A 68,726-nucleotide genomic window follows, 5' to 3' on the forward strand; every position below is an offset into this window, starting at 1 on the left:
ATAATCTACTTCTTAGATGAAATTTCTATAACCTTGGGGAGGGGCCTTGTGAATCCTCTCAGTTTTAGAAACTTCCTTTAAGCCTTGTAAGTTTCCTTTCCTTTCAGAGTTTCAAGAACTTTCCTCCTGCCTCTAGGAGGGCCATTTTCAAATGGGAATAAATAGCTACACAATAGTGTTCCTGTGGGCTTCTCCAGAATCCCCTGGCCTGTAGAAGACTAAAGTGACATCTTTTTTGTTATTTTTTGTTTGAGACAGGGTCTCTCTTTGTAGTCCTGACTGTCCTAGAACTCATTATGTAGACCAGGCTGTCCTTGAACTCACAGAGATCTGCCTGTATCTGCTTCCAGAGTGCTAGGATTAAAGGTGTGTGCCACTACTGGCTCTGAAGTGAGATCCTGTGTGTGTGTGGGTGAGGGGTGGGTGGGTTGTCATACCCTTACATTCAGCAGCTGCACAGTAGATTAGTGTTTGGAGCACAAAGGTCCTTGCACCCACAGATCACCAGAAAAACCAGGCATGCTAAGCACACAGGACTGTCTCTCAAATGAAAGATAAATATGTTACAGGATATTTAATCACACTGTGAAGATGTCTCTGTTTCACCTCACCCATCTAAAGTACCTTCTGACTGGTCTAATAAAGAGCTGAATGGCCAATAGCTAGGCGGGAGGGGAAAGGCAGGACTTCATGGAGAGAGAGGACCTTGGGGGAGAATCTGAGCGGTAGGAGATTCACCAGTGAGGTGTAGAGGAAGTTGGACTGTACTGAGGAGAGGTAACAAGACACGAGGCAGAACATAGATTACCGTAAATGGGTTGATTTAAATATTAAGAGCTAGTTGGGAATAAGCCTAAGCGAAGGCTAAGCTTTCATACTTAGTAAGAAGTCGCTGTGTCATTATTTGGGAGCTGACAGTCTAAAGAAAGTCCCATTATGCATAAAACCTGTTTTTCCATCAGAAGGCTGGGAATTGGAGGTGATTAACAGCCTGGTGATCTGTGTTATCTGTAGGACCAGGCCATTATCAAGCTCCCACAACCAGGACCAGAAGTGGCTAGTAGTCTATATGACCCTTGCATTATCTGTATAGCCAGGGGCTCCTTCAAGCTTCCACAACCAGTATTGGAGGTGGCTAATACCCCAAATGACCTCTGTGCTATCTGTATGACCAAGACCACACCAGATCTTTCCCTAGGCCCTGAAGTTAAAACAGGCAGCCTATCTCTAAAACCTATCATCTTGGAAGAAATGGCAAGGATTTTGAGTTGTGTTTCGATGTAATTATATCTTCGTGTGCCAGAGATTATATTATACTAGGAAATGTTTCCAAATTGCACTGTGTTTAAATACGCTGGCAATAAACTGTCTGGCATCAGACTCCAAAGTTTGATTCGGTCTAAGTCAGGATGAACTGAATTTCCATTCTCACCTCTTCATGGATCATTTTGCTGCCAACCATGGTGTCTACCGCCTCCGACTCCCCCAGATCAGCCACACTACCATGATTTGGTAAGATATGGCAGCCTGGAGCAGTGACCTGTGAGGGCTATTTGGCTTTTGACATCTCTAGAAGGAAGAGCCAGGCTCCTCTTGGCCTTTCCCTCTATATCTGCAATGTGAGTCAAGGATGATGTGGTTGGTTGAGTACGAATGGCCCCATAGGCTCAGATATTTGAATACTTAGTCACAAGTGAGTGACACTATTTGAAGAGATTAGAAGGACAGGTGTGGCCTTGTTGGAGGAAGTGTATTACTGAGGGTGGGCTTTGAGGTTTCAAAAGCCTATATCAGGCCCATGCTAGCATGCTCTCTCTCTCTCTCTCTCTCTCTCTCTCTCTCCCTCTCTCTCTCTCCTCTCTCTCTCTCTCTCTGTCTCTCTCTGTCTCTCTCTCTCTCTGTCTCTCTCTCTCTCTCTCTCATCCCTCACTCCTCTTCTCTCCCCCTGCTTATCAATCAGGATGTAGCTCTCAGGTACTACTCCAGTGCCTGCCTGCATTCTGCCATGCTCACTGCCATGATGAAAATGGACTAAACCTCTAAAAGTGGAAGCAAGTTCTCTACTAAATGCCTTCTTTTACAATAGCTGCCTTGGTCACGGTGTCTTCTCACAGCAACAGCACAATGACTAAGATAGATGGATTCCCCTTCTTCTATACAACCACTGTTCAGAGACTTTGTTCAAGGTTGTGCTTGCCCTGATAATTCTAGAGGGACCTCTACACCACCCCGTTTGTGGGTACATATACCCAGACCCCTGCAGGATGCTATGCCAACAAGTAACCATACCCCATCCCTTCCATTTATGCTTCGAGTCTCATATTTTCTGATAACAGTGATGGGTGATAGCTTGCTCATTTCCAGGCTAGGAAAGCTTTGTGGAAGACATATGCTTCTCCATCCCCAGCATCCACCTGGCCATTGCTGAACTCTGGCCAATAGTATGTGAGCATAGCAGTTGGTCACATAGCCAATAGTATGTGACCCAGTTCTGCTCTGACAGGAGAAAGGCATGTTCTGGGGTGCCATGGATCCCTTAGCCTGGATCTCAGAATGAAGCAAGCACCAGGAGCAGAGACCCACCCTTCTGACACACATGAGCAGGAGGTAAAACTTGGTTTCTGTGGTCTATAGGGACCAACCATGATAAACTCAATAGAGGCCTATGTTTCAGATTATTCTAAGGCAATACCTGGTTCCAGGAAAGACCACAAACAGAGACCAGCCAGGCACCACCCAGGGACAGACCATCCAAGGGATGGGTACCTAATGTTCCAAAGGAAATTCCTAATGCTCCAACCATTGTTCATAGGATCACCTGATGTCCCTTAGCCTAAGCACACACCCTTCCCCTTTTACCAAGACACCCCTGGACAAATATCAGCCAATCAGAGGGGCGCTGAACCTTAAAAAATCCCTCACCCCAACCTCTGCTATGATAAAAACCTCACCCCAGCTGAGCTCGAGGCTCTCTGAAGTGCCAATGCATTGGACACACAGGGAGTCTGAGTTCAAACTTGAATAAAGGCTCTTTGCTTTTAACATACGGGATTCGGTCTCCTTGTTGGTTTTGGGGATACTCTGTGATCTGGACATAACAGATCAACTGAGGTTTGAGGTTGTTACTGTAGTGTGACCAAGTGAAAGCTGACACAAGTTGATGGACTAAAGTTTACGGATGAATAGACCCAGGTGCCTTCTGAGGTTGGGACTTCTCACTTAAGCTTCTCACTTAAGCTGGCATGTTTGTCACTTGCCCACCATGGAATCCATCAAAATCCCCCACATGCTAAATTTATTCCTAACAATACCATGTCGACTTTGCTGGTTTGGCATAAGAACCAATAAAAGCAGAAGCTATGATGATTGTGCAAAATGACCCTCTTTACCCTGGAGGAAAACACAACAACCCTATCCCCAAGGGTAGGAAGTCAGCAGTCCTGATTGAATTCTGAAGATATCCTGTTCAAATAAGTCACAGGTTGGTCCCCACACATAATTTACACACTTCCTCCCAGCTTACTGTTATTCTTTGTCCTGTGTAGCACACAGGAATGGCCTTGTGTTTCCAGGGCTTCATATTCTTAGTTTAGGTGCCGCTGTCCTGTGATACTTGGAGTGAAGACTATATAGTGCTTTCCTCCTGTTCATCTGTGACACCTCATTTTAATTCCCAGGTCCATTTGGGACCCCATGAGGGTGGAGGTGGGGTTCTGCCACACTGTGTAGGTGTGTGTGAGCGAGCAGTCTAACAGACTAGGTTCTTCTCGCTCAGCAGGCAAACTTCCTGCAGACTTCTTCCCACCCTCTTGGGACCCTCTGCTCCTGTACCTCTCAACACTGAAGAACAGGTGGAGAAGCCCCACTGCTGGCTTATCTTCTGGTGGTGCCACTGGAACCAGTGGCCATTCTTTACAGACCAGCTCCTCCTCTGGGCTCTTTTAAAATTTTCTTTCCTTTTTATATGTATGTTTGTGTGCCCGTGTGTGCTGGTGGAGGCCAGTAGTTGATCTAAGTGTCTTCCACAGTCCTTCTCCATTGTATTTCTTGAGACAAGGTCTATTATTGAACGTGGAGCTCACTGATTCAGCTAGACTAGCTGGCCAGTGAGCCCTGAGGACACTCGTGTCTTTACTTGCCCAGAACTAGGACTACAGAGGCCTGCCACTTTGCTGAGTCATCTCCCCAGCCCTACTCTTGTGTCAGAGTGTTTTGCCTGCATATATGTTAGTGTGTTGTGCCCAGACTCTGAGGCCCCAAAACAACCAAGAGACCAGATCCGATGCAAAATCAAAGAGGTTTTGTTGTTGTTTTTTTAACTTACGAGTTAACTTGTTAGAGTAGGAGGGACCCTAAGCAGCAGTGGGGCAGGGTATATATTGGGGTAGAGTAAGGGGAGTATCTGGGGGGTCTGCTAGTTGCATAGCAACAGTCTCAGGGATTGGTGCACCTCCAGGCTGGGGGAACCTGTCCTCCTACTCTTGCTGGGTCTTTTCTGCAGCCTGTCATGACTGCCAAAGCAGGGGTCTAGGTGATGGTCTGGGTCCTTAAGGACACCACGTGCATGCCTGGTGCCTGAAGAGGCCATAAGAGGGTATCAAATGCCTAGAATTGGAGTTACAAAGGGTTGTGAGGTGCTGTGAAGATGCTGGGAACCAAACCCTGGGTCCTCTGGAAGAGTAGCTAGTGCTCTTAACCACAGAGCCTTCTCTCGGGCCCCTTACCTCTACTCCTTTTGACATAGTGACATGGTTCCTGACTTTCTGCCTGGACCTTCAGCCTCAGCCTCACCACTTTTGGGTATTGTGACTCTTTCCTAGATTCAGCAATTGTCTGTGGGCCTGGGGATGGGGCCAGTTCCAGGGGCAAAAGACCTACTGCAGCCTGCCCAAGTGTTACGAAACTCGTCAAGCGGTGTAAATGGAGTTCTTAATTGGTCTAGTTAATAAAAAGCCGGAGTATATCACCACAAAGCAGGGCCTGAACTTGAAAGCATCACAGGGCTTAGTGACAAGCGGATCCCTGAGCCCGCTGCTCTTCCAAGGGGCACATTGCTGTGAGCTTGCTTATCTCTTTCGGGTTGGTTTAAAAGCTGACACAAACACAGGAGGGGTGCAGGGGTCAGGGGTTGTTGCTTCGAATCTTGACTCCAATGCCACTGCCCTGCAGCACTTGGAGGAGTCACCTGACGCTGGCAGAAAACCACGCAAAAGCATCCTGCGCAGGCGCACCGCATGCAGAAGGCTGTAGAGATTGGCCTGCTACGCCATTGGACAACGGCTTATGCATAAGCAAATAAGGTAACCCAGCTCCTCCACTTGGGTGGATGGATCTTCGGAGGGGGCGGGAAGGTGGAGGGGAGTGTGCGTTAAGTGCTGGGATATCTGGGGCGGAGTCTGGGGCGGGACAAGGGCGTGGCCCAGCGGTCCCGACCACAGGAGACATTTCAGCTCTCTCCGACTGGGAGAAGAAACTGAGTGTCAGAAGGGAACCGAGGAAGCCATGAGTGCGGTGGACCTTAGTCGCGTGGGCGCGTGTGTCTTGAAGCATGCAGTGACCGGGGAGGTGAGGCACGGTGCCCTGCCAACTCACTTGGGCTAGAGTGGTTAGTGAGAGGTCCCCATGGGTTCGCATGCTGGGCGTGGGTACAGCTGGTGGCTCAGATAGCAGGACCACCGGTGGGGCTGCGAATCATGGAGCAGCACGCTGCGGGGCTGCAGGACCTAGGGAGATGATGAACCCACGCCCTCTGACAGCTCCGTTCTGCAGGCCGTGGAGCTGCGGAGCCTTTGGCAGGATAAAGCTTGTGTGGTGGCTGGTCTGCGACGCTTCGGCTGCCTGGTGTGCCGTTGGATCGCCCAGGATCTCAGCAACCTCCGGGGCGTCCTGGACCAACAAGATGTGCGCCTGGTGGGCGTGGGGCCAGAGGCCCTGGGCCTGCAGGAGTTCCTGGATGGTGGCTACTTCTCAGGAGGTGCGACTCTTCCTGGACTCCGAACCTTGGTTGGCCTCTCTGCCAAGCTCCGACCATCCCTTTCCAGGCCCAGCAGGAACACGTTCATGTGTCAGTCAGCACCTTCGGCCTTCCCCTGCCCTGTCTCCAGCCTGTTCACTGGCTGGCTGGCGCCTAGACCTGGTGGCAAAGTCCCAGTGACTTGCCCTGCCCATTTAAGCAGTGCTGACATTCAATCCCACTTTGCTCCTCTTGGCTTGGTTGGGTTGAGCTGGACACCATAAGTGAAGGGGACAGATGACAGAATGTAGGAGACCTGGGGCACATACCTGTGGCTTTCCTTTTTAGAACTCTATCTTGATGAGAGCAAGCAGTTCTATAAGGAGCTGGGCTTCAAGCGGTAAGTGTGAGTCTGTGGGAGCATGAGACTAGCCGGGGAAGGGAGGACAGAGTGGCCGCTGCTCTGTTGTTATGCATATTCTTGCTCCCACCCTCTCTGCCCTGCTGTTCAGTTTGTCCTATGGAAACGGGCTTTGGTGGCATGGGCAGTTTCAGCTAGCCCTTCTTTGGGGGGTCTTCTCATGGGTGTTGGTCCAAGCCAGGCCTACCCCTCAGCAGTCTGCAGTTTCATAAACAGGAGGGACCTGGGGGTCCATGACTTAATCATGGCCCATTTCAGTCCTCTGTTGTCACAGACTGACTGTCATGCTGGGCAGTGACAGCTGAGACAGATCCCTGGGCACACCCAGATTGGAGCTCAGTCCCCATGTTCCACCACTTCTCTGGGGCTTCAGGTTAGCTGTGCTCAGCCTGGGGCTCCCTATGCTTCTGCAGATGCTCCTGGTTAGGCTGGTTGCTGGTCTGGCTGAGCCCCTGGTAAGAGAAGTGGGTGGAGCAGGACACTGGGAGCAGGTGTGGGTACTTATACTCCTCCAGAATCTGGGCTAGGGACCCCTTGTCTTTGTAGGTACAACAGCTTAAGCATCCTACCAGCTGCCCTGGGAAAACCTGTACGTGACGTAGCCTCCAAGGTTTGTGATGGCTAAGATCATATAGGGCTAGAGCATGGTGGGATTCCCTGGGGACTTTCTGTAGGACTGACCTGGGTCCTGTTCCTGTCTTTCTAGGCTAAGGCTGTTGGTATCCAGGGGAACCTGTCTGGCGACCTACTGCAGAGTGGAGGACTTCTGGTGGTCAGCAAGGGTGGGTCAGGGCGGGGCATAGGGCTCCATCTTGTCCATCAGAGTGGCCAATGTCTTCATAGCCCCCTCCCCGTCTTGGGTACCTGGGTAGGGGGTTGGGCTGCTTGGCTAGTAGATTACCCTCTCTCTTCCTGGCATGTGGGTATAAGATACAAGCAACCTGACTGCTTGCTTGTGGCTACAGGTGGTGACAAAGTGCTTCTACACTTCATCCAGAAGTCCCCAGGTGACTATGTTCCTCAGGAGAACATCTTGCAGGCCTTGGGTATCTCTGCAGAGGTTTGTTCCAGCAAGCCACCGCAGGTGAGTAGAGGCCTTGTGGATGCTACTTGTTACTCAGCCCCAAATTCTTTATCTATCTGTATCCATCCATCCATCCATCCATCCATCCATCCATCCATCCACCAGTCAATTTATCTATCCCGTTGGGACAATGCTGCACCTGGCATTACTTACAGGGAAGTAAGCTACAGCCTCCTGGGACTTACATAATTTTCTTTGTGTTGGTAGCCTTGGGATGTAGATGTGTTTCTATAACTCTGCTTGTAAAGGGGACTAGGAAGAAAGGGGTGGAAGAGAAGTGAGAACAGTGGACAGGCAAAGCAGGGCACCACTGTGGGCAGGAGCTGCAGGACAGAAAAGGCTGTGGGTTGAGGAAGGCTGGGCTATGTCGTAGGCGTCTGTGTCAGGCCTCTGTGTGGTTCCACCTCCTGTGCTCCAGGTGGAAGGGAGCAATACATGGGTTAGGCTGCTTTCCGTATCCAAGATGCCTCCCTCTCTATTTGGGTGGTGGGCACTGCTCTTGGCCTCTGAAGAGTGTGACCAGACTGACAGAACCCATGTTGCTCCTACAGTGTGATGAAGAGGTGTGTGGGAGGTGATGCCTGGCCTATGAGGACTTGGAGGCGTCTGCAACCTTGAATGCATTTGGAGTGGAAAGAATCACTGTGGAGCCGCTGGGACAGGATACTGGACATTGTCTCATCCTTGAACAGCAATGAGCCATTAAAGTTCAGGTCCTGGGCAGTGAGCATCTTCATGGCTTCCACACTTTGCACCCTCTGCTCTGCAGTTCCTGCCATACTGCTGGTCCCTTCAGGCAGGAGGGATGCTAAAGTGTAATCTTCCTAGAGGACAGACTTTGGGCTTTGATTATGGGATCCTGGGGACAACAGTGTCATTTCCTTCCCACATTGCCTAACATAGTAGCTCACTTCGATGGAGGATGTGAACAGGAGAGTTGGTGGGACTCTGGTCCCAGCTCCCAAATGGAGCCCAGTTGTGGGGAATGGAGAGGCAGGTGTCTGCTTGTGTCTGTGGTGGAGGTGGGAGGATAAATGAGTTCAGGGAAGAGGTGACAGACGAAGACCATGGAACCCATTCTAGAGCCGGAAACCCTTTCCTGATCTGAGTGGCTGGTGCTGTCCTGGGCGAAGCCTGGGTCTGGCTGAGCATGTCTGTTTCCCCAAGGTCCTAGGATCTGAGTAGAACTCCAGACACTCCACCATTTCAGGCCTCCCCTTCTCAAGGGATTTTCCCTCTAGGTGGGCTCTGGTGACCAGCTTAGCATTTTTCAAGACCAAGCCAGGGTGACCACAGTGTCCACCTGCATGTCTTCCCTCTATGCAGGGACCATCTATAAACATCAGATAATGCCCTGTTTGCAATCTAGACCATCTCTGGCTTCCAGAGTCCACCTATTGCTCCCCATGTCTTGAGGTCCCTCTGCCAAGTGATGACGTGAGTCACCAGGATATAGGTCAGGTCCCGTCCTGGAAGCCCAGTCAACTGAACTGTACACCAAGAGGGTGGTCTCTAGAGGGGCACCTTGGTCTCTTCAGGGGTTCTTAGCACCAGGATTTTGGGAGGCTGGTGTTATTTCCCCCCTGGCCACAGCTTACCCAGTCACCACCCACCTGGCTCCTACATGAGCAATGCAAGGCCTTCTTTGAAGCGTTTACTTAGCTCAAGTCTGGAGCTCGAGGACATTTTAGCCACACACTATGGACGGGGTGGAAGACAGCTGACAGCTCCTACAGGGCTGCTGACCCTCACTGGCCTGAAGGGGCGCGGGATCAGGCCCCACTCATCCCAGGCTTGGGCGGGCGGGCGGCTGCACTCTAGGCCAGGTGCAGAAGGCTGACGGGTCGCTCCAGTGGCCTTCAGGCAAGGACTTGCACATCTCCGCCAGGTGGCACCTTTCACAAAGCCTCTGGGTGGCGGGTGGGCGTGGGCCGCAGCATAGAGCTCAGCCTTGGCTACCAGATGCGGCATCGCTTCTTGGGGTGCATGGGGCTGCCTCGCGGGCAGCGGAATGCCTCAGAGAAGGCGGCCAGGTTCTGTAGTGAGCCCAGGACCCTGTGGACCAGCAAGTCCAAGGTCTGAGATGTGGGGAGAGGACAGGGCAGGGGCGGGCATGCATGCTTGCTGGGGGACCGTACACTTGCCTGTACTTAAGAGGGCTGTGGACGTCAGTCTTGATGGACTGGATGGCAAACTCAGGTCTGTAGGAGCCACACCACACCTAGAGGTGCATGAGTGGCTTGGTTGCTGGCCTGAGGGCTGGAGCAACGCCCTCTACAGTAGAGGCCAACAGATCTTCCCACGTCTGCTGTCTCCTCCCCCAGCTGGCTCCCAATCACCAGCTTCAGTCTTTTTCTAGGAAGCTTGCCAGGCCCACTTGTTCTGGTTTGAGAGTGTGGCAAGCTCATAGTACTTTTGGATGTACCCTATCCTGGGGCCCTCCAAAGCTATGAGAGTGGGGACCAGGACTAGGGGTTACCTGGGCGTAGTTGATAAAGAAAAGCTGGGCATATGTCAGGTTCAATCCCGGCAGTTGCTGATCCTTGCCGCCTTCTGCCAGCCACTGTAGGTAAGCCTGCAAGCACCAAATTGGGGCTCGGTCAAGTCGGGCTTCCAGAGAGCCTCACGCAGAATGATCTGGTTCCAGGACTTTTCCTAGGTGGGTGCCCTACCTCCCCAGTTTAGGGCTGCTGTGTACAAGCCAGCTAATTCTTCTGCAGCCTTCTAATGGTCTATCCAACAGAGCTCTGTGGGACCCTTGGCCATATAGCTGCCACCTGAAGTCCACCCATACGGGCTTCCTGGTATTCGGTGCTCTAGTCCCAAGGCTGTAGCCATGAGTTGCTGAGGCCCATGGTCATGTTGTCTCTACCCTATATACTCATTAGGAGACAAAAATCCTCCCCACACTGGCTTATGTGAGAAATGGGTGAGATGCTAGGTGCACAACCATAGGATTTGGGTCTCTGCTTCCTCCCCATTCCAATGGAGGACTTTTTTTTTAGGACACAGCCCTAGTTTGGGCATTGCCCTGCCATGCTGAGACCACCCCACTTCCCTCTGAGGGCTCTGCTAGGGCCCACCTTATATGCCTGTCGCACACCACCGTTGTCAGCGATGTTCTCCCCTAGGGTGCTGAATCCGTTCACCTGCACAAAAGAGACAGGATGGGTCTGGGGCAGCCTGGCCTCAGCCCTCTCTTGTCCCATGGGGCTGGGTTAAAGGTGCAGGGCCACTGCAGTCCTGGTGACATGCTTACATTCTGGTCGTCGGCCAGGTCCCAAGAAAAGTTGCCGTACTGATAGATCATGCACTCTGACTCTTCTCGGAAGTGCTGGGCCGAGAAGTTACTCCACCAGTCTAGCATGTTGCCGTTCTTGTCAAAGTTCCGGCCTGGTGGCAGCAGAGCACATACACACTGTGGTCCCCCCGGCCCTGCTTTCACTGCCCTCCTGCACCCCTCTAGAAAGTCCAGTTCCATGCTGGGATGTTTAGGCGCTTCCTCCAGCAGCTACAACTCAGGGGTTCCGAGCACACAGCACTATGTTGAGGGTTGCTCAGGGAGCTCCCATGTCATCCCATCCCTACCCTTCAAGTTGGGGCTGGGACTCTCAAATTCAGCTGATTTAAACCCAGGTGAGGGGGGCATATGGCTACCCCTATATGGCCCCCCTGGCTGAGCCACATGGGAAAATCAGCCGAGACGTCATAGATGGTGTCAGGCCCTAAGAGTCAAACAGGGCAGCCCCTCCAGGGATGGAGACCAGTCAAGGCCCCTGTCCAACTAATCTATTGAGAGATTGAATGGATGTGTGTGTGTGTGTGTGTGTGTGTGTGTGTGTGTGTGTCTCACACAAGTGTATCTGTGGTTGGGGCACTCCCACATGCCACTTTACCATTGTCATCAAAGCCATGTGTGATCTCGTGCCCAATCACCATCCCGATGCCCCCAAAGTTCAGAGCCTGTGGTTGGTCCTTGCTGAAGAAGGGTGGCTGGAGAATACCGGCAGGAAACACTGTCCCCGAAAGGGTGACAAAGAGGAACTGTGAGTGGTTACTTCTGTGGGCCAGGCTCAGGCGGGGCACCTCTACTGGGCCTGTCACCTAATGCTGAGGCTTAGCAAGTGGAGGTTAGGACTCCCTACCCAATGTACAGACAAGGAAACGGAGCTCAGAGAGTAAAACAGGAGTGCTAGGTTGATGGCCCATGCCCAGTTTCTTCCCACCCACTGCTGCCTTCTCAAAAAACACCCTCTAATGGTTCCTCTGTGTCCCTTCCAACCTACGAGCCTTGAAGTGGGCCATGGGGCAACGTGAGAGAGACTGGAACCCACTATCCTTTTTGAGATGAGGCTGAGAAGGGTTTCCTGAGCAAAGGTGAGGGGCTGCTCTCTGGCCAGAGAGGCAAGGTGGGCTTACCAATCTGGTTTCTGTTTGGGGAGTAGAAGGCATTGACCACTGCAGCCCCGATGATCCAGCTGTGGCAAAGACTCTGGTCATTTGGAATCCACATCTGCCAGGACCCTCCCTGTGGTCACTCTGCCCTGGCTGACCAGATCCTGCCCTGAAGAGGCCCATGGCATAGTAACCAGCTAGGGTAGTGTCCTAAGCCAATACCAAGGTCTGGTTCCTCTCTGAGGCCCCCGAAGGAAAGGGTGCTAAGGCAGGGGCAGCTTAGGTCTAGTGTCCTCTTTAGCTGGCATCAGGCCAGACTTGAGTAGCCACCCTTAGCCAGTAGGCAAGCTCTGCCTGCCAGGCTAGCCTTGCAGCCACTCCACTCACAGGTTCTGGTCCACCTTTTCCCGAAGCTTCTTGAGGCTCCTCTGGGCGCTGGCCTTGAGGTTCTGGAGCCCATTCTCAAAATACAGATCCTCTGAGAATGACAACTATAAGAGAAAGCTCGTGAGATTGGCACTCTGGCCAAGTCCTCACGAGTGTTAGAGAGAGGGGCTGAGGGTAGGGGTCAGGTCTCAAGACCCACAGGTCAGCCGGCATGTGGCCCTCAGGCTCCTGGAGCAGGTAAGTGTGCTCTGAGCATTTATGTGATTTCCAGAGTTTAGTTTCTCTGGGCCTCCATTTCTCTGTTAGCAGAGTGAGATCAGAGCCACTCTAGGGTGTAGAAGTATGGCTGAGTGAACCACCAAGAGACCAGAAGGATGCTTGACACAGAAGGATGCTTGTCCCCCGGGGTGGTTCAGGGCAGGGGTGCCGGGGCAGGGGCCAAGCAGAGTGCTGAAGGGTACGCACACTGGAGTATTCCTCATCCAGGTGCCTATTTCGTTCTTCCAAGATGTAGTCAGGGTAGCCGATTTGTTCCCGGATGTTCATGGCCTGAGCAGAGGAGGGGCAGCTAGGGTCATCCACCGTGGGAGGTCCCTAGTCCTACATGTTAGCTCTGTGCACTGCTGCGTGGGTAAAGGGGTAACAGACATGTTCCCTCCATTAGCTTGCAGAACCAGACACAAAGGTGGGGGTCTGTATGGGTGCCTGTGGTTTGTCACTGGGCTTAGAAGAGCTTGAATAGGTCCTAGCCTCAGACCACGAAGCCCCCTTCTATTTCCTGGGGATTTCCCACGCATGACACCTGCTCCAGCTTCCCTCCCACTAGGACTGTCTCTCCAGCAGGGGGTCCTGACCACAGGAACTCCCCTTGGGTTTTTACACAGATTGGAGCTCACCCACCTTGTCCTGGGCCTTCTTCTTAGAGTCGTCATCCATCCAGTTCAGCTCATCCAGGGTATCCACAAACACGGATCTTACCTTGTCAATCAGCTCTCTGACCTGGGGGAATGCATATCCTCATGTCCTAGGCAGGCCTAGGGGTCATCATGGCACTCCAGTTTTGGTCTAGGACACCTTTAAGATGAGGTCAGTGTTGCCCTGCCCCTGACTTTCTGGGAGGGGTGTGGCATTGATATGGGGTGACTATTCTGGCTCAGAGTTGGAGCCTCACATGTGGGTTGGAGGCTGGCTTGCCCTGGGCTCAGAACTCATAATACAGTCTGTGCCTTTCCCGGGGGGTCTAACAGGGTCAGAAGCACCAGGGGGCAAGGCTTCTCTTGGTCTTCCTCTGTTCTTGTGGGCACTGGTATTAATGCACATCCCTCTAGGAGTCACTGAGTTGGGAAAGGGAAGAGGGGTTGACTGGCCACAAATGGGTGGGGTGGTGGTGAGGGAGCTGGTATCTATGCCAGGAGGCTGTCCCGGGTGAGCCTGAGAGCTGCCACGGACAGTGCCCACTTGAAGTTAGAGTTACACACCATGTTCTTGCTGTTCTTGGAGAAGGCTTGCTTAATGTAGAGGGAGCCCACGGCGCTCTCCATGTTACTGTTGACATAGCTGACACACTCCCGCCAGCGCACCTCCTCCACGGTTGTGCCGTACAGCGCCTGGTGTGTTTTTTTATTCATTCATTCACTCACTCACTCATTCTATCCCATGTACCAATGCTTAACTTTCCCAGGTCATGTATGGGGCCCTGAGCTTATGAGGCAGGCAGTTCCTCCCACCACTGGCTTCAGGATACCTGGCGGGGGACACAGGATGACTCAGACGGGATGCTGGCTGTGGACATGCGAAGACCACTGTGTTGTTTTGAGGTAACTTGTCTTTACTCTGGGAAAGCTAGGGTCCCACTCAGACCCTGTCCTTACCCTCTGGACCTGGTGGCCTGCCTGGACACTACCCAAAGATTATCCTAGTCTCTTTATGTCTTGAAAGCCAAAGTGACCTCTATTGAACAACTCCCTACCCTGCCTGGTCCCCTCCTCTGGTCATGCTTGGTTTTCCACAGCCCAGGCTTCTGCTTTGTTGGCTTCTGACTGTCGACTGTCTACCAGGCTCTTGTTGCAGACCCCAGTGACGACAATGCATGAAATGAATGACGAGGCACTCACCTTGCGATAGTTCACCCGTGCTTCTTTGAATCTCTGGCTCAGGCTGCTGATGCGATCTAGCACCAGGCGCCAGACCAGGTAGTTCTGCATGGTACTAGAGGAAGCAGAGGTGACATGGGACAAGTCAAGGGAGGAGACACAGGTTAGCCAGCAGGTTCTAGACCAAGCAGGGTTCTAGATTCTCTAAGAATTAGCTTGTTTATCCCTCATATCCTTAGGGTGAGGCACCATGGACACAAAAACTGAGCCTCTGTGTCCCTCACACCTGAGAAGTACTTGGTGGCATCCTCCCCTGAAAGCAGGAACTGTGTGGGGTGTGTGTATGGTGTTTGTGGGGGGGCAGCAGGGGCAGAGTTGCGGTGGGAACGTGCCCCAGTCTCACCGTGCTGAGAAAATGTCAATGATATCCTCCAGGTTCTCCAGGTAGGGGATGCCATAGACCACCACCTCCTCATCTGGTAACAGATCGATTTGGACAGAGGACAGCACACTTTGTATGAAGAGGGTCCAGTTAAACCCCTAGAGAGAGAGAGAGAGAGAGAGAGAGAGAGAGAAAGAAAGAGAGAGATAAGGAGAGAGAGAGAGGTGGGTAGTCCTTGTGCACCTAAGAAACTCAGCTCCCCACTGAAGAGCATTGGAGAAACAGGTGAGAAAGGACTGCTAATAAGAATCAGGACAAAGGGTGACAATTTCCTCAGAGCTTGTGGGCTGTGAAATTGCTAAGAGTCTATTGCAGAATATCTGAAAATTACATGTAGTTGGCGAAATTACTGGACAAACATGATTTATCAAAAATGACCAAAGTAGAAAATATGATAGCCTTACATGCTACATAAGTTGGGTAGTTGTTTAATTTAATTTTTTAAAATCACTTATGCTGAGAATTGAACATAAGCCTTGTGAGTGCAAAGGCAATGCTCTACCACTAAACTCTACTAGCCCCATAGTAATTTTTGTTCTCGGTAAATAGTCCACACTGCTGAGCTTAATGGTGTACTTTAATTACTTTGAAAAAAATGTTTTGAGACAGGGTCTCTAATCAGGCTGGCCTTGAACAAGTTATGCATCGAGAATGCTCTTGAACTCTGTGTGTGTGTGTGTGTGTGTGTGTGTGTGTGTGTGTGTGTGTGTGTGTGTGTGTGTTTTGATTTTGTTTTTCAAGACACGGTCTCTCTGTGTAGGCCTGATTGTCCTGGAACTTGCTCTGTAGACTAGGTTGGCCTCAAACTTAGAGATCTGCCTGCCTCTGCCTCCCAAGTGCTGGGATTCAAGTTGTACGCCACCATGCCAGGCTTGAACTTATGGTTTAATTAAAAGATTTAGTTTTTCTTATATGTGATGTGTGTGTCTGTGGGTGCCATTGAAGTCAGAAGAGAGCACTGGATCCCTGGAGCTGGAGTTACAGGTGATTGTGAGCTGCCTGATGTGGGTGCTGGGAACTGAACTCTGGTTGTCTCAAAGTGCAGGTTCTTAGTTGTTGAGCAATCTCTCCAGCCATGACCTTCCAATCTAGGGACAGGCATGTGAAACACGAGCTAATGTCTTACCCTTTTGCATAGCTATGGATCCAAGTGCTTATTGATATGTTCTGGTCAGGAGGAAGGGGCTGAAGGCCCAGTCACCTACTTGTGACCTGGGCCCTGTCCCACCCATGGCCTCTCTCTGACATGGCCTTTTGTTGCAGCTGTATCCTGCCCTGCAGAGGAGGCCTGTTTGTCCCAGGGCAGCAATGGATGTCCCCCTGGAATTTTTTGCTCATTTAAAGGCATTATCTGCCTAGGTGCCAGCCATATTGTCCCTTTAAGGTAGGAGTAGCTGTGTGGGGATTAAGTACTACTCGAGTAGGTTGGGGCTGGGCCTGGGTGGGTGCCTGGGTCTCACCTTCAGATTAAACCTGTCCTGCAGCTCCATCAGGTCCATCCTGTGGTACAGGGCAGTGACATCATGCCTATCCTCCTGGGGGACTGTAGCCTGTGTGGGGACCAGGCGTCACACGGTGTGGCACTCAGCGCCTAGCCCGAGCCTCCCAGGGCGGCCCTGCCTCACATTGGCCAGATGTGTCTCCAGCTCTAGCACCTGTGCCATTTCCTTCTCCACCAGGTTTTTGTCCTTGGGCAGGTTCAGGTCTTTCCTCAGCATGGTGGCCACTGACGTCATGAACTGCAGGTAGGCTTCCCGCACCTGGGCCAAAGGACGATGGATGGAGCTGGGCGGCTTTGGCCACCTTGGCCACCATGGAGCACTCTGTGGGGGTGGGGGTGTGGTGTGACATGGAGTGGGCCCTGGAAATTTGTCCCTCTAGCCTCCTCAACAGGCTCTCACATGGACAGCACAGAATGCAGCGCGGACACTCTCCATACCATATCCAGCTGCCGCTGCCATCGGGATCCCACTGCAGGGACAAGCCTGCATGATGGTCTTTTGTATTCTGTGGTCTGGGTCTACTCCCTAAACTTGGTATGGAGTCACATGCCTGGCCATGCCACACAGCTCAGAACCAAGCTCTGGTCCCAACTCCTTTTCACAGAAATGACTGACCCATGCTTAGGTCTCTGTGGGTGGGGACAGTTTTTCAGGGCTGCACAGTGCCAAGTTGGCCTCCACAGGTGCTTAGTAACTCTTCAGCCATTGGTGCCAGGGGGAGGTCAGACTGCCCCAGCCATGATTGGACCATGAGGTGGGAGATTGGCTCTTCAAGATGTTTGTCTCATCCAGTTGGGCATCCTTCCTCATACCCGTTCTCGGAGGGGATCTCCCCATTCTAGCTGAAGCTGGCACCTAGCTCTTTTAGTTACTAGATTGGACTGGGGGGCACACATGTGAGTTGTGGGTATGTCCCAGGTCCTAATTTTCTATATCCTGCTACCATCCTTTCTTCTGGTTCCACCCATGCATCTGTCAAACATCAGGCAGCTCAGTGCCTGCTAGTACCTACAGCCCTACTGTGAGGGTCATTCCTGCCTCCTGCCTTTTCCTACCCTGTTCCTGGCCAGAAGTCTTTGCTGTCCCTGCCTTCTTTCTCCCATCCCATCTCTTTCTTCTACCCTGACCATCTCAGGCTACTCCACAGTTGACTTCTTTCACAGATGCAGGAGCAGACTTTGCAGATCAGGCTCAGGCATGGGTGAGCCAAGTTGAGCGGACTGTCTGTCCAGATAAGCTCACTCACCTCAGGGCTGACACGGTGTGAGAACTGGGTGTCCGTGTTTGTGTCCCCAGTGCTCAGTGCCTGGCACAAGTGCTTACCAGGCTGGTTGCAGCGTGCATGGCTAGTGGACAAACAGGAGTGCCAAGCCACAGTGGGGGCCAGGATATGTGAAGGGAGCTGCATTTGACATGGGCCTTGAGGCCCCTTGCTTACCCTTTGGTTGTTGCCGTCGCTGAAATAGTACTCCCTGGATGGCATACCCAAGGTGGGCTGGTCTATCTGGAAACACAGAGGGTGTGACTCCTGGCAGGTGGTGGGGATCTCTGCAGCCTGGCTGAGGCGGGCAGCAGACCCCTTCCCCCAGGATTGTGCCTGGTAGAACACTGGCTCCCTGTGGAAAGCAAATGCTTCCAAACCCAAGCCTTTCCCTGACAGAGAGGGGCTGGGTGGGACACAAGTCCCCACAGGAGGGACTCATATCACAGCCTGCTCAAAGTGGCATCTGTGTGTGCTTCTCTGACCCTCCTGGCTCCTGGAGGCCTCCTGCCCAGGCGCCAAAGACCTCACTATGGTCAAGAAGCAGGCTAAGCACAGAGCCAATCTTCAGAATACAGAAGGACTGTGAGGTCCCATGGGAGCCCTGCTTAGCACAACTCACATTGCAGACTAAGCCATGGACAGAGAACACATGCACTGGGCTCACAGATCCCTCCAGCCACCACCCTATCTGTCTCCCTGCTCTGGTGAGAAGTTCAGAGTTGGGCTCAGGGACCCTGATGGCACTGATCCCCACACTACCCACTGAGGGTGTTGCATACATAGATGACATGCCGGCTGGAGTTCTGGTCGTCGTTCCAGATGAAGAGGTCGATGAGCACGCGCCTGTTGAACTGCGAGTTCAACACAGCCAACTGCCGTTCCAGCTCCCACCTGGGGCCTGAGGAGTCAGTACCACGATGGAGACCAGCTAGCCCCTCTCCAGACAGGGCACTGCCTCCTATGCATAGCATTCTGGGGGTGTAGGGAGCCCTGCGTGCTCAGGTACTGAACTCACTGTGAGACTCTGGGGACTGAGGGACCATTCTTCAAAGGTCCATAGCGAAAGAGTGACTGAGGGAGTCACCATGTGTGGATGGAGGAGATGCCCTATCCCAGGCATCGGCCCTGCCCCTGGGTCGGGGCAGGCCACAGTCTGAGGGCTAAATAGGGATAGGAAGCCTGGTGTCTAAGATACTAGGAGGGATGCCCCAGGGCAGAGCTTCAGGGGACCAGCCACAGTGAACACTCATCACAGATGCCACTGACTCCCCAGTGTGGAGCCTAAGCCAGCTTTGTTTCTGGGAGGAATGAGCCTCTTGGGGCTTCCTAAAAGCAGTTAGTTAGCCTTCGGGCAGTGGTGGTGGTGAGTAGCTTTTCCCTGAAGTCTGCAAACTTGCCTGTACTTACCCATGGTCTCAGTCCACTTTTCCATGGCCACAGGCCAGCCTCCTACGACATCTAAGATGTCTAGCAGGGGCTGAGAGTCTCTCTTCTCTATCACACCTGAGAAAGGAAGGAGTACATGCTTATGCAGAATCTGGTGGCTCAGGGCACATGCCCAGGACACGTCTGCTTCACAGGCTCAGCTTTAGCTCAGGGGTTGCCAGTGAAGCACACAGTTCCCTGGGGTCAAGGTAGATGGGGATTTGGTAGCTGGCAGCATGTGAGCAAGCCTAGGAAAGGAGGTGTTTGGGTAGGAGTGGGGCCACACAGGGGCCATGCAACTTGCTTCGGTAACATGATGGCAATCTAAAGGCATAGGCTAAAGTCCAGAGCAGGGTCCCTCTAAGGAAGTTCTTTCTGAAAAGAAACTTGGGACGACTTCAGACAGAGACTGAGTGCAAAGGGCATATCCAAAAGTCACCATAGATACAGAGGAGGACCCTCAGATGATAGGGCAGTATTTCAGAGCTGGCAACAAGAAGGGCCTGATGCCCACTGTCACAGCCCGGGTCAGGGCTGAGGGACCACGGGGAATGGTTCAGTGGAAAGGCACCAGATGAGTCTGAGGGTACCAGCCTCAAGATGGTGTGGGTGTGTGTTAAGAGGAGGCTTCCCATGGGGTTGGACAGTGGCATATCTGGCTTTCTCTGTTTGGGCTTAATTTGGAAAGTAGGACAAAGTTAGAGAAACTGGTGGTCTTAGATGAAGCCCCAGCTGCTGGTGTCAAATGGAGCAGGGTTCTGTGCAGCTGCTGGGCTGCTACTGTGGCTAGTGGGCTGGAGGCCAAGGAAGGGGCTCAGGGTTCTGTTCACATACTGCTGTCATCCCGCCTTGGTTACCCAGCCTTTCAGGCAAGAAATTAAGTAAACGCAAGAGTCCAGAGGAAGTTGTCTGCACCTTGTGGGTATTGGCCACATGATTTGTGGTGATTAAGACAGTGTTGGGGTTTCAATGGAGATAGTCTCATAAAACCACAGTTCTCCTGAGTCCCACTGTCGGTACACAGGAATCAACCTCAGACCTCTAGGGCATTCCTAGGTCCCAATCCGGAAGCTCAGCAGACAGGGGTGGTATCTTTGGACAATGTAACCACAGGCTAGGGTTACAAAGCCCAAAACACAGGGCAACTGGTAATGAGCCAGGCCACAGGAGGCACAGCACAGAGATACTTTGTATGTGTCCTGCACGACCCTCACCACTCCCCATGGTGTTTCAGTGTGCTGGTGTAGTGCTGGAGCTGACTGGGCTAGTAGGCAGCTCGACTCACTTTCATTCATGCAGGAGCGGTACAGTGTCTTGGCTTTCTCCACAGCCGGCCGGTCCCTGACAGAGGAATCCTCCAGCACCCCTGTGGGCAGAGGAGAAAGCTTAATAGAAGCTGAGGTGACTGCTGGGGCCCTGGTCAACAACTCATGTCTACTGTAGCCCTTGGCCCCTTCTGGCCCTGGGCAAGCATCCTCACAGTCACAGCCCACTCCAACTCCCAGTCAGTGATGTTTTCACTGACCCAGCTGCCTAGGTGTCTGGCAGGAACCCACCCACGGCTCAGTGATGCCTCTATGCCCCCAGATGGCGACCACTCTTCACCTTTCAGGATGACCTCCAGCTCATCCCTGAGAATGTCAAAGACGCTGTATCGGGAGTTGGTCTCGGGGATCACATGACGCCGCAGCCAGCCTCCACAAGCATACTGGTAGAAGTTGTCGCAGGGTTTCTCTGATGAGTCCATGTTCTGGAGGATTCGGGAAGCTGTTTATCCAGAGTGGGTGGAGATAGGAGGGGGGAGGAGACCCTGAGTTGTGGACATCTTGACATTGTCTCTGAGTCTGAGAGACAGTGTCGCTCCTTTGGGGACAGTTTGTCTGAGATTTAATTTCAACTGTTAACTTGCTGGCAGATACTAACTTGCTCTTGGGCGAGTTAGTCATGTTCCCTGAATCACAGGGAGGCTAGAAACATTGGAAGATTTGCCCAAATGGCTTCAAGGACTAGGGTCGCCACTTAAAAGCTACAGGACCTTGAACCCTCCTATCTTCTCCCTCCTGAGGACCTGATATTGGAAGACAGTTCCTGTTCATAGGAAGGGCCCAGCTGTTGGCCCTGCCCTCTAAACTGTCAGCAGGACCCTGGCCTCCTGGCATAACCCTTCTGCCCCATGCAGTCCCCGTGGCCCTCTCACTCCCCAGGTACTCTGTCCCTTTATTTTTTATGAAGCAACAGCTGTGTCCTAAGATCTTGAGCATGTTGGTGACAGAGGCCTGCACTATGAGCTCAAAGTACTGCTGACTTTGCCCCTAGTTTGGGGCTTTTGCAGCTGGAGACTTCAAAGAAAGCAATCACAGTGAGGCTCCAGGGCACACTCAGACAGGAATACCAAATTCTGTGTATCTTCCCAGGTCTCTCCCCACAAAACTTTTGTCTGTTTTTGCCTCCTGCAGAGGGCAGTCTGTGGCACCCAATTTTAAGACAGAAGTCTGGGGAGAAAATACAAAATAAAAAAAGATATCCTTTAATTTTACATTGTTTCCTATAAACTTAGGAGTTCTGGGGTCTCTGCAACCTGACCTGTGTGAGAGGCCTGTAAGTGAGAGCCAACCTCAGCCTAACAGGGCTGCTCAGCTTGGCTTCAGCCCTGGGACAGCACTGTGGCCGCCCTAGGGGAGGAACTCACCTGCCATCACGCAGCCGGGGGTGATACAGACGTCATTTTTGTCCGATAACTCGCTGATGGCTGGAGGAGCAGAAGGAGGAGTGTGAGGTGTGGAGACTTGGAAGGGATGGTTCAGAGGCTTGGGCACATACTGTGCAGGCAGGCGAGAGGGCCGAGGCCTGGGAGGGCTTGGTGAGGCACAAGCTGGGGTAGGTGTGGCAAGCTATAGCAAGGGCAGGGTAGATGGGGTGGGCCTCCATTCTCCCCCATCCTCCATGGACACCTCCCCGGTTGGACCCCCAAGTGTGAATTTTACCTACAGCCGTGACCTGGGATCCCCTTTAAGTTCTCTGACTCCACTGACCCCCTATTGTGGCCCAGAACCCTCAGGACTGAGGTTGCTCATGGCAACCTCTTACCTTGCTGTCCCACCAGCACTAAGGTATTATACTTCCCCACTCTGACCTTACCCTGTAGTCAGTGCACAGAAAGGTGGAGTCAGGCAGGCCTCATTGGTGGCACCCAGCTGTGCCCAGACATTCTACATACAACAGGCACTGGAGACTGGTGTCCCTGTCCATATCTTCTCTTCTCCATCCCCTCCTCTACTCCCTGCCATCTGTGTGACCCTCCCCGTGGCAGGCCCAGATGCTGAGCCCACCTCCTCAGGGCTGCCTGGTGGGGAAGGCAAAGGCTACCTCCTCAGGGCTGCCTGGTGGGGAAGGCAAAGGCTACCTCCTCAGGGCTGCCTGGTTGGTGGGGAAGGCAAAGGCTACCTCCTCAGGGCTGCCTGGTTGGTGGGGAAGGCAAAGGCTACCTCCTCAGGGCTGCCTGGTTGGTGGGGAAGGCAAAGGCTACCTCCTCAGGGCTGCCTGGTGGGGAAGGCAAAGGCTACCTCCTCAGGGCTGCCTGGTTGGTGGGGAAGGCAAAGGCTACCTCCTCAGGGCTGCCTGGTGGGGAAGGCAAAGGCTACCTCCTCAGGGCTGCCTGGTTGGTGGGGAAGGCAAAGGCTACCTCCTCAGGGCTGCCTGGTTGGTGGGGAAGGCAAAGGCTACCTCCTCAGGGCTGCCTGGTTGGTAGGGAAGGCAAAGGCTACCTCCTCAGGGCTGCCTGGTGGGGAAGGCAAAGGCTACCTCCTCAGGGCTGCCTGGTTGGTGGGGAAGGCAAAGGCTACCTCCTCAGGGCTGCCTGGTTGGTAGGGAAGGCAAAGGCTACCTCCTCAGGGCTGCCTGGTGGGGAAGGCAAAGGCTACCTCCTCAGGGCTGCCTGGTGGGGAAGGCAAAGGCTACCTCCTCAGGGCTGCCTGGTTGGTGGGGAAGGCAAAGGCTACCTCTTCAGGGCTGCCTGGTGGGGAAGGCAAAGGCTACCTCCTCAGGGCTGCCTGGTTGGTGGGGAAGGCAAAGGCTACCTCCTCAGGGCTGCCTGGTGGGGAAGGCAAAGGCTACCTCCTCAGGGCTGCCTGGTGGGGAAGGCAAAGGCTACCTCCTCAGGGCTGCCTGGTTGGTGGGGAAGGCAAAGGCTACCTCCTCAGGGCTGCCTGGTGGGGAAGGCAAAGGCTACCTCCTCAGGGCTGCCTGGTTGGTGGGGAAGGCAAAGGCTACCTCCTCAGGGCTGCCTGGTGGGGAAGGCAAAGGCTACCTCCTCAGGGCTGCCTGGTTGGTGGGGAAGGCAAAGGCTACCTCCTCAGGGCTGCCTGGTTGGTGGGGAAGGCAAAGGCTACCTCCTCAGGGCTGCCTGGTTGGTAGGGAAGGCAAAGGCTACCTCCTCAGGGCTGCCTGGTGGGGAAGGCAAAGGCTACCTCCTCAGGGCTGCCTGGTTGGTGGGGAAGGCAAAGGCTACCTCCTCAGGGCTGCCTGGTTGGTAGGGAAGGCAAAGGCTACCTCCTCAGGGCTGCCTGGTGGGGAAGGCAAAGGCTACCTCCTCAGGGCTGCCTGGTGGGGAAGGCAAAGGCTACCTCCTCAGGGCTGCCTGGTGGGGAAGGCAAAGGCTACCTCCTCAGGGCTGCCTGGTTGGTGGGGAAGGCAAAGGCTACCTCTTCAGGGCTGCCTGGTGGGGAAGGCAAAGGCTACCTCCTCAGGGCTGCCTGGTTGGTGGGGAAGGCAAAGGCTACCTCCTCAGGGCTGCCTGGTGGGGAAGGCAAAGGCTACCTCCTCAGGGCTGCCTGGTTGGTGGGGAAGGCAAAGGCTACCTCCTCAGGGCTGCCTGGTTGGTGGGGAAGGCAAAGGCTACCTCCTCAGGGCTGCCTGGTTGGTAGGGAAGGCAAAGGCTACCTCCTCAGGGCTGCCTGGTGGGGAAGGCAAAGGCTACCTCCTCAGGGCTGCCTGGTTGGTGGGGAAGGCAAAGGCTACCTCCTCAGGGCTGCCTGGTTGGTAGGGAAGGCAAAGGCTACCTCCTCAGGGCTGCCTGGTGGGGAAGGCAAAGGCTACCTCCTCAGGGCTGCCTGGTGGGGAAGGCAAAGGCTACCTCACCTCGTTTTACAACCGTCCTCTCTTCCTGGGAGAAGCGCAGTCGGCTAGTTAAGAGGGGCAGCTGCTTCCCTGGGGAGAAACACAGTGCTCAGCCTCCTCCAGGAACCACCCCGCGGAGCCTGGCGATCTGGTCATGTCAGCGCTGGTGTCTGTTTGTGCAGTGCTGTGGGCTCTAGTGCTCACCACACAGTGAGGGTTGGGAACTGAGACGGGGGCGGGGGGGGCTATGGAACTTGGTGTCTAGTTATCATCTCATTTACCCCCTTCCTCCTCCTCCAACTTCCTGCTAGGCTTGAGTGGGTTAGGGGAAGGGGCCCCCTTTCTTGCTATTCCTATCTTCTTGTCCTTCTGGAACTACCCAGGCTCTAGCTGTCTTCCTTGGCTGTGCTTATGGAAGGCTGTTCTTGCAGTCTTAACCACAGGAATAAATAGGCTAATTTAGGGGAATCGTGTCCTTGTAGGCAGGGAACCTCCCTAGCGGCAACCTTCACCTGCCAACTACTCTGACTGCCTGCTGAAGGTTCAAGCCCACCCTCATGGTCGCTGCCTCTCCACCGCTTGTGTGGAGGGAAGCTGCTGAGCTTGGAAGTCTTCAGGACCTGGAGTGGGGTTTGGGAAAAGAGCGGATTAGGTTTGGTCATCTTCAGATCTGGCATGTGGTGTTAAGGCTCCCCACAGTCAGACACACAGTCCCATGGGGGGGCGGATAGGGATACAGCATCTGCTTGGCCTGCTGGCACAGTCAGCACAGAAGGGGCTGGAGGCACCAACAATGGGGACTCCTCAGGGCTAGGCAATGTAGAAGGCCATTTGTTCTACACATGAGGATGTTACAAACCAGACCTGACTTGGCTATGATGTCAGTGTGGGCTCTTTTACCCCTTCACCCCCAATCTGATAGTGCCATTGAGGGACATCTTTCAAGGGGCAATCTGAGCTCCAGGGACAAGAAAGCTGACTCCTCAGGTCTGCAATGGAAATGAGAGGGGAAGGGTAGGGGTGGGGTCCTCAAGCTTTGGCTGCCCTGTAGGGAGGGGTGTGCCCATCTCAAAAGCAGAGTCTGGGGGTGAGATACTGGACCTTGGACCTCACAGAGTCACACCTCCAGTGAGAGGACTCGTGACTGGGAGGAAAGTGCATCTACAGCCTCAGCACAAATCTTTGAAACTGGCGCGCTTGACACTGCAAGGAAGATATGGACACAGAAGCACAAAAGGACAGGATTCTAGGCGTGAAGTCCTTCCCTTCCCACGGAAGAGTGACCAGGCCAGAGTACATACAGGAAGGGGGGCCCTGCTGTGAGGCCTATCTGGATTGGAAGTGTGCTTCCATCTACCGTGTACTGGGTGCACGTGTGTGGGCTGCCATGAGGAGACAGGATCTCGGGGAGCCTGTGGCAGAGAGTGTATGTTCCCACCTATCCTTGCTCACATATCCTTCAGGGAGTTTGTGGTGATGCCCACTGGCAGAGAAGGAGAACAGAGAACACTTCTAGCCCCCAGTGAAGCAGGTTAGTGCTGTCAACGATCAAGAAAGAACCTTGTAGATCAGGGGTGTAGCTTGGTTAGCAGAGTGCTTGCCTAGCATAAGTGCACAAAGCTCTGGATTCCATCCCAAGCACCACATGAGCCATGTGTGGCACCCTCAGTTATACAGTATGAGGCCAGCCCCCTGGGATACATGAAACCCAAACATTTCTAGGCATGGTGACACAAACCTCTAATCCCTAGCATTGGGAGGCAGAGACAGGTGGATCTCTATAAGTTTCTGGCCAGTCAGGACTATCTAGTAGGACCCTGTCTAAAAACAAACAAACCAGACAAACAAACAAGCAAGCAAACAACTCCCCCCAGAAATCCCCCCAGTAAAAACAGGTTACAGAGATGACTCTTGCAGAGGACCTGAGTTCAATTCCCAGCAACCACATGGTGGCTCACAACCATCTATAATGAGATCTGGAGCCCTCTTCTGGTGTTCAAACATGCAGACAGGATACTGTATACATAATAAGTAAATCTCATAAAAACCAAACCATTTGGGAACTCGACTGCATAATTTGTGGTAGTGGGGGACTGTGTTCGCACTCTCCCCTGGGGGGAAGAAAACCAAAATAATAAAAACAAAACCTCAAACCCTAACCAAGACAAATAAAGAAACCAAGATGGAACCCCATATGGTCAAAGGGAGGGGACTCTGGGGTGACCCCACTTTTAGTGGTGGCAGTCTGTGCAGTGGCTGTAGTCACCAGGCTAGCGTCTTGCAGGAGAGGCGGAAAGGTGCAGAGAAGTGCCCAGTGAAGCACCATGTGGAAGCCACAGGAAAGAGCAGCATGAGAAGTGAGGTCACTGAGAGTGTGGAGATACTCAGGACCACTCAGGAGACAGGCGTGGGAGGATCGGGAGTTCAAGGCTAGCCTCTCTACATAGACAGTTTAAGGGTACATGAGATCCCCTCTCTCAGAAAAACTGAGGAAACCATGTCATAGGCGTCACAGTCATTGAACCCCACAAAGGAAGGTATTTGTGTCAGCACATGCCAGTCAGCAAGATGATCCAAACCTCAACAAAGCATGAAGGGAAGAGAAGAAAATGAGTGGAGGGGGCAGCGACCAGAGCCACACACGGCAGTCTCAACTGTTTAGGAGGCAGAGATGGAAAGATTTGCAAGCTCAGGGCTGGCCTGGGCTACATAGCGAGACCCCAACTTGGAAAGAAATGGAAACAACACAAGACTCTCTGGCCTAAAGCCACAGGTAATGAATGGCTAGAGTGGATGGGATTCCAGGAAGGATCCAATTCCCTGGACATCCCCTGGTGTTTGTTTAGGCGACTTCTATGGTATTCAAAGACAGGAAAAAAAAAAAAAGCCTTGAGGCTTGGGAGGTGGCTTGGTGGGCAAGCATTTGCCATGCAAGTAGTTTGGATCCCCAGCACCCGAGTAAAGGCCAGAAGGTATGATTGCCCACCTACATTCCCAGTGCTTTCTAGGTGGCGACATGGGGTCTCTGGGGCAACCTGCCTAGCTATGTTAGCTGAACCTGTAAGCTCTGGGTTCAAGTGAGAGGCCTTGCCTCAACACTAAGGTTTAGAGTGATTGAAGAAAATACCCTAATGTCTACCTCTGGCCTACACACACACACACACACACACACACACACACACACCACATCATACATATACGAGAGAGAGAGAGAGACAGAAACAGTGACGGAGAGGCAGACAGACAGACAGACAGACACACACACATCACACATATACAAGAGAGAGAGACAGCGACAGTTATGGAGAGACAGAGACACACATCATACACACACACACCACACACATATATATGAGAGAGAGAGAGAGAGAGAGAGAGAGAGAGAGAGAGAGAGAGAGAGAGAGAGACGGAGAGACAGACACACAGGGCACACTACAACGATGGAGAAAACTCATGTTCTCCTGTGGTTACATAATCTGCTAAGTGGTTTAAGAGGAGAGTGAGTGTGGTGCGGCCAAGGAAATTCATCCTGAGAGTCATCATGAAGCTGTGCCAAAAGGGAGCATCTCAAGATACCGGATGGAAACAAACCCATGTTCTCAGAGGGAAACTTTCTCCACTTACATCACACAGAAGGCCAAAGACAAAGCCCATGTGGACGTGAATTTGTGTTTATGAAAAGAAGGTGTCCATGCAGTAGGAAGAAAAAAGAGTAGAGCCTGGAGGAGTTCAGACACCGGGCAGACACTCTGCTCTCCAGGAGAGGAGCGTGACTAGCTAGGATGCTGTACCTGGATGAGGTTCCCTCAACACAGAGGTGCTCAACCTGAGTCTGGCTTGGATCAACCTGACCTCAGCCAAGGCCAGATATTGGATAATTGTTTTGGGCACCTGGGTGTTGGGGTGTTTTATGGGTATCTAAGTGACACAGAACATAATATACTTTTGAAGCACTCTAAAGAGATGAAATAATTGAAAACAAACAAGGAGAAGTTAAAAATCAATTTGAAAAAGAATCAGCTGTAAATGCTAGAGACAAAACCATATGGGACAGTGAGATGGTTCGGTGGGTCAAAGTGCTTGTGTGAATCCAAGGACCTACCGTGGAAAGAAGCAACTCCTGCAAGTTGTCCTTGTCCTATGTGGCATGCATCTGACTGCACTCACATATGCCTCTCTCTCCTCTCTCTCCTCTCTCTCTCTCTCTCTCTCTCTCTCTCTCTCTCTCTCTCTCTCTCACACACACACACACACACACTAACAAATACAAAATAAACATTTTAAAAGGAAAACATATAGTTGAAAGTTTATAAACAATTGCAAACCCAAAATTGCCATTCAACCCAGCTGAAAAGAGACTTAGTGGGCTTGAATGATGCTCTGTGGAATTTAGCAGGAGTGCAGGGCAAAGCTACGGACAGAAACTATCACAGAAAAATTGAGCATCAGAAAGGACAGACTGAGAAAAAAAGTGAGACTATAAGCAACCAGAATTTTACTTCATTAATTTATGTATTTATTGTTTGTGTATTCATGTGTGGGGAAGACATATATGCACATGTGTGTGGAGACCAGAGGTCAATCATGTTGTTTCTCAGGGACCACCCACCTTGTTTTTTGAGATGGGATTTCTCGGTGGCAGGGGATTCACCAAGTCTGATAGGATAGACTGGCTAATGAGCTCCAGGGTTTCACCTGTCTTTGTCTCCCCAGTAGTAGGCTGTCAAGCATGTGTCACCATGCCTGGCTTTCCTATCTAGGGACCGAGTTCAGGACTTTGTTTGCACAACAAACACTTTACTTACTGAGCTCTCTAACAGCCCTGTTAGTAGAATTTTAGGAGGAGTGAATAGAGGTAATATAGGAGAGACAGCGTGTGCGTGTGTGTGTGTGTGTGTGTGTGTGTGTGTGTGTGTGTGTGTGTGTGTGTGTGTGTGTGTGTGTGTGTGTGTGTGTGTGTGTGTGTGTGTGTGTGTGTATGTGTTGTGTGTGTGTGTGTGTGTGTAAGTGATCGCATTGTTTGGATGAAACAATGAAGATGTTGATTTCCTTAGCCTTTTATTTTTTAAATGATTTGTTTTCATTTTATTTCGTTGGTGTTTTGTCTGCATATATGTATCTGCGTGAGGGTGTCAGATCCCCTGGAATAGGAGTTAGAGACAGTTGTGAGCTGCCATGTGGGTGCTGGGAATTGAACCCTGATTTTCTGGAAGAGCAGCCAGTGCTCTTAACCTGTGAGCTATCTTTCCAGACCCTCCCTAGCCTTTTATTAAGTTAAATATGTACCTGGAATTTATGAGAGAAGTTCTATTTTGATATCAAAATCAACAACAGATTGTCATTTCCTTCTTAGAAAACCACAACAAAAGCCAGACAACCCATTTAAAACAATCACTCTAATTTTTGGATCTTACCCAAGATTCATCCACAAGATGAGGGAAATGACATTTTGGACTTCTTGGTCCAGTTTTGGAGAGAGATAGGACACACAGGTGGTTTTACCCTTGATAGGATCTGGGAGAGATGTTTCAAACAAGGAGTAGGAAGAACTCAGTTGACCACCCCGTGTGGGCATGCGTCTGTTTGGAAGGCTGGGAGTCCTTGTCTTTGAGAGCATCCATGCATGCCCAAGTCCACTCCATAAACCTTAACCAACTGCCTGCAGGACTGAGGAGCATCTGGGGGGGGGTAGGAGGAGAGGGGAGGGGGGAGGGAGGAGGGGAGAGGAGAGGAGAGGAGGAGAGAGAAGAAAGAGGGAGGAGAGAGAGGCTTCCAGCTTCTGCTTCCAGTTTCCAATGATGGCAGGCAGAGGTCAAGAAAGACTGAAGACCCAGCAATGAATCTGCTGCTTGCCTGGACCCTTTCTGCCCCTTTCTGAAGTAAGCAAGAGCTGTACACTGTTGAGAAAGATAAACCTCCACCTTCATGGGCCAGGTGAACAGCTTGGTTCTGCAAGAGGTTGGGAATAAGACTCTATGCCCGTGGGAGGACAACCCCTCAAGAGCCCAGGAGCCCAGACCCACCTCAAGCTGGCGTCTGCTACCCCCACAGAACAGGGAATCCAGCAAAAGCCACCTTCAGCCAACATGGGAACAGAGGCAGTGACATTGTGGCAATACTCCTCTCTGAGCCTCAGATTCCTGAGCCTGTTGCAGACCCCACAGAGAGCTTCTACCCTCAGCCCAGGACTAAACAGCAAAAGCAGAGTGGCCTACCACAGTGTGCTTGTCTGCTTCTGTTTCTGCTTCTGCCAGAAAGGGGTGGGGTGTTTATCATATTAGGGGTGGGGTTTTATTAATTATACCAGGAGTGGGGATTTCAAGTAACGGCACCAAGTTATCACGGTCTGAAACCATATCCAGAATAAACCTTTAATCCTTTAAAGTCATTTATCTTGAGTACTTGGTCACAGCCCTGGAAAACTGACTGACTCAACTTCAGCTTGAGGGCTGAGGATGTGGCTTTACTTGTGCAAAATTAAAAGCTGTTTACTTTTAAAATTTGATATTAAAGAAGAGAACAAAGAGGTCAGGAAAATGATTTTAGCAGTTAGAGATGTATATTGTAGAGGCTTTCATCTAGGGTGATCTTATCCACTACTTTTCCTGACAAAGAGCAACTTTGGAGACAAAGGGATCATTTTAGTTCACAGAGGGGACCACCATGGCATGGCAGCAGGAGTGTGTGGCTGTCCTGCCATTCAGGAAGCAGCCTGATCACATTTCGTTTGCAAACAGGAAGCAGTGAAGGAGAGAGGGAAGTGGGGCCAGGCTCCATAACCTTTCCCACAGTGCCACCAGGTGGAAACCAAGTGTTCAGACACATGACCCTATGTCAGGCATTACAAATCTGAAGCACTACAAGACTAAACCGATGTTCAAGCTGCCTGTTACACTCTGGATAACCAGCGAACTATTTTAAAGGCACCTGTTAAATACAGGTGTGGGGGTGTACCCCTGTAATTCCAGCACTTGTGGGGTAGGGATGGAAAGACCAGAAGTTCAGGGTCATCCTTGACTATATAGCAAGTTGGGAGTCTAGCCTGGGCTACATGAGATCTGTCTCTCTCTTTCTCCCCAACCCCTGCCCTGCCACAACAAACACACAAAAAGCAGATGGCTTTTTGAAATGGTAAAGACAAGCCTTACACAACAATCACTAGACAGAAAAAGGAACCGTCAGGAGAGTTATGAATGACGATACCCAGACAGTAGCAAATTTTCATAGTTCAGATGTTAAAAACATATAGACTAGGGTCTGCAGAGTTGGTTCACTGGTTAACAACACTCACTGCTCTTGCAGAGGACCTGAGTTCAGTTCCCAGCACCTACATGACTGTTCACAGCCTCTTGCAACTCCAGTTCCCAGAGTTGACACCTCTTTTGGCCTCTGAGGGTACTTGCACTGACGTATGCACATATCCCTTCAGATATACATAATTAAGAAAAAGATAAGTATTTAAAAATGCACCATGAAATATATAAATGACGAGTGTGGATTTCAGCAAAAGCTATGCAGACATTTATATTGGTGGTGGGGGCTTGGTGTCCACAAGCGAATCTACCTTCATACAGGATGGAACGACAACCATTGATGGGATCAGAGGCAAGACTGACATCTTGTTATTAAATTTGATAACGAGCAACATGATGGGCATTTTTCTAAACATTCCTGATGTGTCAAGTCTTCAAACCCACGTATGAGCCTCTCATGCATGTACTCCTATATAATTTGATTTGCAGGTCAGGATCAGAGACATCATGGAAATTACCTGAGGTCACACAGCTGGGGCAGGAGCTGGAATTCCCACCTAGGCTGTATACATCTGGGAACAGATGTGCATACCGCCTCAGGCCCTTCATGTCCTCACCGAGTAACAGGTAGAAGAGCCCAAAGATGAGCTGCAGACGCCAAGGTCACAGCCCAGGTCCAGGCAGGAAGTACGTTCCTGGCAGGCTCTGTCTCACCTCCTCATCTTTGCTGCTCAGCCAGGAAAAGAGCTCAGATGTGAACAAGTGGGCAAGGCAGCGCACCAATGAAAGTTGGTTTACAAAGACAGGCGGGGGCCATGGTGAGCCAACCTGAATATGGCGAATATGGCTGCTTGTGAAGAGGATTCTGGATGAGCATGGATGAGGGCACACTAGTGAGCTATTGAAGAAAGTATCTGACTTCCAGGGGCCAGCCAGATGGCTCAAGAATAATGACACTTGTTGAGAAAGCCTGGAGACCTGAGTTTGATCACTGGAACCCATGTAAATGTGAAAAGAATCAACTCCAAAAAGCAGACTTTGACCTCCATACCTATGCCACACATACCCCACCCCACGCACACAAAATAAAATGGACGTTCAGGGGGGAAAAGGTTTATTTATAATTTTAACCTAGCAAATAAAAGAAAACATAAGAGTAACTATCAAAAGGCTAAAAAAAAGTTTCAAGCAAATTGAGGGGGAAAATAGCTCAGCTTGAACAAAGGCAATAAAAGATGACGCTGCATCAGAAACACAAGGAACACTGTAGACAAAAGACACATTCTGGTGATTACAGGGGACACAAATAAGGAAAATCTTCCCAGGAAAAGGCAAGCTTGAAACCCAGCCGTCATGGCTTCAAGAGAAACAGCCAAGCAGCACACGGAAAACTTCCAGAGGAGAAGAAAGTGAAAATACTGGCATTCAATCCTCCAGACCCACATAGTGGAAGGCAAGACTGGTTCCTACAAACTGTCCTCTGACCTTCACATGTATGTCAGCCCCCCCACCCACTACACAAATAAAGTGTGATAGAAAAATTGTAAAAAAATGCTTTGTTTTTATTATTTTATTTTTATGTGTATGTGTGGTTTTGCTTATATGTATGCCTGTGTACCACATGTGTGCCTGATGCCCGTGCAAGCCAGAAGAGGTTATGAGATTTCTTGGAACTAGAGTTACATATGGTTATTAGCTGCCATATGGGTGCTCAGAACTGAACTCCTGACTTCTGAAAGAACAGCCAGTGCTCTTAACCACAGAGCAACCTCTCCAGCCCCCCCTTTAAAAAAAGGAACAGAATCCAGGGTTAGCATTGTTTGTAAGATCACTGTAACGATATGTAGTGGACTGATTCTGTATGTATATCTAAATATAAAACTTCAGGGGCAAAGAACTCACACACAAGCAATAAAAATAAATAAGTCATATATACAATTGCATAAGTTTATGAAAACCAAGTTTGTAGTTTATGGCTATTTTTTTGAAGGAGAGTGTTTGAGGAAAACACCCAGAGTCCTCTTTTTTTGAGATTTTATTTTATGTGTCTACACCTAGGGCTAGTATAATAGCATTATCAATGTGATAGGATCTGGAATAACCTTGGATAAGAGCTTCTTGTGCATGCTTGTGGGGAATTATCTTGACTAAGTGAGGTGTAAAGGGCTGACCACTGTGGGTGGGACCATTCCCTAAGAAGGTATCCCAGGACGTAGAGAACGAAGACAATGAGTTGAACACAGCATCCACTGATCTCCTCTGATGTCTTTAAGACTCCTGCATCTTGACAAATACTTTCTTAGTTTGCTTTTTTCAGAGTATTTTATAACAACAACAGAAACATCCCTAAGAAGGCTAACCTCAGGCAAGCGCCAGAAATCTCACCAGACCACCTTCAACTGAGTTTCTGAAAATTGTGCAACTGACCCAGAGGTTAGTAAAATTTAAAATGGTAACATAGGGCATATGGATATAGAAATGAAAGAGGAAACAGGAGCTCACAAATCAGAAACAACAACAATATTAATAAAAATCCTCCAAACAGAAACAGAAAATATTTAAAAATGGATAATACAAAATCATCCATCTGCCCAATCCTTACTGAAGTCCTGGGCTGAAGCCCAGGTTAGCTGTGGGGTCATTCCAGTGGCCCAGGAGCCCTGGAGGAGGAGGAAGTAAAGACTGTGGGCTCCCTAGTGGAGCCCATAGACCTTGGATGTCCCAGAAGTCATACTACTTGAAGGGTGAAGGGAGAGCCAGGCAGGGAGAAGACAGACAGAGTGACAGAAGAGGCAGACGCACATCTCCCCTCCCCACTTCTACCTGGGGGTTGGTGGTGGGGCCATGAGGCCTGTTCTCTGGAGGCCTCAAAATCAGGTGTCGTGGGACCAGGGAACCTCAAACAAAGGTCCCTGGGGCCTTGGGCTCCACTGGGCACTTGGGCCCTGTCATTCCTGCCCTTAGAGTTGGCTGCACTTGTCAAACCATGCAGGAGGACCTAGGGAGCAGGGGCCACAGTGGCCACATGGGCCCTTGAAGGCAGCCCTGGGTGGAATAGACCCTACTTGTGTTCCCCAGCTGTCCCTCATCGGGAGCTACCTGAGGGAACATTCAGGCTCTGGTGCCCTGGTGTTAGAGCCAGACCAAAGGTGACAGCATCACTTAGAGACATGGCAGGAGTGTAGGAGTGGACCTTCCTTCCCCTGCATGTTTATCCCCCTGCCCCTGGCTCAAAGGGGATGAAGGGCTTTGAGATCGCGGGACTGCTGGGCGTCCAGGTGCCCCATCCAAAGGGAGCACCCTAGTCCTACATGTGGTCCCTTTAGGAAGAGGTCAGCCTGTGTAAAGCAGTTCTCGAGACACCCAAGGTCTACCCAAAGGGCAGTCCTAGCTACACCTCCACTTTCCTGGATCCTCAGGCTAGCCCCTTCCTTCAAACTTGCAAGAAGCAAGAGCCTGTATCAGAAGCCGGTGGGTCATCCTGACTGGCACCAGGTGAGACAGCTGGAGGGGCCGACCCCCTTAGCTCAGGGGCTTGGGCTCCTGCTGCTGGGCCACCTGGGAACTGCAGCAGCCACTCTGCCAGGCTGGGTTGCCGACTAGAGAGGGGCTGGCCCTGTGGGGCGGGGGACCTGTCTGCCGTTTGCAGCATCCTTGAGTCCTGCCGAGGCAGAAGGGGCGGAGGCAGAGCCTGCAGCTGCCGCTGCTGCGCCAGCAAGCCAGGACAGAGCTTTCTGGATGGGGTCGCTGGGTCTGCGCAGGTCAGTGTCCCTTCCGTGGCACCTCTGGAATCAGCAGCATGGCCCTCGGAGCGGGCAGGGGGGCCCTGGCAGACCCCTCTGCCCCACTCTGCAAGGATGGGTCCTCTCAGGGGCATGTAAAGGTAGGGGGAAGGTGAGGGGGCAAGGTGTCCTTACCTCTGCTGTAGAGGACACCCAGGGCCACTAGGGCTCCCATCAGCAGGAGCAGCAGCAGCAGCAGCCCCCCCTCCAGGAAGCCTGAGAGCTTCTTTCCAGGCTGGTCTGCTTTCTCCACCATCCCCAGTGGGCTCTCCGACTTCCTCATCAGCCGGTTCTGGGTGGAAAGCACACAGCTGAGCACTCCAGGCCAGGGACAGGAGAGGCAGCTGGAGCTTGAATGCCCTGACCACACTGGAACTGGTGCTTTTGGGGACGCTGTGTCCTGGTCTCTGCCCTTAAAGCTGCAAACTGTGCCTGGAGTGCCCTGGTTTTGGGGTTCACAGGGGTCCCCTGAGTGCCCAGGGAACCCCTGTGTAGAAGGGAGACCTGGTCATCAGGTCATGACGACCATCGATTCTCCAAGTCAGTTTCTCTTTTGTTCCATTGTCTGATATGGCAGGGACTACCTGGTCCTGAGGCTACCCTGCTCATGGCCTGAGGTCTGCATGCTGGACCCAGGAGGCTCAGCCTGGGTATCCACTGGCCTCTGCAGGGGAGCCTGCTTGGGTTGTCTGTGCCCAAGAGTTCCTGGAGTTATGGGCCTGGAAGCTGGATCAGGGAAGGCGGCTCAGGCCCTGAGCTCCTGGCCTGTCTTTCCACTGTTCCTGTTGCAATCCAGGAGTTTCAGAGGTGGAGGGGGGGCGTTGGAAGGGTGAGAATGTGTGTGGGCACCAAGCAGGTCAAGAGGGAATCAGCAGCTTGAAGCCTCTCCCCATTATCCATCGGGTTGTGAGTAGATCTGGTCATCCCCTTCACCTTGTCACTACGGGGCAGACATTTTTTTCTGAGCCACCATGAGGTGGACAGTAGTGGAGGACACATAAGGTTGGTGGCAGGTTGCTGTTGTGACCAGGACAGGTGGCTGGGTAGGGATGGCTGCAGGACAGGCACAGGTGACTGTCAAGGTTCCTGGGTTGGTGGGTGCTCCTATGAGCCTCAGTTGTGCCCCCATTCCCTGGGGATCTTGGTACCTCTTTATACATCATCTTCCAAATGGGTCAGCCTGGCAGACCTCACTAAGTTGGCATGGCTGTTTATGACACGGGGTAGAGTGGGATTGGCCCCAAGCCCCACTTCCTGCTCCTTGGCTGTCAGTTAACTGTCTGTCTCTTGGTTAACTTGGACAGAGTTAACCGCTCTCTCTCTTGGTGCTCACAAATCCAGCACTTCTGATTCATCTGGTTGCTCAGACCATGGCTGCCTGGCCCTTTGCACATCCACAAGACCCCTGCTTTTCTCCAGACAGTCCCATTGTCAAGTCTGTTCCTCAACTTTCAGTTCTGTGGGAGTCTGGCCTTGGCTCCTTCCTATTGCCCCTAGTTTGTTCCAGGCTGCCATCTGCTTGAGTTGCAGCCCGACCTACTGAAGGTGTGTCCCCTTTTCCATCTCCTTAGGTCAGAAGATGTCACTCTCTAACCTTCTTGGAGCAGTAGTTCCTGCTGTCATCTCAGGACACTGTGGGCCTGCCACTTCACAATGTGCCCTCCCATCCTTCTTTATCTCCTCGAGCCACTTTGTCAGGATGCCAATCTCCCAGTCCCTAACTAAGGGGGAAATGGAGCCTGAAAGATGGGGTCTTCCCCGACTTGGCTTTTGAGTTCAACCAAGCAACCTTAGTTCCTCCTGTTCTGTTATCACACAGTTCTACAAAACCCAATGTTCTTATTCATGTCATACTTATGAGAGTGCCAGCTCCCCAGGACTGGGCCTCCTGCGTCTTCATGTGGGCATCCACAGCACCAGTTGAAAAAGTGAGTGAAGGAGTAAATGAAGCAGTGTGCGGCCAACCCTGCAGGACAAGCCTGGGGCTGGCTAGGCCTGGTCTTTGCAGCTCGTGTGTCCTACACCTGTTCTAACTCCGAATGTATTAGCTAATTCTCTGCATCCTGCTGGCTCACATCATTCTGTCCTGCAAATGCCACATCTTGCTAACAAGGCACACAATTAAAAAAAAAAAAAACACACACACACACACAGCCAGGTGGCCTGGGGGTAGGTGAGGCATGTCTGTGCTGGGCAAGAGGGAAAGGAGTCAGTGCGGCCAGGCCCTGAAGTGGGTTTTCATCTCCCTGGAGATATTCCAGGAGACCCTCTGGGTTGTCATGAGGAGGGTCCGGGGACCTTTCAGGCAGGAAATGGATCAAAGGAGCCACTAGGTGTAGGTGGTGGAACGCTGAAACACTTGGTGACCCCAAGTGAAATGTCAGGGTTCTCAGAGGGTGCCATGACACAGCTGAGGTGTCAAGCGTGTTGTGCATACCTAGAATCCTAGCACTTGGGAGGCTGAGGCAGGAGGATTGCTGTGAACTCAAGGCCAGCCTGGATTACAGAGTGAGGACTGTCTCAAAACAAAACAAAACAAAACAAAAAACCCAAACCCAAACAATAACACAAAACAAGATACCACCCAGTGAAGCAGCTGGGCAGAACCCTCTCAGTGAGCCTTACTAGTGATCTCAGGAGCCGCAGCCACCACGGGGCAGATCCTTAAAGGCTGGGTTAGGATGTCTTAGAGCTGGGGCGAGCTGGCCAAGGAGGGCTCTCGGTGGAGTAGAGCAGCGGTCAGGCCAATCTGGCTGTGAGGTCACACGGTGCTGGCTTCTAGCTCACCTTTGTGATGGCTTCAGCTCCTTGGAGATGAGATATACTCAGGCATTCCATGGCTTTAGTGTGGGGGAGGGGCAGGTGTGCTTTTTGGTACAGGGACCCTGTTGAAGGGGTGTTCTGATCCACCAAGCCCTATCTCCCTCTCATTTCTGTCTCTTGACTCTAGTCCAAAGGGACCCAGGGACTACTGAGAAGGAAACCTGATGCTTATTTGGCCTGAGGTGTTGGTAGAGTTTCTGTTGCAGGCTGATATGAGTGGCCCCTTCTCTGGGGTTCTTCTCTGAAGTCTCTGGGTGGGATAAGGGGTGATTATGGAGGACTTTCAGCATAAGGGAGGCCTTGCCCATGGTGATGGACCGGTATCGTGTTACAAAGGATTCTACTCAAGATGATAGTGAGAGGCTGAACTGCTTCCCAGGGCTTGTGGGGAAACTGTGAAGTTCAGACTCCAACCCAGAGCTAGGAAGGGAGCCTGGCTAGGAACCTGGAAGAAGGCTTAAGGCTCAGGGGTTGTTTTCCAGATCTTCAAATATGAGCCAGGAATATGCTCAAAGAAAGTGGTAGGACTCTAAGCAAGGGCTGACTTCAGGCTCACTGGTGGCCCATGGACAAGTGCTCCTGGCCTCCAAGGGCATCTGGGCAGGGCTGGACTGCAGAGCCAGGGTACCATGTAAACAATTTCCTAATGGGGCTGTTGGCAACCTTGGGTTTGTGCTCTGATGGCTTCAGAGGGTGGCCCATGGCCTGGGGGGAGGGCAGTCTCTACCTGCAGCTGAGATCTGGGCTCAGACCCTAGGTCCATCACCTGGAATTTTGGGTGGAATTAGTGGTTGCTTTTCTTTTTGGTATGAAAAGTGCCTAGCAAAAGCAATTTAAGAGGGGGGCGTTGGTTAGAGCAGTTTGAAGGCTTAGTCAATCATTGTGGGAAGGCAAGGAGGCAGGGGCGCGAGGCAGCTGGCCTCATTGCATCTGCAGTCAGGAAACAGAATGCTGGTGCTCAGCTCATCTGTCCCTTTTTATTTATTCAGTCCAGGACCCCGGTTCATGGGATGGCACCACCCATATCCAGGGTGGCTCTTCCCTCTTTAGTAGAACCTTTTTGGAAATACTCTTGGAAACACACCCAGAGGTTGTCTTCTGGGTGATTCCAAATCCTGGCAAATTGATGCTGATGAACTAATTGCAAATGGATCTTGTCATGCAAACAAATGTATGGCCAATGCCAGGAAGGTGTGGCCAGGGGCTGGGTACGGTGAGTAGGGAGCTAGTCTCTTGAGCAGAGAGCGGGGCAGCTGGCTGGTCTGATGGATGCCCCAGAACATGGCAGTATCTCATTCGAGAGTTATCTTTACCCCAGTTACACTAACAACTTCCTAACAACCAATAGCTCTCAAGATAAAATGGTGTTATGGGAATCTCTGGTATGGCTTCCACCTTCTTCATGAACATTTCCTACTGCCTACACAAGTAGGAATGCTGACTGTTCAGTTAGCCTCAGGGGCCTCTTGTCTCTGGCTTCCCCAGAATTGAGATTACAGATGTGTGGCACTCTGGTCTGGCATTTTATCACCCCAGTTCTGGGGATTGAACCCAGGTCCTTGTGCTTGTAAAATAAGCACTTTACTGAGTTGCCTGCTGATGTGGGATGTCTTTCTGTGTGCTACAAATATGTGTTGCTTTTATTGGTTGATAAATAAAGCTGATGTGACCAGTGGCCAGGCATAATATAGCTAGGCAGAAAATCTAAACAGAGTTATGGAGAAAAAGAAGGCAAGGCCAGGGAGACGCTGTGTAGCTGCTGAAGCGGTAAGATGCCGGAGTATTACCCGTAAGCCACAGCCTCGTGGCAATACACAGATTAATAGAAATGGGTTAATTTATAATAGAGAGCTAGCCAGTAACATGTCTGAGCCATTGGCCAAACAATTATAATTTAGTATTAGCCTCTGAGTATTTCATAAGCGGCTGCAGGGACCCAGCAGGCGGGAGAGAGACTGGTCCAGTGGGACCGGGTGAGACAGAGAAAAACAAACATTCAACTACAATCAGCTCAGCCTCCCTTACTGAATTCTTATGAGAAATTTAGGACATTGAACAGGAATGGGCACATCTGGATGGGTTGAGGTGAGAATTCAGGGGACCCAGCCTTTCAAGTGCCTCTTCCAGCTCTCCCAAAAAGGGACACATGGGGACACTAGCCTTTCTCATTTGAAAAACCTCATGGTAAGTCAGTCCTAAAAGACCTGGCTTTAGACCCTTAGCAGGTCAGGTTTTAGGAACCCCTGAGTGTGACTGAAGACCGAGTTGAGGAGGCTGTGGTTCACACACTGTGATACCTTCAGGAGTCATGGGAAAGCTAGCAGAAGCAGAGTCTAGGGTGGTAGCCAACTGGATTGGGGTGGCTGTGTGCACACGAATCCTGATGGGACCTCTATTGTTTTAGACCACACTCTGGAAACTAGAAATGACTCATGGTTTGCTGGGTGCAGTGAAGGCTGGACTCCAGGGTCCACAATAAACCAGAGACACTAGAACCACACAAGGGCTGGACACCTGCCCTTGGGTTCTTTCCATTCCAGCCAAGCATGGAGGAAGGAGCTGGGGGATTGTGGGTATTAGGAGTTTGAGAGCTGCAAGGATGTAGACGAATCTGCAGAGTGTAAGCTCCAGGATGGCGGGCACCAGTTGCCCTGGAAATGACCTGTAGGCATAATCCCCAGCTAGTGTGAACTCATAGCGACTAGAAACCCCCACCAAGTCTCCACCTCTGACTCAGTGCCAGATATAGCCTGGGTCTGTTTCATGAGACAATGAATGTGTGGGCTGAGGGGCTTGGCCAGCTAAGACTCACCTCCATCTTCAGGGATCTGAGGTGTGTGGTCAGGGTAGAGTGGTGGTGAGGAGGAGACACTGTATTTCAGTTCACTTGGCTGCTATGATAAAAAAATTACAGGCTGGGAATCTTATCAAGTGAGATTTATTTATCATGGCTGTGAAAGTCCAAGGCTGGGCACTGGTAGGCATGGGGGACGGGCCGCATTCTGGTTTGTAGGTGGCATCTTCCCACTCTATCCTCACACGCGGGTGGGCTGAAGTGTCTTAAAAAACTGCTTATCCCATTCTTTAAGGCTTTGATTTAATTCTTCCCTACCTGCAAGACTCCACAATGTGGCACCATCCCATTAGTAGTGGGATCTGAACTCATGAATTCTGGAAACACATTTAGACCACACCAAGGTGCCGGATAAGCAACGGTGTGTGTGTGTGTGTGTGTGTGTGTGTGTGTGTGTGTGTGTGTGTGTGTGTGTGTGTGTGTGTAAAATGAGCCATGAGGTAATGAGTGATGCCCCCTTGTGGCTGGAAAAGGAGAGGGCTGGGAGGAACTTTGCCAGACTCCAGTACCTTCAAGCTTAAGAGTGACAAGATACCTCAGGTTGAAGGACAGCAAGAACAGAAGGCACAGGTGAGGGGGACAGCTGTTTGGCATAAGCCAGAAAGTGTCTTTAGTTCTATAGCAAAGGAGAGGGTGGCCAGTGGAGAGAGCAGCTCTTGGATCTGGGGAGTCATGTGACCCCAATAAGAAGTTAGGTGCTGGTGGGGAATCAGGTGAGTTAGCTACTGGTCAGTGTAGTCTGCAGCCAGAGGACACCTCCCTGCGAGTCCTCGCCTTCAGCCTCTTCAGCCCACTGTGGCTGGGGTCCATCAGGAGGCCGTTCTGGGCTGCCGTCCAGGCCTCCTCATAGCGCTGCTGCTCTAGACAGTGCTGCCCATGGGCCAAGAACACACTGGCTGTGGGGGCGTGGCCTGGCTGCTTTGACAAACTGCTTTGAGCTTGGGCTGGTGACAGGGCCAAGGCCTGGGTGAAGGCCCCTGCAGCTCCATCCTTATCCCCCAGGTTCAGCAGCAGGCGACCCCGGGAGCAGAAATCCTCTGTCCGCCTTGGCAGGTCACTGTCCCCTGCACCCTCCTGCAGCACACGGTCCAGGTCCCTGAGTGCCCGGCCATACTCCTGCAGCTGGGTCAGGCAGGCCGTTCGGAGACGCAGGTGGTAAGGACTGCTGCCTCCAGCCAGGACGGCCAGAGAACAGTAGCCCAGTGCCCGCCCCGGCTGTCCTAAACCCAAGAGGTTGCTTGCTTCCTTGGCAGAGGCCTGCGGAGGGGACATGAGAAAGAGCACAGAGTTAGCTTCTCTGCGGTCATCCTCTGCTGGTGTCTGGTCCCCTCCCTGTGTAGAAGTCCCACCCACTCCTTGGAGCCTGGTCATGGATAAGGATGCCTCCAGGCCCCTAGGTAGATGGCTCCTTGTGACAGAGGGCTGCAGCTGGCCTAGTATGTCTGCCTTTCCTTGGTCCCAGGGATCTGCACAGTTACTGCTACAGGGAGCAAACACTGCATGCCAGTTGGTTAGGCCAAATGTTTCTGGTAGGAGAGCTGAAAGGTCCCGGGGTCCATAGGGACAGGGAACCGGCTTTCCCGCACGGAGTGCAGTGCCAGCTCTCTCATTAGGGCTCTAGGCTCTGAGGCTCACACAAGGGCACCTACTCTTCTTGTTCCCTTCTGTGTGACCTGCAAGAGCCTCTCGCCATCCCTGCTAACCTGCCTGTTCCTTATTGTTGCGGGTTGCAGCTAGAAGGGACTCAAAGAACACCCAAGCTCTGTAGAATCCAAGCTCCGCCCAGCTCGCGGAGGGGCGCTGACTGTGTAGGCGCAGGCGCAGTATAGCAGCGGAAAAAACAGGGCGGGGCAGGAAGCTAGGAAAGGCCACTTCCGGATTGGTCCCTGTTGTTGAGCAACTGAATATTGCCTTGCCAAACCCAGCCCCTGGAGCTAAGACCCCTAGGCCTTGGGGTCTCCCCAGGGTCTTCTCAATTCTCTCCTTCAAGCTCCGGAACCAACCCAGACCTTCATCTTAAGTCCCCATTCCCTGCTCGAGCTCCAGGAACCCCGTAACCCCCCACCCCCACCCCGCGCTTCCTGGAACTCAGGATTCCTAAGTCCTCCTATAGCTTGAGGATCGCGATTCCCCTTCTGACCTTTTTAGAGCTTCAGGATCCCACTCCCCAGACCCCTCCCGTTCTGGGACTCCTATCTGGCACCCAGGACCCCAGAGACATATCTGGCTCCACCCAGACCTAGGACTCCCCAGGCCCCCCGACCTGGGTAAGCTTGGAGACTCTCGCCTGCCTTCCCTGGGCGCCTTGACTGTAGGGTAAAAGGGCCAGCCAGAAAAACACATCCTGACCCTGAAACCAGAGCCAAGAAACACACACTGCCCCGGACCAACTAAGCAGAAAACCAACCAGTCCTTGAGAAGGAAAACCAACCAATCCCTGAGCATGAAATCCAGCCAACCTCTGAGCTTATCCAAGCGCAGGAGTTGAAATCCCACCAATTCCCACCCTGAAAACCTCTACCCTGGAAAGTCTCTGCCCCTAAGTAGCCTTATATAAGCCCTGTGCCTGTTCAGTTTGCTCTTTTCCACCCTGGCAGAGGCAGCTGCCTTCCTGGATTCCTCCCTCGCAATAAATCTATTGAATGAGGTTTGAGTGAGACCTTCTTTTGCAGGAATGGAGCGGTACAGAGAAATAACATCTTTCAGTGGAGCAGAGCAGAATTGTAACACTTTCTCTGGGGAAAACTTCCTCTAGGGGAGCAGAATTGTTACACTCCAGGGGGAACTGAGCAGAACTGTAACAATTACACTGGGGAAACCCTCCCCTACCACAGAAGAGTTGTTACATTTGGGGAAAACTTTCCCTGGAGCAGAGCTGTAAACTGCTATGCTTATGGAGACTTTGCAGTACTCCTTGGCTCCCGACTGCCAGGATTTCTTTCTATCTGAGCTGCAAGGCTTACACTGACCCCTTTCTCTTAGCTCAAAGACCAGATCTCAGGCCTTTCCTGCCCTGAGGCTTTAGTCCCTTAGAAGTCTACATTATAGAATACTATTCTACAGACTCTGTGGACTCCAGTCTAGCTGCTCCCCTCAGTTTAAGTCCAGCCAGCACCATCACAGCCCTTGTCTCCTTTCTTCTGGCAGTAGGTCCTTTGTTTAGGAAGCCATCAACACTGTTCAGCCAATCCTGCTGTTTCAGCCACACTCATGCCATTTCCCATGCCACTGGACTGGCAGAATTGAGAGCAATGGAGAGATGGAGGAATGTGGAGAGACACTTGTTTTGCCCCATGTCAACTCTTGATGCCATGGCCCTCTGACTCCAAGGCCTAAAGCCTGGACTTGTGCACCTTTCCTCCTGGTCTTCACAGCCTGAGCTGGGTCCTGGGGTGGGCCTTGTACCAGGGTAAGGGGCCCAACTTGCATGTCACAAGGAAAAAAAAAACAGGGGTAGTGTTTCCAGAAAAATCTTCCCTGGACAGATCTGGGGCTTCTTATTCTTCCCCACCCTAAACCCAAGGAAGCCAGCCAACAAGCAAGAAGGGAAGAGTGGGTGTGGAGTTCTGGAGCTGGTGGTACAGGGACAAGGTCAGCATGGGGCTTGTGGGGTGCTGCATACCTGGGTGAGACTCTGCCGCTCTGGGGACTGAAGGAGCCGCAGCAGGAAGCTGAGGTCCTTAGTGTCTGTCTCTGCCAGGCATTGCAAGTCATGGGTAGCAGTTGACACATCTCCCTTTTTAAGTTGGAGCAGGCCTCGCCGGGCTTGGGCAGCCTCTGATGATGGGGTGAGCTTTAGAGCTTCTTGCAAGTGGGTGCCAGCCTCCTGATACTTGCCTGTGGAGATCAGGGGAAGATGGTCAGTGTGTGTGTGTGTGTGTGTGTGTGTGTGTGTGTGTGTGTGTCAGAGGCATGCCTAGGAAGGAGGACATCTAGCCCTAGGGAGCTACTTTGGTGTCTCCTACTCGGTCTTGGTTGGGGTCCAATTGATGGGAGTAAACTCAGTCCCAGTAGGAGCAGAGCTGTGGGGCAGCCCCCTGAAGTCTCTGGAGGGTAAATGTAGATTACAGAGAGATTCCTTTCCTACAAGGGTGACAAGGAAACCCACATGTGCCATGTGGATACACAGGGCATTTGGGTCTTCCCTCTGCCAGCAGAGAGATATGACTTGAAAAACTGAAGAGTAAAGCCAGGTAATGATGGCATACACCTTTAATCCTAGCAGAGGAAGTTGGATTTCTAAGTTTCAGGCCAGCTTGGTCTACAGAGCCAGTTCCAGGACAGCCAGGGCTACACAGAGAAACCCTGTCTTGAAAAACAAAACAAACAAACAGCCAGAGAGTTGCCATTCCACAGGCCCTACAGGGGTTGGAGACCATAGGATTTGGAAACTTAGAAGCCGTAGCCCAAGGATTCTTTCTCCACTTCACAGATAATAACAAGAGGGTCAGGAGTGGGGGCAGAGGCTCGTGTCCTCTGCTTTTGCACACACACCCAGCGCTGTGAGGATGTCTGTGAGAAGCAGGTTCCAACTGGGCTGTGTCGCATCAATTCTAATCAGTGCCTCCCCCATGGCAAGGAGGCTCTGGGTGTCCTCCTCCCTGACAGGGCCCCCAGCATCCAGCCACTGGTTCAGGAGGACCTGGCAGTGGGCATGGAGGCCCTGGGTGAGGGGCAACTGAACTTCTGGCTTCAGGGAGTGGATCTCAGAGATCACAGTGCCTGGGTCAAGCTTCAGGGCAGAGACCATGTCATCCACAGCTTCCTGCAAAGGGAGGAGGGCCTGTGTCAGAGTGGGAGGACTCACTCCCATCCTTCCAGTCTCTTTCCAAGTTCTCTCCTTGGAGTCTCAGAGGGTCTGTCCCACCCAGCTTCCCACCTTCCCTACTCTGACTATCCTGGCCTACCTACCACCTGCATAGATTTATTTACCACCCACTAGTTGCCCCAAGGGCCTGCCCATCTATCCATGCAGATTGAGGGGGGAAAGCATGGAAGGCAGGATTACCCAAAGGTGGACCTGTGGGGATGTGGCTCTTGTCCTCTGCAAGTGCTCGTGGGCAGAAGAATACCGAGTTCTGATGTGCACCCTGATGGCTGGAAGGCCCGACCTAGCTCACCCCCCTTCAGCAGAGGAGGAAGGTATCACCCTGGTCACCCTCACTCCTGCTTGACCGGCCCCAGGTGGAGAGGATGGGCTGGCACCTGAATCTGGTCCAGGGCCAGATGCACGAGGGCGCGTCCACACAGAGCTTGCACATTCCTTGGTTCCTGCCGAAGCACGGAGTTGAAGTCAAACATGGCCGTCTTCTTCTGACCAAGGAGTCCATAGCAGCGAGCTCGGGTGAGGAGGGACTCACTGGCCTGGCTCCCTGAAGGAAGTAAATGTGGTCAAGACACCGTTTTGGCTAGGGCTCTTGTACAGGGCCCCATCTAGTGTCCACACTGGGTGGGCACAGGGACACAAAGTCCACCCCGGGGTGCTAACACTCTATTGGATACCAAGACAGTCAGGCTGCCAGGGTTACTGGCCACAGGGCACAAGCCCAACCAGGAGGGGTGGTGCCTGGGAGGACTAGTGGATGGTTGGGGTATTCTAGGAAGTTCTATGCCACTGTTCTGGGGGAAGGGAGTAGGCAGGACTTGGATAGTAGGATAAGTTCCTTAGGCCAGGGTAGAGAAAGGAGGCATGTTGCAGGTAGGCTGTGAGGCTCAAAGGTGGGTAGCAATTCTCAGTGAACTCTGGGAGGTGGAGCTCTTCCCCAGACAGAATTCCTCCATCATAAAAAAAAGAAAAAAAGAAAAAAAGAATTCCTCCATCACACTCCTTCTGTATATCTGTCTATTGTCCCACACAGGGAACCACATGCTCATTCTGATTGCCACGCTGGGCTCGGACATTTCCCTGCCACTGGTAACCTGCTGGGATCAGTACACTAACCACTCCCCTCCCAAATCCCATGGGCTCTCTTCTGCTTACTCTTTGAGGAGTGAGCAGTGGGGAGGAGCCAGTACAAGCCACCAAGAAGCCACCACAATCTGGATGAAGGTCTACACTACTCTCACCCCTGGCCCTGACAAATTCCAGGGACTTGTACTTGTACCATGGCCCTTGAGAACTGCACTCCAGTACGCTCAAGGTAGGCCTGCTGCAACCCAGATGGGATGGCTTAGCTGGATGTGGAGGCCAGATGTGGGGGCCAGGTGTGGTCATATAAAATCTGTCACTGCTGTGAAGGGCTCATGGGAGCCAAGGTCTGGCTTACACCTCAGAGTGGACCAATCAGGGGAGGGCAGTTCAGGAGCAGGGCAGGGTCCCAGCTGGCCCAGGCCCTTCTCAAGTTTTGGCATTGTTGTGCCCAGCAAGAGAGGGACCCAAAGGCTGCAAGGAGCGTAAGAACACCCAAATGCAAGTACAAGAAGGTTTGTTTATTTCCACAGAAAACCAGATAGCTGGGGCTTCATTCTGTCAGGAGAGATGAAGCCCCAAACTACAAATGCAAGGCATTTTTAAAGAGCAAAAGGGGAAGTCAAAAAAGGGGAATAGGGACATGAGACCCATGATCTCACTGTCTCAAAGTTTCATGCAAAGTTTCAAAGTTATACAAGGTTATACCATACGAGACAATAGGTATTGATCAAAGAAGCTATAACTGTCATTTGTTTTAGGTGGGGGCTGATTAACAAGTCCTGGGGTCTGGGGGATTTATGATCGGTACATCAAGAGGCTGGTTTTCTAGAGACACTGGGCTAGGGGCCAGTGTTTATACAGTTGGTGATGTGCTGACATTTCCTTTTCTTTTTTTGGAACTGCTTGTGGCCTCCTGTCTCATAGCCTAGGGTCAGAGGGTTTTTGTTTGTTTGTTTGTTTGTTTGTTTGTTTTACTTAGTTAGGGTATTTTTTAATTTCTTTATTACAGGCATGTTCACCAGGCAGCCAGGGTTCAGCACTTAGGTGATCTTGATAAATGGTCCCAACTTGTCCTCACTGTGGAGGCTACAGGGCATAGACTGTGTAGACCAAGCTTGTCCTCAGATCCCATGTCCTCCATGCATCTGGCCCAGGATTGGACCCCTGGGCTGGTAGGGTTCCTACCTGTGGCAAAGATGGCCAGAGAGAGGTAGGTGATGGCTTCCCTTGTGTGGGCCTCGCTGTCTGGCCCACCTGGTTGTGCCCGAAGTATGCTTAATGCCCGTGTGTGGCAGTGGCCTTGCAGCAGCTTCAGGTCCTCATGGTGGAAGATGTCCAGGGTGTGCTGGAGACAGGCAGTGTCCCCAGACTGGGCCACCTTCTTCACTAGCTGTGGGAGCAAGAGTGGAGTTATCACTGTCCTCCCGGTTAGTCCTCTTTTCTTCCTACCCATGCCCTTCTCAGCACTTGCTGCCCTCAGTAGGTCCTGGCTCTGTCTCCATAAGTATGGGGTTCGGGAAAGCTGTCTATTTTGAGCACTGTAAGGTTTTCCATGAATTAACATAACACCCTGGCCATTTAAACCCTTAAAGGTATGTTTGTCCCCCATTTACTGTGCCTCCTCCAAAGAGGACGGGGATGTGGGGAGTGAAGAAGAAGCAGTAGAAACCTATTCTGCAGAATGGCAAAGTGGGTGGGGCTTGGTGTCCTCCTCGGTCATGTGAGTGGAGACCCTACTCCAACATGCTAACCCAAAGAAGGCTTCAACAAGTTTGAGCAGGGGAGAGCTCAGAACAGCAAGTGACGGGGACTCTGAGGAGCTGCTCATAAGGTATTGACCAAAAACTAAGAATCTGGGGAAATGGTGGTACATGCCTTTAATCCCAGCACTTAGGAGGCAGAGGCAGAGGCAGAGGCAGAGGCAGAGGCAGAGGCAGAGGCAGAGGCAGAGGGGCAGAGAGGCAGAGAGGCAGAGAGGCAGAGAGGCAGAGAGAGAGGCAGAGAGGCAGAGAGGCAGAGAGGCAGAGAGGCAGAGAGGCAGAGAGGCAGAGAGGCAGAGAGGCAGAGAGGCAGAGAGGCAGAGAGGCAGAGAGGCAGAGAGGAGGCAGAGAGGCAGAGAGGCAGAGAGAGGAGGCAGAGAGGCAGAGAGGAGAGAGGCAGAGAGAGAGGCAGAGAGGCAGAGGCAGAGGCAGAGGCAGGCAGATCTCTGTGAGTTCAAGGCCAGCCTTGTCTACAAAGCTACAAAGAGAGACCCTGTCTTGGAAAAAAACAAAACAAACAAACAAAAAAAGCCAAGAATCTGACTTGGCTCCAGCCAGGGTGAGCTTCTCAGGCAGAGACAAGCTCTTCCCTCCATGACTCTATCTTGGGAGACACAACACTGTTCCCCATGGGGCCTGGTACTGACTACTGTACCTGACAGAGATGGGTTGGTTAGTTCCAGGTTTCTGCCCAGGGGATCAGAGTTCCAGCCAGGCCAGTACAGAAGCTGGTTGGTCCCTCAGCCCAGACTTTGAGGCCAGAAAACCCCCAGAAACATGATGTGGACCTTGGTGTAAGCAGAAAGCTCCCAACACCTGGGCCAGGTCTTAAACTCCACCATGTAGGAGCAGGGGTTCTCAGAGGCGGGCAAGCAGGGGTCAAGGGCCTCATAAATGGCACATCTCTATTCTAGGCAGAGTTAGGCTTCAGTAGGAGCTTAGCCTATGATCCATTGATTCTTGGCCACTTTCCATTATGCCACAGCCAAAGCAAATAGGAAGCACCTACTGTATGAAGGCACTTCCCAGGTCCCGGGCACTACCTCAGCCAATGAGTGTCAGAGAAGTAAGGGCTGGCTGCAGGTGGTGGAGTGGGGCTTAATGAGGTTTGCCTATCCCAAAGCCCAGGCTGTAGGAAGCAGACCTAAGGCCATGGGATGTATGGTGTCCCCCGCAGAGCTGTGCCCACTCCTACCTGCACAAGCCCTCTGGGCCTTCTCACCTGGTTGACATCATAGCAGAAGCCCCTCCTCAGCTGAAGCAGGGCCAGCCGCACCAGCACAGGGGCTGCCTGGGGCCTCCGGGACAAGGCAATCAGCAGGGATTTGTGAGCATCATCCAGGTGGCCCAAGAGGTACAGGGCATCAGCCACCAAGAGGCAGGAAGTCTCATCCTCTGCGTCCAGCTCCATCAGCAGCATGGCCAGCTGGTAAACACCATAGGCATCCCTATGGAGAGAGTGGCTCAGTGTGGGACCCACCTTTTCCCTACATTGCTACATTGCTACATCCCCTACATTGCTCAAGAGGTCAGACCTCAGGTGAATCTCGCCCCCTTCTATGCTTGTAGTCTGGGTAGCATCTTTCCTAATGAGCTGCAGAGGGAGGACCACAACACCTCTCTCCAGATTCCTAATGTGCCCTTTCACCCTCTCCTCTGCTCTTTTCACCACACCACGGGGGCAGGCGCTATGCAGAAATAGGTCCCTGAGTAGACTCTGCCTTATAAATACAAGAATTGATGGTTTGGCTTTGCCGGGCTCACCACAATTCACACCAGGGCAGAGGAACTCAAGGGTAGGTGTGGGGTGTGGACTGACAGTGGTAGGTGTAAGCTAGGCGGCTGGAGGCCCACCCATCAGGCAGCAGTGTGTCACGTGAGTCTGGAAGGGTATCGTGGGGTAGTACTTGAAGTCGAAGACCCTTCCTTGGAGCTGCCTACTGAGCCAGAGCTACACCTTGTCCCCCTTTTGAGACAAGGTGTTGTGGAGACAAAGTGTCACAAATATGTTTAGCAACAAAGGGAAACTTAAAACTCAACATCAACTGAGTTTAAGAGGAGGGATACAAGCTACGGCTTCAGCAGAAACTCCGTATATTGAGACATTTCATGTGCACAATAAGAAATAACTATAATGACACATCACAGGGGACTAGTGTTTGAACATTTAAAAAGGAAAAATTGGGGGCTGGAGAGATGGCTCAATGGGTAAGAGCACTGGCTGTTTCCCTAGAGGACCAGGGTTCAATCACCAGCGCCCACATGGAGACTACAACTGTAAATTCCAGTCCCCTCTTCTAGTGCCCTCTTCTGGCTTTTGCTGGCACCGCATACACATACAGGCAAACAAACAAGAAAAAAAAATCACAAGATAAAATGAAAATATTTCATTTTTAAAACTGTGTGCGTGCGTGCGTGCGCGCGTGCGTGCGTGCGTGCGTGCGTGCGTGTGTGTGTGTGTGTGTGTGTGTGTGTGTGTGTATGCAAACGAGTGCAGGTGCTCTTGGAGGCCTTAGGCGAGGGATCTATGCATGTTGCTGGGAACTGAACTTACTAGCACTTGTTGTCAGCTGTTAAGCCATCTCTCCCGCCCCCTGACCTTTTTTTTCTTTTCTTTTTTCCCTCCATTTTTTTATTTGAATTAGAAACAAGATTGTTTTACAAGCCAATCCCAGTTCCCTCTCCCGCCCCTCCTCCCCACCCTCCTCCCAACTAACACCCTACCTATCCCATACCCTTTCTGATCCCTAGGGAGGGTGAGGCCTTCCATAGGGGGGGGTCTTCAGAGTCTGTCATATCCTTTGGCATAGGGCCTAGGCCCACCCCCGTGTGTCTAGGTTCAGGGAGTATCCCTTTATGTGGGATGGGCTCCCAAAGTCTATTCCTATGCTAGGGATAAGTACTGATCTACTACAAGGGGCCCCATAGATTTCTGAGGTCTCCTCACTGACACCCATGTTCATGGGGTCTGGATCAGTCCCATGCTGGTTTCCCGGCTATCAGTCTGGAGACCAAGAGCTCTCCCTTGTTCAGGTCAGCTGTTTCTGTGGGTTTCCCCAGCCTGGTCTGGACCACTTTGCCCATCACTCGTCCTTCTCTGCAATTCCTTTTTGTTTTTGTTTTTGTTTTCTTTTTGTGATTTTTGAGACAAGGTCTCACTTTGTAGCCCAGGCTGGCCTGGAACGCTACAGTTGTCCTCACGGAGATCCGAGCCTCCACGCCCAGGGTATTTCTTAATATTAAGGGGAGGAACCCACAAAGTACCCTATCTGAGACCCAAGATCCTGAGATCTCAGCCCTGGCTCCAGATCCTCATCCATCGTTGCTTAGGGAAGCCACAGTTTTCAGACAATTCCTCTCTAGCTTCCAGTGCGGGGCAGGCTCTCACCCTTCCTGCGCCTGTGCAGCAGGGCCGACCCCCTGCGCAGCCTTCCTCACGCAGCCGGGCGAGCGCAGCAGCATCCTGCGGCCCTCTTCCCGCAGCACCGTCAGCAGCAGCCCTCGCTGGTTCCAGGGCACGTAGGCTTTGGCGACTAGCAGTGCCTCCTCCGGCCGCAGCCGGCAGGCGGTGACATAGTCCAGCGCGCCCAGGAAGGCGCTGCCCTCCAGCACCCGCAGCAGCCCTCGGCCGCACAGCGCGCGCACGCAGCCTCCCGCATGCGGCGCCCCGCGCTCCACCACCTCCTGGAAGTCCTCGCGAGCGCGCCGCGCATCGCCCGTGTGCAGCGCGCAGAAGCCGCGCAGCGCCAGCAGCTGCGCGAGGTCTCCGGTGCGGTGCCCTACGCGCTCCCCAGAACGCCTGGGCCGCAGGAGGCGCTCACACTGTGCGCGAGCCCCCGACACGTCCCCGGCCAGCAGCAGGCACTCGGCCAGGCGGATCCCTAGTGTAGGTCGCCTTCGGGCAGGCGCCACGCGGAGCAGGACGTGGAGCGCGTGGGTCACAGGAACCAAGAGATCGCGGTCTGCGTCCTCCCGCAGCTCCGGGCGGCTTCGCACAGCTTCCAGGAAGCGGGAGAAGCCCATGTCCGCGGCCTCCTGCGCCTGAGCTTGCACGCGTTCGCGGTCCTCGGCGGACAGCAGGGCCTGGAAGTGCCTTTGTGCCGCGGCAGGACTCTCACGGAAGGCCTCCTGTAGGTCCAGGAGCATGTCCCCGGCTCGGTTATCCAGGAAGAAGGCCGCGGCTGCGCGGGTGACCAGCAGGGCTGCCAGGTGCTCACCTGGAGAGAGAAACGGGTGTTGGTCTGCCTTCCTAAAGCTCTTTCTGTCAGATCAGAGCATCTCCCCCAAGTCTTCGGGTAACCCAGGGCTCTGGAAACACAAGGACGACCCTGAGCTCATGGTGCCCGCGAGTGATGCTACAGCTAGCAGCTCCTGGTGCCACTGTCCTCCCCCGCCCCCCCTCCCCCCCCCGAGCTGGGTAGGCATCACCGCTCAGTTCCAACCAAAATTTATTTACATTTCTTCCTTCCTTCCTTCCTTCCTTTTTTCGAGACAGGGTTTCTCTGTGACTTTGGAACCTATCCTGTCACTCACTGTGTAGACCAGGCTGGTCTAGAACTCACAGAGATCTGCCTGCCTCTGCCTCTCGAGTGCTGGGATTAAAGGCGTGAGCCACAACAACGCCCGGCCAGCAATGGGTTTTAGTTTCCTTTTTTGTAGGTGGGGGGATGTAGCCTCACCCAGCCCGCTCTGCTCTGTGAGACTGAGGTTCTGACTCTGACTTCGTAGGATCATCAGTCCTGGGATCTTTGCATCCCGCCTTTTCTTGGGACCCAATACTTCCCTGTAGGGAACGGAGATAGCAGAGGGCCCAGAAAAGAGAGGATCAGCAATCTGAAGCTCTTACCGAAGAGTAGGTGGACCTCAGCCACTGGCTGAGTCTCATGGCTTCTGTCCCCTTCCCATGTTAGGATGGGAACCCAGTAAAACAACAGACAAACAGTTTGCACAGACTGACCAAGAAACCCATCTCCAACAGGATCCCCTGTCCAGTCCTGACAGCAAAAGCCAAGGTGTAAACAAAAGGTTGTGAGCAGAAGAAAGGTCATTCCTGGAAGCAGCAGGGACCCCCTGCAGCTGCCTAACTCAGACTCATAGTTTCTTTCAAGAATACAAACACACACTTTAGCTTTCTTAATTGTCCCACAGGCCACTAAGGTTCTATCCATCTTTCTTCTGTTTTTCCGTGTCAGATAATCTCTATTTTATCTTAAATTTTGCTGACTCTTCTCCCATCTCTATGGTGCTGTTTTTTTGTTTTGTTTTAATTTTTTGAGACAGGGTTTCTCCATGCAACAGCCCTTGCTGTCCTGGAACTCACTTTGTAGACCAGGCTGGCCTCGAACTCATAGAGATCCTCCTGCCTCTCTCTGCCTCCCAAATGCTGGGATTAAAGGCATGCGCCACCACTGCCCAGCTTGATTTTTTCATTATTATTTCATTATTAATTTCCTTTTTTTGGGGTGGTGCTGGGTAACAAACCCAGGTTTGTGTACACGTTAGGCAAGCACATCACGACTGAGTTATACCCCAGCTAGTATTTTTAAAAATTGTACCCCAGACATTTGAGCAATGTTTTGTAAAACTCTGGATTTAGTTATGCTCCTCAGATGAGGGCTGAATTTTGTTTTAGTAACCACTTAAGTTGCCTGGACTCAATCTCTCAATTCTGTCTCTTGCTTTCAGAGCCAAATTCTCTTTTTAGAAGCTCCCACCTGATGCTTTTTTCACACAGACCATCTTGTCTCTCTTATGTGTGTCCAATTCAACAGTTGGGTTTAACGTTCAGATCTTGGACCACATCCCTCCTGTGATCCCCTCCTCAGGACTTTCTGTCCAGCATTCTTCTCAAATGGATAAAACCGTGGCTTTCAGCTGTGCACACAATTGCTAGAGAATAAAACTTCAAGCTGCATCGTCACCCCAGCTTCCTACCTCCAGGCAGTCACCGTCCAACACCTTCAAATACTTGCTCTTGATATTTCTTCCAAAATAGCTAGTCGTTGCTCGTGGGACAGGTGCTGACAGGTCAGTCCAGCCTCCTCTCAGCCTCCTACCTTCCTAGTGCCCTCCCTCTAGCCTTCTCCTCCAGCCCGGTCCAGACTCCTTCTGCTTTCCCAGTCTCCCAACCTCCTCCCAGCCTTCCAAGTCCCAGAAAGTTTGGCCTGCCTCTGGCTCCTGAATCACAGGCTGTACACAACAGCAGAAAGAGCATCAGTTTGGAAAACCTCCTGTGGCTTAGGGGTAAAATCCAAAGTCCTCCAGGCCCCAGCCTGCTACAACTTCTCCCCTTCCAGCCACCCTGACTGTGGCAAGGGCATCTCAAGCTTTTTGTTCCCAACGGGTTTGATGCATGGCATCTGCTGCATGGACTGGTTCAGTCTCGGTTGAGAAGCCACCTCCTCCGAGAAGTCCTTACTGACTTACAGCTATATGTGTGCCTTGCATTTTGCAAGGCGAGAATCTTGTTTGCTCCTTTTTGGGTTCTGTCTTTTCACTGTGGTGTCCCCAGCTCCAGCCCCAGCCTCACCTCTCGTCCCAGCCCTTGTCCCAGATCTGGTTCCACCATAGGCAGGTTTTAGCTGAGGCTGGAGTGACAGTCTCCATGGGTCTTGGGGGATGTGTCTTGTGATTCACTTTCTTACCTTGGGGTCTGCGCCCTGTTGAGTCAGGCTGCAGGTTCCGGCTGCATGCTGCCAGGCAATCTTCAAATCTACCTCTATGAAGCAGAGTTTTAGGTAACACGGCATCCACCCAGCTGCCCCTAGGGTCCAGGGCCTCCAGGAGTTCCCAGCAGTTGGTCTCCTGCAGAGTGGTGCTCCCTGTGGCCTTCAGGTGTCCTAAGAGGTAGTTCTGGAGGGTGCCAAGTAGTGTAGGGAGGTAGGGCTGCTGGTGGCTGTGGATGAAGGCCACTGTCCGGTCTGCACTGGAGGCAAAGCCTTGAAGATAGGCAGTTATGCCCTCATTGGCCTGCTCCACAGACAGGACCCTGGCCAGGGCACGGGTCAGCTGCAGCTCCAGGGTCTGCTGGGAGTGTGCATCCAACAGGGCATTGCAGCGCTGTACCACTTCCTCGTGGCGCCCATGGGCTAGCAGGCCAGCTAAAAGGTACAGGACAGTGGCAGGGTGGTCTGGGTAAATGGCACCAAGGAAGGCAGAGGCCAGTGGCCCAGTCAGGGAGACCACAGCCATGCCATCCCAGTGGATATTAGGGATCTGACTGTCTCCACGACACCAGGCCTCCAGTGTGGCCACCACAGGTGCCCCTGGGGCCTCAGCCAGGACAGCCCGCACGTGTCGCGTGGCTGAAGGGGCATGACAACTGAAGGCAGCCAGGTAGAAGGCTGTGGCTAAGGGCAGCTCCCCCAAGGCCAGGTGCTTGTCCCCCTCCTGGCAGAGGCAGGCCACAAGCTTCTGAGCTGACATCATGTTCTCAGTCTCCACTGAGCCATTTTTGGTCTTCATGAGTACCTGCAAGAGGGGAATTGTAGTTAGTGTCCAAGGTGTTTACCTCCCCTATAGCCACCCTTGGGCCTGGTCCCAGCCCCCACCACTGAGAACCTGTGCAGACCCAACTGGGTGGAACCTGGGGCCTGGCCACCAAAGAGACATTTTTGGAGCCTTTTGGCAAGCAGTCTCCATTAGCTGGGCATGGGTTCTGCTGGGGCCCGTCAGGCTGGGTGCCAGGTTACTCTTGTCTCTTGAGCCTTAGTTTCCTGCTTTGTCCAGTGGGATGGGACCCTGACTACTCAGGTCAGCCTCAGAGGGCCTTGGTGTCCATGTTGGGGGATCAGCTGAGTGCTTAAGGGATCAGGAGCCTGGGAAGACTCTGGGACACCTGATTCCATCGATCAGGAAGGCAAATGACTACAGTGTCTCAGAGCTCCAACCTAGCACTGCACCTTTACCAACCTGCCGGGGCCTGAGTGATACAGGCTGAGGGCAAGGGCCAAGAGGTGCTTGCCAGGTTTGGAGCTGGGTGGGGAGCATCACCAGACAACCCACAGTCAGCTCTGAGGTAAGGCTTCCCAGACTAACCCTGGCCTCTGACCCCAGGAACTACTCTTGTCCTTTCATTTCCTGGTCCTCAAGTACTTTCAGTGAAGAGCCCAACATGCCCTCCCTGTCACACACATGATCAACACTTACACTCATTCACAAGCTGAACCATCCGGACCTGGGGTTGGAAAGGCTCTGATGACTCAAATTCCTTACTAGGCTGGGACTAGGGCTGGTGGGTGCAGCAGCTGGTCAGCCCCAGGTGCTCTGGGCCCTTTTAGACACTGGCCCAACACGGCAGACACAGAAGCAGGTGAGGCCAGTCTCCAGTTTCCAGGGAGCACGTCAACATCCCGAAGCTGCCTGGCTGCTCAGTTATGCCCTCTAGTGGCCAGATGCGTTCAGGCTGCGTATCTGCCTCCCCAGCCCTGGCAATGATGAGGACAGGGGAGGGCAAAGAAAGTAGGTGAGGCTTCCGGGGCCTTAGGAGTAGAGAACCTAAGTCTTGGAGGAGGAGGCTCAGGAGCGTGCAATCTCTGGGTTCTGAGTGAAGCTGCCCGATGACTTGTCCTTCAGGCTTTGTCCCTGAACCTCGGAACTCAGCCTTGGCGGTTCTGGTGGTGTGATTTCCCACATCACCCCCGTTCCTCTCCTCTCCCTGCAGGCCCTGTCCACATGGGTGTCCTGCGGGTCTTCTCACTTGCCCCAGGTCCCTGGCCACACCACCTGCTCCTTGGACTGGGCAAGTAGGTTAGGATGCATTTCTGTGCCCACAACCTGTTCCTGGGGTTGCCTTGGCTCTGGTAGCCCTGCCGAGCTCCTTCTCGTTGGGGATGGCCAGGTGGAGGCTGAGGAGTGGGGCATAGCGTTCAGTTTTAAAGAGGGAGTAGAGGCTGGGGCCTGAGAATCAGTCCAGATTTAGTCAGCTGCCCTAGAGGTCATGCTGGGTAACCAGCTTCACATGACTGCACAGGGGGTCTGCTTTGGGCAGCTCCTCCCAACTCACCACACCAAGGTGTCCAGGTGTGGGCTCCGGGTACTGGATGCAAGGTAGCTGGGGAGTGGGGTCCTCTGATGTCCTCCTCAGAGGCTAGCTAGCCTGGGAAGTGGCCTACACCCCTCTGAGGAGGGAGCTATGAGGTAGAAGGGCCTGGGCTGAGGTCCGAGGATGCAGGTTGGGCACAGTCAGCAAGGCCCATCTTCCTGCGTGGCCAGCCTTCTCTTCAGCTCCTTGACATTCACAAAGGCACAGGACTCATGCAATCAGCAGTGGTGAGGGCTTATTAAGAAATTTCCTATTATGTTACTTTGATTACTTTCATTTTAATTACCCTAATTAGGTAAGCTCTGTAATGGAGTGGGCTGTCCTGTGGGGCTGTTGGAAGGGCCTGGGGCACAGAGGGGCACTGACTATGGCAATCACATTAGCCCTGATCTGTCCCCTGTGTCCTGCCTGGGTGTATGGAGCCTGAGGGCCTGCAGGCACCGGCCAGATGGGCCATCTTCTGGTTGGGATTGAGCTGAAAATGCAGCTCCCATTTGAGGGCAACATGCCTGGGTGCTGGAACCTACCTGCCCATGTCTTCTCTATTGTGTTTCCATTTCTGATATTGTGGTACACAGACACTGGCTACCGGACCTGGGTAGAGAGGCGGAGGCTGAATATGGACATGGGGACATGTCACATGGCTTTAGTCTCCCTGGTCCAAAGGATTTCTGCTGTGTCTGACTCAAATCTAGCTGGCGGCGACTAGAATTCTGGCCCTGTGCCCCACATGGGTCCTGCTGCCCCTAGACACCCCACTTTGTTGGGAATTCAGTCAGCCCTGCTCCACAGTGATAGTCCTTAGACACCCCATGAGGATAGTTACACAAGAGGTGTACTGATCATCTGACCACTCCTCTGTGCTGATGGCTTTGTATCTGTGGTTGTGGTCGGCCCCCGGGTAAGAAGGGAAAAGTCATTGCAGCCCCCAAGACTTCTTGTATGCCGTGTCTAAGCAGGGCCTTGGGATGCCCTGCATTAGAAAGAGCACTGGGCTGGTGACCAACTCTTCTTAGATGAGCAGGGAACAGTGGAAAAGTTGAGAAAACTAAGGCTGACCTTGTGGGGTGCAGGTCTGGTAGCTATGAGTTACTGTTCAAGGACAGTACTCCCAGGGCCTATAGGGGCTGCTTTCTCAGCACTCCAGAGGGAGTTGATTGTCCCCATGGGGAATCTATGGATCCTCTTCCCAGACTCCTGTGTGCTCTCCCAAGAGAGCTGGTTTAGAAAGACCTGGTTCATGTCTTTCCAGAATTCAGACATGTCACCTACCTAGTGGGCAAATTATCCTTCAGATCCTCATGTGTCCCTGATGGTTAGGTTCAACCCCAGGGGCTGGGAAAATGTTCCCCCTTCCAGGAGGGGGTCTGAGCCCTCCTGACACTGAGAGCTGCTGGTGGTGCTAGACCCAGGGTAAAGGTAGTGGTACAACTCAGAGGTGAGTTGGTCAGCCTTGTTTGTCCATCCCAGGTCCCCAAGAGGGTCTGAGCTTCTCTTTGTCTCCCTGAGGGCTCCCCCGACCCCACTGTGTACCTTATCCACCTGCTTCCTGTTACGATAAATCTTTCTGCCAAAAGCCACCGAGCCCCACCGCCACGTGTTCGCTTTATGCAAGCCGCCTGCCCGAGTTAGGGCCCAAATGAATACACAGAAACTTGTATTAGGTTCAAAGCTGCTTGGCCAATGACTAGGATTCTCATCTGTTAGCTCAGTCTTAACTATCATACATCTATATATTTTATAAGACTTATCAGACGCCTTACTGGCGTCCCTCCTTGTCGCAGCTTCCCTCCCCTTCTGCTCCCCCACAGGTGTTCACCTCATTGTGTCTAAGCCAACATGCATTACAGCAGGTCTGCACCCAGAATCCCCCAAAGGGCAATCTTGGGCTCTCGGGAGTGCTTTTCACTCCCCACTGGCCCAAGAGCCTGCTACAGCATTGGCTAATTCTATGAGCTTGGCTCCTACCCATATCCACCAAGGCCACCTGCCTTCCAAGCATTCAGATTGCTCTGCCAGGCTGTGTAAGCTACCCCGAGCCCCCTAGCCACCAGAGAGTGGGATACCCTCCCCCAGCCAGGGTACTCTGTGACCTCACTCAGTAGAGAACCCTCCAGGGTTCAGAAGATTTACCTGGGGTAATCGGGGAGTTACTAATGGAGTTTCAGCTTGTCTTCTCTGTTGACATCGAGCAGGAATTGCAAGCAAATGAGAGGCTCCTCTCCTCTCCTCTCCTTTCCTCTCCTCTCCTCTCCTCTCCTCTCCTTCCCTGCCCTCTCCTCCCCTGCCCTCCCCTGCCCTGCCCTGCCCTCCCCTGCTCTGCCCTCTCCTCTCCTTCTCTCTCCTTCATTCACCAGTCTAGATCCTACCTCAGTCGAGCTCAGTTCTTGGCAGGCCCTGCAGCTGGCAGACACGTCTAATCCACACCTGCCAGGGAGCTGGCTCCTCTTGTTCCCTGGGGCTCTTGTTCCATTCTAGGATCAATAATGTAGTAGGATGGTGTGCTTGTTGCCCCTTTTCCAGCCACCTGCCTACCTGCTGCTTCTGGCTGCTTCAGTCTCTCCTGTAGGTGTGGAGCCATTCCAGTGCCCAGGAGGTGGGGGCAACCAAGAACTGGGTGGCTGAATAGGGAAAGAATTATAGGGTCTATGTTCTGGCATTTGTAGGGGCTGTTTGTTTGGGGATTCCAGGCTCCCCTGGCAGACAGCTCAGTTACAGACAGAGTTGTGTTCACAGAGGGGATGCCATGTTCCTCCATGGCTGGTTTGGTCAGTGGGGACCCCATCTTCCCAAAGAGAAATGGGTTCTGAGGCCAGATGATGGGTCCAGGTCCTAAAGGGGAGACTTGACTCAGAAGTGTTCTACCTGGAGCCTTGGGTTTCTGGCTGCCTGGCCACAGGAGCTGGGCTAGAGTGAGGAGACCTCCTCAGATATGCCTTCCATGCTCCCACCCACATTGCCTCATCACCATCAAAGCATAACACACGTTTGATCATATGCCATCTCACTGCCTGCAGCCCGTCTGCACCACATCTGAAGCACAGCTCACCCCACTCAGATCCCAAGCTAGGGATCTGCCTCGCCTCTTCTCACCCATTTCGGCACCTGAACTACTCAGGTCACTCACAGTGGTCTCTTGTAGGGGCAGACCCTACCCTGCTCCCCCATAAGCCTGATCCCACTCCAGGACCTTATATCACAGTTCCCTGCCCATATCTCCCTGGCTCTCCTTACTTCCTTCAGGTCTGGGCTCAGTCGTCCCCATTTAAACAGACCCTCTTACATGAAATAGCTTCCGTGGTCCTCTGCCACCATCACCGTCAGCCTTGTGCTCACGTAGGCAGTGTTGCCTTCCTTACTGGGATTCCAACTGAGCGTTTCCAACCACCCAGTTGAGGAGGTCAGGGTTGGGTTACCATCACCTAGCAGGTGCCTGACAGGCAGCTAGGAAGGAAGCGAGCAAGGGGACTAGTGAGGGAGAGAAGGTAGGAAGTAGGAAGGAAGGGAGGAAAGGACAGGAAGGAAGGAAGGAAGAAGTGGACAAGAGGGAAGGAAGAGACAGGAAGAGAGAAAGGATGAAGGAAGGAAGGAAATGAAGGAGGAAGGAAGGAAGGAGGAAGGGACAGGAAGGAAGAGACAGGAAGGAAGAGACAGTAAAGAAGGAAGGAAGGGAGGGAGGAAGGAGGAAGGAACAGATGGAGGAAAGAACGGATAAAGGGAGGGAGGGACAGGAAGGAAGAGACAGGAAGGAAGAGACAGGAAAGAAGGAAGGAAGGGAGGGAGGAAGTGGACAAGAAGGAAGGAAGAGACAGGAAGGGAGAGGAAGGAGGAAGGAAGAAAGAAGGAAGGAAGGAGGAAGGAACAGATGGAGGAAAGAACGGATAAAGGGAGGGAGGGACAGGAAGGAAGAGACAGGAAAGAAGGAAGGAAGGGAGGGAGGAAGGAAGGAGGAGGGACAGGACTGAAGAGGTGCCATCTAAGAACTTTATGTGGCACTGTTCAGGGACATCCTGGTCTCCTAGGTCAGTCCTGAGACACAGATCTCCCCAAACTCAGCCCTGTAACTGAACATGGCCCACTGTTGCTGGGCAGAGTGGGTTCTGGAGCCTGTCCTTTAACACCAAGAAATTCTCTGGCCCCAAGAACTACCCCAACTTTTTCCTTTGCCTCCTTTTTCTCCTGAAACTTTCTCACCAAGGGGGTAGGTGTGTGTGTGTGTGGGGGGGTGGTACGCAGAGAGATTAATGGCGCTGCGCCGGGAGTCGCTCTGCAGTCTGTGTACACAGCCTAGATTGGCTTGAACTAACGAAGTTTATCAACCAGGCCACCAGGAACCATTAATCACTCAGAAAAATAACAGAGTGAAATGACTTTTCAAAATGCCGTGGGTATAATGATCATCTTGCCCATTCTGCTAACTGCTGCCATTTGTGTCTGAGATACTTAAGTATGCAAACAGTAATTAACGTGGTAATGAACGGGGGCTCAGAGCCTCCCCTCCCCAAGCTCATTTGCATGTTAATTATCATCAGCAACCAGGGAAACAAGTTATAAACAGCCTAATTAGCAGCCAGATCATTTTTACAAGAAATCGTGTGCACTTTGACACAAGAGCAAGCATGAGATTAGTGATGTCAGGCCAAGCTGCCCCCGTTGCTGGGTTGTTCAGGGTGTCCTCTGGGCTCAGTGTGGACTGGACATGTCCAGATAACCCAAAGAGAGGACAAGAGTGGAGGGCAACTGGCAGGGAGACAATCCTGATCCTGTTACTGTTACAAGGCAGCCTGTGCTGAAAGTCGGTGCTGTAGCTGGAGGGAGGGAGACTCCAGCCTGTTACAAGGACAAGTAGGGATCATGATGGTGAGAGATGGGAATGGTCCCTAGAGGAGCTGTCCAGGGTCCAGGGTTGCTCAATGACTCCACAGGGTTCTTGCTCATGACAGTAGAGGTGACTGGACATCACAGGTAGGGGCCTTTTTACCCTGACGAACAGGATTTTTTGCTATAGATTGAGTTGGCCATAAGCAGGTTCAGATGAGGCTTGGCCACACTGGACCTGCCTGAAGGCCATCATCACAAAGTCTAAGGTCTCCTATCCCTGCATTGGGAAACACCAAACAAAGCAGGCGGTGTTCTTCACCAGAAGCAGCTATGTATATTGTAAGGCTCTGGGTACCACCTTTGCCTGTACAATAGTCCTGTGAAGAAGTGAAGGTGAGTGAGGTAGACTCAGTTTGGCAGCCAGGAAGCTAGGTTTAGAGAGACAGAAAACCTGACTGAGGCTTGGGCCTTGGAGAATCTTTGCTTCCTGCTGGAGGCAGCTCCTGCCCTCGGATGTCCATACTACCTCAGTTACGCCTTCCCCACTGGAGTTTCTGCTAGGTGCCTCCTCTTTAGAAGGAGGCCCACCATCCCAAATCCACCCGCCATTCTGACCCGCGCTGTCTTAGGCCCTGGCCTGTTCACATAGTTTTGTCTATTTTGGCTCTGTCTGCTGCCCTCCATGGTGGAGCTGGAATTTGAGCACCGAGCTGTGTTCTCTCAAGAGGGGCTGGCAGATGTTTCCTGGAAATCTCTTAAGATGTTCATGTTTGTTGAGTTTGTGATCTCTGCAAAAGCTTTCGGTCAGTTTCCACTTGGAGTAGAAGCCATCAGACAGCACTGGAACAAGTGGGCCATCTCCACATCCCGTGGCTGAGCTTTGTGTCTTCCCAGCCCTCCCCATCCCATCCCACACCCTTGGACCCCCTCCTACTCTTTCTTTCACTTGAGACCCTGGGGTCTCACATAGGTGCTACCTGGCTAGCCGGAAGATTGTCTCTATCTCCTTGGCTCTTGTTTGTGGCTACTGAAGGGATGTGCCCACACCTGCAGGGAAGTCACCTTTCCTTAGTAAAAGAGATCTTGGGACAGGGAACAACTGCTTCTCCTTTTCTAGGCACCAAGAAGGCCCTGGCATAGGCAGCTGCTCAGTGCCTTAAAGATCAGACTCTCAGCTAACTCTGGGTCACTTCCCACTGACCCCCCCCAGCCTGTCCCTATCACTCCTCCTGTGGCTGCTTCTGGACAGGTATTGGCTCCTCATGGTGGGTGTTTTTTGTTGCAACAAAGCAATGTGAACTCAGGTGGGAGGTCTGAGAGCTTTGGGCCAGGAGCTGGTGGCCATGGGAAGGTGGTCTCAGGTTATCAGATCCCATCTGACTGACTTGGATGGATGCAGGGGAGGTGAGTGTTGGGCACTCACAGTAGCAGCTGCCCACATCAGGGGTCTTGATAAGAAGGACTGTGTCTGGCTCACTGTTGGCTGCCTGCTTTGGAAACATGACAGACAAACAGCCATTTGGGAGCTCAGGATGGGATCCCTGTGATTTTTCTAGAAGCTTTAGGGAGTTTCCTGCTGAAAACTAGGCCCAGGATCCCAAGTAGGGCAGGGGCCAGAGCTGCAGTGGGAATGGTGTTCAGCCTTTTGATTTTCTAGGATGAAATCAAAGTCCTGCAGCAAAGGGAAGGGCCCCCAAGAACTGAGTGGACAGTTAGGAGATTCCCCAAGATCCCTGGGCAGAAGTCACCTACTGACCTCTTGCAGCTTAGGAGGTCAGATGAAGTGAGAAGCTTTCAAGATGGCCTGTGCTCCCTAGTGTTTGCCCGTGCCTCATTCTTTCGTGTTTCTAGTCAGGGCTGGTTCATCACAGCTGATGAGTCTTTGGGATGTTCGAGTCCTTCAAGAACAGGCTCCCACTTGAATAGCAAGGGGGCAGTCTCAAATGCATGGGTGATGACTCTGGGGCCCCTGCAGTTGTGAGCCAGAGGTGGTGGGCACAGAGGGTGTGATGCAAGGTTGAAGATTCTGTGTTCTGGTCTAGGATCTGCGCACGAGACAAAAGACTAGGTCATGGGGGCTCTGGGAGGTGAGAAATAGGGTCAGAGAACCAAGGAAAGCCCAAGAAAGCCCTAGCAGGAGGGGACAAGGGGGCACACTGCAGCAGGTTTCTGGGCTGTGCGCAGGCAGCAATGCATTGTGATCAGGGTAGGGATGCTGCTGCAGAGATCTGCCAATGTCTTAGTGCAAGGAAGGCTGGGCACAGCACAGCAGGCACCGTGCAAACAGATGCTGATGAGCAGCGGGTGGATCCACAGGGAGCTGCAAGCTGATCGCTCAGTTCCCTCACCTACGGTGCGTGACCAAGTTCTTCTCAGTTATGGAACCTGTGCTCATTGCTTAGCTCACCTTTGCCTTACAGCTCTGCCATGCCTGGGAGCTGCAATCTGTTCTACAGGCTTTCCTGTTGTGCTGAGACCCAGGGTTGGCTGTGCAGCCCAACTTGGACAAGTAGCCATCCATGTGACTGACCCTGGGAGTGTATCAAGACTACAGGGGCGCACAGGCTTTGGGTGAGCTTTAGCTGGGGCAGGTCTCATTGGACACAGGTGGGGGTAAAGCACCCCTTGTCAAAGGTGAGGACACAAAGCCAGAGAAGGAAGGAAACCTTCAGGAACAAATCTGCCTGTGCTGTGCCTTAAGGAGCCCGCAGCTCTTTCCTGGGTAGTCACACGTGAGAAAGGGGGCACAGATCTGGCAAGGATGGTTGGGAGTCCAGGCCCTGTTGGAGTAGTCCTTGCTGCTTGCATCTTAGACCTTATCAGGAAGGTCCTGAAAAGCAGATTCCCCTGTCAGTGAGTCTGACCCTGTATCTCTGTAAGTGAGTGATACTCTCCAGGGAGTCTGGTGTTGATGCTCCAAGCAGTCATAGAGACAGACATGTAGGGAACCCATGAAGGATAACAGATCAGCTCTCTTTCTCTCTCTCTCTCTCTCTCTCTCTCTCTCTCTCTCTCTCTCTCTCTCTCTCTGTGTGTGTGTGTGTGTGTGTGTGTGTGTGTGTGTGTGCCTACAGCTCATACCTCCTCCTTCCTCGAACTGGCTCAGCACTGACCCTGCCACAACCGACTCCTTTCCCAAAACCTCATCCGGGCTTTTCCACACCTCATCAAGCAATGCAGAGCCTTGCTCTTCTTGTGGAGCCCACTCATTGCTGTACCTGTACCTGTCAGGCAATCTGCATCCTGTCTCCAGGCTTGTCCTTGCTGTGCCCCAGTTATGTTAGCTGATCCTCCCTCACCCCTTCCCGAGACTGAAAGGTCAGTAGGCCCCTTAAAGTGGGAACAAGCGTCTGCAGGACAGAAATTGTCAGTCCAGGCTCAGTTGAACTTCTGACCTCCATGGGGGCTGCTACTGCCTCTGCTAACCCCCACCCACCATTTAAGGCCCCCGTCTTTGATCTCTCTGTGATGTCCCTGCTCCCCATTCAGCTTGGCAGCTTTCTTGCGGTAAGGACTACGGCCAGGATGGATGGGAGTCTGGGTGCGCGGCTCATGATGAACCACAGGTGTGGCAGGGTGTGAATGACAGGCCTGGGGACCTGCCCTGGCTCCTCAGCCAATTGCTGCTTGTGTGTGTGGTGTGTGTGTATATACGTCCAGATCTGGGGGAGGCCATCAAGTCTATGGCACCAGAGCTTTTATCATGTTTGCTCAGCACCAGCGCTTCACCTGCCTCTGTCCTGCAGGGCAGGGTGACCCTTGTCCTCTGATTGCCACCTTAAATCCAGAGGGCTGTGGGTTCTTCAGGAACTAGGTCTGAGCTGGCTCTTTTCCCTTCACCTGGGTCACTGAGTCCAGTAGGACGCAAATGGAGTGTCAGAAGTGGGCAGGCAGGTGGGCTCTTGGGCCAGGGATCTTGGATTCAGTTTGTCCCATAGCTGTCCACTCTGGCCTGTGACCCTGGCCCCATACGGAGGGGTTCCCAGGCAAATCCCAGCCTCTCACCCAGGGCAAGCATCTGCAGTCAGTAAGAGTAGGCTGTTGAGTGCCTGATGCCTATGGAGTGTCAGGAGGAGACTGAAGATGGCTTCCACCAGCTTTTGCCGTGGTCACAGGACCTTAGTGACAGAAGACACCAGTTTTATCTGTCGGACTTCCCTGAGATGGCTGGGTAGCTGAGCCATTCTGGGCTTTGCTGGGTCATCTGGTCTTAGCTCAGTTTGAAGCCAGGAAACAAGGCCAGCTGCCACATTGAGGGTGATATTCTTCCCCAGGCTTGTACTTGGAGGCCAGCTTCTTATGATTTGAGTCTTGTGGCTATAAAAAGCCTCAGATCATGAGAAAGGTCACTTGGACCCACAGCCCACCCCCCTCTGGGGAGTAACTGTCCCTGTCCCCTTGGAGAACGGGAATGGAGCCCAGAATTGGCACACCGAGGCAGAGTTGTTGGATCCAGTTTGACAGTTCAGATATAATCTCTGTATTTGGCATTGTGAACATCCAGGCTGCTGAAGGGGCACTGGCTGCCACACTGTGCAGGGATGACCCATGACTGTTGTTCTTACTAATGCCATAGCTAAATGGTAGTTAAAATTTCAGTTGGGCAGCATAGAGCGAGTTTCCTAAGGGTGTGGAAAGTGGTGGCATTTTAAGGGAATTTGATGATTTTCTTTGTCAGTTGAATTCATCAGTTCTTGGAAAAGTTTGTTTATCGAGATAACAGGAATCCTCATGAAGGAAGCTACATTGCATTTATAAATATCTGAAGCATTTAGAGGAGCTGTCTGGGTCCCAGCCCTGAAAAAAATACAATTACTACTTTGGAATTAGTAAAAGAACAGGGTGATATTGCAGAGATGGCTCAGCCATTAAGAGCGAAGCGGTTAAAAGTTAAGTGGAGACTCATAGGTGGCTTACAACTGTCTGTAACTCCAACTCCAGGGATCCCAGCCCTCTTCTTGCCTCTGTGGGAACCTGCATGTGCCACACTCCCTCATGCATGCAATTAAAAATAGTAAAAATAAATCTTTAAGAAACAACAAAAGGAGAGAGAGAGAGAGAGAGAGAGAGAGAGAGAGAGAGAGAGAGAGAGAGAAAACAGGGGCTTAAGGGAGTGGTTCTTCCACTTCACAGGAACCAAGACTCTTGGGGCTATCAGTGGTAGCATTGAGTACTGTGGGCCACCAGGCACAAGGAGCCAGGCAGGACCTCATGGCCCCAAGTGTTGAAATATTGGTGGGTACCTCTCTGTAAGCTGGCTGCTGTTCCTGGATGGACTGAAGGCCGTGGCTAAGCCTTCCTGAGCTGTGGCCTCTAACCAGGGGCAGCATGGCAGTGTATAACCCTGTGGGGTACAGAGCCCCAGTGGGCCTGGCTGGGCCTCCAGACTTCCAATGGCTTCTAGAGATCTGGTGAGGTAAGGACAGGAAGGTATGGGTTTGGGAGTTTCTGAGTATTGGGGGAGCCGGGCCCTGAACAGAGCACAAAGGCCCTTGTCAGTGAATGCTTGAATCTACTTCAGGAGAGAGGACACAGGTGACTGAATTCAGTGAGTCAGGGCTGTGCAAACCCCAGGTGTGGGATGGGGTGGGAGTGGGGAGGGGTGTCAGGTTCCAAGGAGCAGGTGGGACCTTCATCTTACGAAAGGGAGCACTATGGAGCTAATTCCACTGCCCTGGAGTACCCCAGCTCAGGTCACACTCTTACCTGCCCTGCCCTTGGCCTGCTCAGGTCAAGGGCAGTGTTCAGTCTCCACTTACTTATTCTGCTGTCCCCAGGGTCCCTGACTGAGGGAGGCCTCAGACAGCACCTTATGGGTGCTCTAGAAGGGGTGGGCCATCAACAGGGGCTTGACGTCAGTTTTCTCAGTTTTTCTATCTAGGCAAGGCAGGAAGATCAAGCTCTGCTGTTTTGGCCCTTCCTGTCTGGGGATGGGCAGATGGATGGTGTGTTTACCTATTTAGGACTTGGGGTGAAGTAGTGTCCATGTAGATGGTGGTCTCTTGCCTGCATGTATCTGCTTTCGGACAAAATGAATCCTTATACATGCTGTGAGACCGGGAAAGGGGCGCCTAGTGTCCGTCTGTGCGAGTCAGAGCATGGTCCTTTAGAAGATCTGTCTTCTTGGCTGGAGTCCTCCGTGGTCATTGCTTAGAGACGCCAGCAGAGGGCAGCGACACTCCATAGCACTTTGCACTGTAAGCCGGTCTCTCCTTCCCACTGTCAGCAGAAGAGTGGAGAGGGGTCCCCACCCCACAAAACCCGCTGCTCAGGCCCAGGAGGTAATCATGGACTTGATCTCATAAGATCTACACAGACAGGGAGGAAGGGATGTAATGGGGTTAATGATGCCCCTGCTGGACCAGGCCTGTTCTGCATTGCCCACAAATGGTTGGTTG

The 68,726-nt window shown here is 52.4% G+C and overlaps 3 protein-coding genes across 4 annotated transcripts; 1 reads left to right on the forward strand and 2 right to left on the reverse strand.

Annotated features, from left to right (window-relative positions):
- The first annotated feature begins 5,502 nt into the window (after positions 1–5,502).
- On the forward strand, positions 5,503–8,036 carry Prxl2b (peroxiredoxin like 2B). Of its 2 annotated transcripts, XM_027398457.2 has the most exons (7): positions 5,503–5,565; positions 5,770–5,974; positions 6,302–6,353; positions 6,921–6,984; positions 7,081–7,156; positions 7,340–7,458; positions 8,010–8,036. In XM_027398457.2, exons 1-7 carry the CDS (start codon positions 5,503–5,505, stop codon positions 8,034–8,036), a joined length of 606 nt encoding a protein of 201 aa, XP_027254258.1. The 2 variants fall into 2 exon arrangements, with proteins under 2 accessions (XP_027254258.1, XP_035294758.1); XM_035438867.1 differs by lacking the exon at positions 8,010–8,036 and having other exon boundaries at positions 7,372–7,385.
- Positions 8,037–9,413: 1,377 nt separating this feature from the next.
- Positions 9,414–35,399, reverse strand: Mmel1 (membrane metalloendopeptidase like 1). The gene is made up of 23 exons (XM_027398495.2): positions 35,252–35,399; positions 24,103–24,171; positions 21,656–21,715; positions 20,572–20,733; positions 20,252–20,332; positions 18,949–19,044; positions 18,321–18,439; positions 17,716–17,781; positions 16,401–16,535; positions 16,236–16,325; positions 14,737–14,873; positions 14,355–14,448; positions 13,719–13,847; positions 13,141–13,239; positions 12,706–12,789; positions 12,241–12,344; positions 11,878–11,936; positions 11,355–11,474; positions 10,718–10,851; positions 10,542–10,607; positions 9,938–10,033; positions 9,603–9,679; positions 9,414–9,513 (listed from the first exon to the last, which is right to left on the reverse strand). Exons 1-23 carry the CDS (start codon positions 35,397–35,399, stop codon positions 9,414–9,416), a joined length of 2,325 nt encoding a protein of 774 aa, XP_027254296.1.
- Positions 35,400–41,522: 6,123 nt separating this feature from the next.
- Positions 41,523–55,892, reverse strand: Ttc34 (tetratricopeptide repeat domain 34). The gene is made up of 8 exons (XM_035438969.1): positions 55,109–55,892; positions 51,853–52,681; positions 49,687–49,912; positions 47,890–48,094; positions 45,999–46,165; positions 45,288–45,558; positions 44,416–44,630; positions 41,523–42,050 (listed from the first exon to the last, which is right to left on the reverse strand). Exons 1-8 carry the CDS (start codon positions 55,890–55,892, stop codon positions 41,523–41,525), a joined length of 3,225 nt encoding a protein of 1,074 aa, XP_035294860.1.
- Between the last annotated feature and the right edge of the window lie 12,834 nt (positions 55,893–68,726).

The sequence above is a fragment of the Cricetulus griseus genome, chromosome 2 (assembly GCF_003668045.3).
Source record: "Cricetulus griseus strain 17A/GY chromosome 2, alternate assembly CriGri-PICRH-1.0, whole genome shotgun sequence".
Classification (NCBI taxonomy): Eukaryota; Metazoa; Chordata; class Mammalia; order Rodentia; family Cricetidae; genus Cricetulus; species Cricetulus griseus.

Excerpts from the sequence above, each read along its gene's own strand:
- Ttc34 (XM_035438969.1), bottom strand. The coding sequence starts at position 55,892 with ATGATGTCAGCTCAGAAGCTTGTGGCCTGCCTCTGCCAGGAGGGGGAC. Across the intron at positions 52,682-55,108 it reads AACAGGGCGCAGACCCCAAG|GTGAGCACCTGGCAGCCCTG; the intron begins GTAAGAAAGTGA and ends TTCTCTCTCCAG. Across the intron at positions 49,913-51,852 it reads GCTGCACAGGCGCAGGAAGG|GGATGCCTATGGTGTTTACC; the intron begins GTGAGAGCCTGC and ends CTCTCTCCATAG.
- Prxl2b (XM_027398457.2), top strand. The coding sequence starts at position 5,503 with ATGAGTGCGGTGGACCTTAGTCGCGTGGGCGCGTGTGTCTTGAAGCAT. Across the intron at positions 5,566-5,769 it reads AGCATGCAGTGACCGGGGAG|GCCGTGGAGCTGCGGAGCCT; the intron begins GTGAGGCACGGT and ends TCCGTTCTGCAG. Across the intron at positions 6,354-6,920 it reads AAGGAGCTGGGCTTCAAGCG|GTACAACAGCTTAAGCATCC; the intron begins GTAAGTGTGAGT and ends TTGTCTTTGTAG.
- Mmel1 (XM_027398495.2), bottom strand. The coding sequence starts at position 35,399 with ATGAGGAAGTCGGAGAGCCCACTGGGGATGGTGGAGAAAGCAGACCAG. Across the intron at positions 18,440-18,948 it reads AAAGTGGACTGAGACCATGG|GCCCCAGGTGGGAGCTGGAA; the intron begins GTAAGTACAGGC and ends CTGACTCCTCAG. Across the intron at positions 16,536-17,715 it reads GCGACGGCAACAACCAAAGG|GTGCGGGAAGCCTACCTGCA; the intron begins GTAAGCAAGGGG and ends CCTTTGGCCCAG.